The 68,089-nt window shown below is 41.0% G+C and overlaps 1 protein-coding gene and 1 non-coding gene across 2 annotated transcripts; both read left to right on the plus strand.

Moving 5' to 3' along the window:
• Positions 1-3,459: 3,459 nt before the first annotated feature.
• trnaw-cca (transfer RNA tryptophan (anticodon CCA)) lies at positions 3,460-3,531 on the plus strand. Its single transcript has one exon. It is a non-coding gene; the product is annotated as a tRNA-Trp (tRNA).
• A 7,777-nt stretch (positions 3,532-11,308) lies between these two features.
• On the plus strand, positions 11,309-39,938 carry aqp12 (aquaporin 12). Its single transcript, XM_028793087.2, has 3 exons — positions 11,309-11,906; positions 27,856-27,972; positions 38,239-39,938. The coding sequence occupies exons 1-3, from the start codon at positions 11,312-11,314 to the stop codon at positions 38,430-38,432; spliced, it is 906 nt and encodes a 301-aa protein (XP_028648920.2). The 5' UTR covers positions 11,309-11,311; the 3' UTR covers positions 38,433-39,938.
• The last annotated feature ends 28,151 nt before the right edge of the window (positions 39,939-68,089 follow it).

The raw sequence follows: 68,089 nt of genomic DNA on the forward strand, positions 1-68,089 counted from the left end.
AAGCAAAGTTTGAAAAGTCAGCTATAGAACCCTATTGAAAATGCCTACAAATGTAGGAATATCAAAAACTGCATAAGCCATTCGGTATATTAACTCTTTGAGGGCTGAATATTTTTTCCAAAAAACATTGTTTTCTGAAACGCAATGGCTTCACACAGAAATCAACATAAAACGTGTGTTGCTGCATGCTGTGGCTGCCAGTTTGCCAAGAATGTGCGGCAGGCAAGCTGCCAGGCTGTGTTCACATTGCTGCTGCTGCCCCGTGCAGCCGTCACGCTCACAGTACATTGCAATCTGGTTTCTACCTCTTATCATTGTTAAGTGGCAGTCCTCCCAGGCGAACAGTGTCATAGGCTGTGTCAGCTACATGAATCTATTTAGCACCACGATTAGCTGGGGACCAATCAGCTGAAGCTGCAAAACCTCATATTCGTTTTCGATCGCTTGTATCAAAATCAGAGTCCGGCAAGTCTTAGTCTAATTCAGAGAGAACAGGCAACTTGTCGTCCACGGAATATTTTGCTTTATGCATTCGCTTTGATCTCTCACCAGATGTCAGTGCCATTTTTGCCATTGTCTGCACCTTGCTACTCACGGGAGTGCAGGAAATCTCGGTCAAAATCAATGAGGCTAACTAAAATGTAACGACTGGTTTTGTCACAGTTTACAGTTGATTACCGATTATCGTCGGGTCCTCCTTTTCACAAAAGTCGACATCAGCCCTGAAAGAGTTAACTCAGGCAAATGCTCACTGTTCTAAATTGTACTTTTCTGGATTTATTTTGCAGCAAAGTCCTTGATCAGATCACTTTCCAAACCACATAATTCTTGATTGACAGCAGAGTCAAATGATTCAGTCTTTCCTGTCTCATTGCGGATCTGAGAAAGTTCTACATCAGCCTGAGATTGGAGAATAATCATTCAGCACTTGCACTTGCAATTGTGACAAGCAATGTCAGGTAAAATCTGAAAGCAACATCTACAAAAAATGTCCACAAAGTAGATAAAATGATAATAACACAAACCCTCTCCCTCTCTATGACTTCTAACAGCCTGAGAAGAAATTAAATCAAACCAGGATCAGCTTGTTATGATTAATAGTCTTTGTATATTTTGTTGAGTTTTTCTTGGATGGATTTTCATTAAGTTTTAGGGCTGTCAGAATGAACATTACTATTTGAATATAATTCAAATCTATTGCCCACTGAGGCATTCCTTGTGTAATTTTGGGCTATACAAGAAAGAAATTGTTGTTGTTGTTCATGGAAGAATGGAGTTCTCCCATGTGACTGAAGCTTTAGGCTACCACTAACTAAGTGGAACAAAAGGGCAGCAAGTTTATAATAGTTCTTAATAAATCTCTGATAATAGCCACAGATGCCCAGAAAATGTCCAAACCTCCAAGTACATAAATACTGTTTACAGGCACTGTTAAGCAGTTAAGAGAAATACTTACATGAGATTGCACCTCTGCTGTTAAAGCCCATTGGCATGTGTGTGTAGTCTCAGGTAAGCACTAGGAAGGATCCCGACTATGGAGCTAGGGAAAGTGTGGCAAATAATGTTGCCACTGACCTTATGTCTGGCTGAGCCACCAGCATGTACAGAATGTGGGGGTGCAGGGTCACAGAATATCAGAGTGACTGAGGAGACAGCAGGGTTGAATGGAAGGCACCAACAGTCCATTTAATAGCCAACTTCTGCCAGTGTTGACAGAGTGCTAAGTCCATTCCTGACACCCCTAATTGCTACAATATAATGATATTACATAATAATACATTTTATTTATATAGCGCCTTTCCCATGCTCAAGGCACTTACAGAATATAATAAAGAACGGCAGCGTATACAGTATATAGCATTGTACAAACCAGATAAATAAATAAAGAAGATTAAGACAGTGAATTCTGAAAAAAAAAGAAACAGACAACATAATTGATGATCTCACACACACACACAGGTTACATTAGCATCTTGACAGAGAAGTAAACATGAGAGAAGGGTAATAAAGTCAAGTAGAGCTAAACGCCTTCCTGAACAGATGAGTTTTGAGTTGTTTTTTAAAAGAATTCATGGAGTCAGCTGACCTGATTAATTTCGGTAGGTCATTCCAGAGTCTGGGCGCTATACAGCTGAAGGCCCTGTCACCCATGGAGTGTAGATTAGTGTGGGGCACAACAAGATTACCAGAATCAGAGGACCTTAGTGGGCGGGCAGGCACATAGTGATGGAGAAGGTCACTGATGTAGTTTGGCGCGAGGTTATTTAAGGCTTTGTAAGTTATTAGTAGGGCGGCATGGTGGCGCAGTGGGTAGCGCTGCTGCCTCGCAGTTGAGAGATCTGTTGGACCTGGGTTTGCATGTTCTCCCCGTGTCTGCGTGGGTTTCCTCCGGGCACTCCAGTTTCCTCCCACATTCCAAAGACATGCAGGTTAGGTGGACTGGCGATTCTAAATTGGCCCTAGTGTGTGCTTGGTGTGTGGGTGTGTTTGTGTGTGTCCTGCAGTGGGTTGGCACCCTGCCCAGGATTGTTTCCTGCCTTGTGCCCTGTGTTGGCTGGGATTGGCTCCAGCAGACCCCCGTGACCCTGTGTTCGGATTCAGCGGGTTGGAAAATGGATGGATGGATGGAAGTTATTAGTAGGATTTTATATTCGATTCTGTAAGATAACAATACGGTGGTGAACTGTCACAAAAATGACTTACATATTTCTTTTTGATGGATTTAAATGTAAACGATAGGACACTATAATGTGGGAGGTATCTGAGGATTAAGAATAATTTTTTGTTAAAGATGGTGTTATTCAGTTAAATAATAATGTGCCACAAAAGAGCGATTCATCTGTTGGAGAGGAATATTTCTGTACATTGCGAGCTTATTATACTTATTATAATGGCTGGGGCTCAGGTAACTTCAACTGCTTTTCTTGTACCCTTCATTAGACCCCTTTTCAGAGTATCTTGGGGCTGGCAAGGACTTCTTTAAAAATGGTATAAATTAATACCCCTGTCTTTGCTGTGACATTACGTCAGACTCAAAAATGTCTTTTCGTGGTAATACATGAATAACGCCTTTTCATTAGCTTATTTTTTTTTCTCTAGATGAGATGCACTGATAGTATATTAATGTCATGAACAGGCTGTGCTGGTCGTACAACTTACCGACTCAGCCTTTATTGAAGGTGTGCCGGAAACATTCATTCACAGCACAGCCATACACCAGCGGCTCACCTTTTTTTCAGTTCGTTTTACTTTCCAGCCTATATTGAGTTCAGCCTAGAAACAGAAGCAACACTATCAAAGAAGTTGTCGTTATTTATTTATGGTACTGATAAATAAATAAATAAATAAATAAATAGAACGAGTCTTGAATCAGACAAATCAACTATTCTACTAACCCAAAAAAATGCTTCCAAACCTGTCACCAACATAACTGTAAGTAAGGTCGCTTCAACGCCACAGGACCTCGTGGCGCAACGGTAGCGCGTCTGACTCCAGATCAGAAGGCTGCGTGTTCAAATCACGTCGGGGTCAAACTTTTATTTCCAACATTAAAATTATTTACATGTCTGCATATACCTATAGTAACAGTGAGACAGGTCGTAGATAAATCCCATGCTGTATAATCAGTTTAATAAATCAAAGACGTAAGCATATGTAATATAACATAATTACCACACTAAAGACCGCAAGCGTTTTACACTTCATTGCATATGTGATGAGGCACAACGAGGTGTCCGACACACCGTGTGTACTTGAGAACAACATACGAGAGCAAGGCACGTGACCTGTCAATAACTAACCGATATCAGAAATGAACAGACCCGCGTGTATTAAAGGTTATAATTATAAGATAACAACATTCATTGTACAAAAAAAATCATTTAGGAAAGCGTGATCACCAGGACCGCAGTCAACAAAGGTAACTCACACCTGCCGAGAGCGCCAGGTCCCCAGTGCCATATGTTGCGCGCATGTGCAGTGCTCACTTATTATAATGAACTTCGTCCTCCACTAAAGAGCAGAACAGCCGAGCTGGAGCAACGAAATAGCCGTCTCTGAAAGTTAAATCGATCCCGATTGTCATTTTGTAGTATTAGCAATCTGGAATAGTACGGTAATCTTTGGACAATATGCTTAGTCGTTACTTTAACTTAAAAAAAGAACGCAAAAAGATAATAATAAAGAAGTGCCACTGCAAATACTGTAATCAAATGATACAAGTTCATGCCGTGTTTGGTGCGAAGTCTATTTCTGTTTCATGCTTGAGACCAACATTGATTACTGTTAAGACATTACATTATATATATAGTGTAAACCTAACATGATTTTGTTTACAGCATTAATGCCAAGATGAAAGTGCTGCTGCGCTCACCAGTAGACACTGTTTTGTGCCGTTGTTCTGTTTACAGATTTAAAAACATTTTACATATAATGCAGGACAGAACCATACCTAAAATTTAGAAACAGTAAGAAATGAAAGAAAACTGCATCAAATAAAGGCTTAGAAAGAAGCTGCAAAGGAAAACACAGCTGTATAAGGATGTAAGACCAGTAACTCAACAATAACCAATAACCATACAGCATATGAGAGAATGATGGTAATATTAAAAATATTAGGGATATTACTTACATGTACTCATTAACATTAATTATGTTGATGTTATGTTCAATAATTATGATAACTAGTGCAAGAAATGAAAGACTGTGTAAATGATGAATTTTGTAGTTTATTGTAAAGCAAACAGCAATTCCATGAGAAAAGAAAATTAGTCTATTGTAGTTTATCCATCCTTTACTTGCTTTCTTCTTTAATCTGTAGGACATGCTGGTGGGTGCAAGAGAGCGAAGGTTGGCCCTGTCCCTGAATGGAACACCAGTCCATTTTGGGGCTTGCATTAGTACAATCACAGAAAAACCCTGTCAAAAGAAGAATCAACTTTTGTGAGCCTGATTAATTTAATTATGGGTTGATGTGATAGAACATCTCTGAGCTGCACAATTGAACAATTAATCTTTATTTTATACAATGCCTAAAGAGTACACTGTCAAAAGGCCCTTTAGTAAACAAACCAGAATACAATGCACAATGATGAACCAAAAATGCACAAAAGAATATTTAAAATAACAAAAACAAATGTATTATTTTAAATGATTTGCCTGAAATTATCTACCCATCATACCCATTATCTTAACCCATTTTTTGCACAAAGCAGGGTTGTGGGGCAGCTGGAGCCTCTCGCATCAGGCTTTGGGCACAAAGGCAGGACAATCCTGGATATGGTGTCAGTCCACCACAGGGGAGAGAAGTTTGTGTTCTGGTTTGTCTGTTTTTACAGAGGCTACAGGAACAATGGAACCATATGAAAGCTTAAGGAAGTGAAAACAATTAGAATGTACAGTATTATGGTTGAGATTATTAGCAACACATTGCATTTTATACAGCACCATGGAATATGTGAGGTGTAATGCATTTCAATGGTTTCTACCAGCACTATATACTATACTAACTATACCATGCTGTTGCCTGAAATTATAAACTGCTCAAAAAAATTAAAGGAACACTTTGAAAACGCATCAGATCTCAATGGGGAAAAAAATCCTGCAGGATATTTATACTGATATGGACTGGGTAATGTGTTAGGAATGCCATATCGTTTGATGGAAATGAAAATTATCAACCTACAGAGGGCTGAATTCAAAGACACCCTGAAAATCAAAGTGAAAAAATGATGCAGCAGGCTAGTCCATTTTGCCGAAATTTCTTTGCAGCAACTCCAAATCATACTCGGAAGTTTGCATGGCCCCCCACGTTCTTGTATGCATGCCTGACAATGTTGGGGGGGGGGCATGCTCCTAATAAGACGATGGATGGTGTCTTGGGGGATCTCCTCCCAGATCTGGACCAGGGCATCGCTGACCTCCTGGACAGCCTAAGGTGCAACCTGGCGGCTTTGGATGGACTGAAACATAATGTCCTAGAGGTGTTCTATTGGATTTAGGTCAGGCGAGTGTGGGGGCCAGTCAATGGTATCAATTCCTTCATCCTCCAGGAACTGCCTGCATACTCTCGCCACATGAGGCCGGGCATTGTCGTGCACCAGGAGGAACCTAGGACCCACTGCACCAGCATAGGGTCTGACAATGGGTCCAAGGATTTCATCCTGATACCTAATGGCAGTCAAGGTGTCGTTGTCTAGCCTTTAGAGGTCTGTGCATCCCTCCATGGATATGCCTCCCCAGACCATCACTGACCCACCACCAAATTGCTCATGCTGAACAATATTACAGGTAGCAAAATGTTCTCCATGGCTTCTCCAGACCCTTTCACGTCTGTCACATGTGAAAAGCACAGGGTGCCAGTGGTGGACCTGCCAGTTCTGGTATTCTATGTCAAATGCCAATCGAGCTCCATGGTGCCAGACAGTGAGCACAGGGCCCACTAGAGGACGGGATTCTGTTTCTGATTGTGTGGTCAGAGACATTCACACCAGTGGCCTGCTGGAGGTCATTTTGTAGGGCTCTGGCAGTGGTCATCCTGTTCCTCCTTGCCCAAAGGAGCAGATACCGGTCCTGCTGATGGGTTAAGGACCTTCTACGGCCCTGTACAGCTCTCCTAGAGTAATTGCCTGTCTCCTGGAATCTCCTCCATGCTCCTGAGACTGTGCTGGGAGACACAGTGAACCTTCTGGCAATGGCACGTATTGATGTGCCATCCTGGAGAGGTTGGACTACCTGTGCAACCTCTGTAGGGTCCAGGTATCACCTCATGCTACCAGTAGTGACACTGACCGTAGCCAAATGCAAAACTAGTGAAAAAACAGTCAGAAAAGATGAGGAGGGAAAAATGACAGTGGCCTCCACTTGTTAAACCATTCCTGTTTTGGGGTCATCTCATTGTTGCCCCTCTAGTGCACCTGTTGATAATTTCATTAACACCAAAGCAGATGAAACTGATTAACAACTCCCTCTGCTACTTAACTTTCCAGATCAATAGCCCAGAAGTTTCATTGACGTTATGCTATACTCTGATTAAAAAGTGTTCCTTTAATTTTTTGAGCAGTATATTTTCTAACATACTGTATGTCAATTGTAAATAATTATTTGTGTATTTTGAAATATATTTTTGTTTACATAGTACTCTGCCCTTGAGGAGGGGTTAAGAAAATGGTTGGATGGATGTTTATAGATTAAAAGAAAAGGTTTTATTTGTATGTATACAATGATAATTGGGGAACAATCACAATGAAATGTCTTTAAATATATAAAACAGTCCTTTTTAGATGAAGTTTAAAGCATTTTATTCTGTAGTACAATTTGATGGAGTAGGTTTTGTACTACGTCTTGTAATGCAACTTGAACACATTGTCATTGATGGACCTGAGGTCTCAGGGTGCTTCGGGTCTTTCATCATCAGATGTTCTTATCCAGACGATCCTTCAAGAGGGTGTTCAAGACCCTGCTTTTGTCCAGGTAGCATACTACAGCAAGATCCAGCCTTCCTGATCCAAAGCCACATAGAAGTAATTTAATTAGCTTTAAAAATGTTATTGATATCTATCCTGTTGTGCAGTACAGATATGCCAAGGAGTATCAGGGTTTGATGAAGATACTGTCCTGCAAGCCTCTGCAGCCTAGTTTTGCTTCCAACTCTTGCTCCAACAGTCTAGCCCAGCACATACTTGGCCTGCTTTCTTTAAATGCTCCCTTATGCTGGTCTTCATAGAGGATCATGAGCTCTAGCAACACCACATGCATAGTTGACTGAGATGTAAGGACCAAATCTGGTACAAGTATAGTTGCCAAGATGGTGTTGGGAAACTTCAACTGTCTGCCCAGGCCCGCCTAGAGTTTGCCAGTCTCATGCTGCTGCCAGCAAGCAACCTGATGTCCTAGGTCCCCAGCCTTAAGAAAAGCAATAACCCACTTAGCTGGATATTGATGTTTGCTATGGGGAATTACTTTACAAATGGCATCTGACACTGTCTTTAGCACTTGGTCATAATGCCAGCATACCTCCCCTCTGCAAATGTCTATCTGAAGCTACTTAGGATATGTTTCTTGGATGCTGTCTTCTGGCACACCAGTAAAAGATGCACATTGGCACAATGGGTTTGCAAAAAATGGTTCTGGCCTCTGTTGTCTTGCTCAATCACCTTTTAGACTGAGATTCATTGGGGTACTGGGATTCATTTCAAGCTCCAGAATCATATTTACAATCAGGAGAAGTCTACTGAGATTTAGGTCCAGTTTTCCTATAGAATCCCTAATGATCATTGCACCCCATACCCTCATATGCCTTTAATTGGCCAGGACCTGTGCTACTTGTGTATATTTATGTTTATATTTGGGTGCAAAAGTATTTTTGTGTCCTTGAAGGTGTCCTTCATTGGGTATACCCTGTCCAAAGCCACCCTGATGACACTTGTGTCCTTGGAAATTTCTGATAAGTTGGGAAACAATACACTACACAGTACAGTATATCAAATATTATACTGTATATCCAAACTTAGTTTAGTATTTCTACCTCTGAGCTACACAGACCATATTCGTCATCGAGTTAGCATGAGTTAGTGTGTTCTTTTCATTTCTGCTCTGGTGCCAAAATTTCCTCTCATGTTAGAATAGCAGAACACAAGATCAAGGTTCCAGTGCCAGTAGTTCATGTGTACCAGTAGGTTGCCACACATTATGCACTTGATGCTTGGCAGATGCTGAAGATGTCATTCTTCTTTTTTCTATCACTTAATCACCTTCGGCAATATGCTTCATGCTCAGCATATGTCGCAGCTGTTCTTTTTCTTTCTGCCATGTCACCTTCACGCTCAGTTTCCCTATAGTTTTGCATAGGAAAGATGCAAGCCCTGATAACTAGGTGGAGGTTATTGCTAGTCGCATTTTTTACTTAACTAGCGCTTATCATGTCATAAGCTTTTGATTAAGACCAAGATCAAATTTTTACCCCAATTGATTCATGAGTAATCGTGTGACAGACAGGTAAAACTCTTTGTATTTTAAATACATATACTATATAGATTACAGAAAATTTGATGAGAACAGGCCATTCAGTTCCACAAATTTCATAAATCATGGACACCTAATTTTTCCAAAATAACATCAAGGACCCTAAATTCTTACTCATGTGTCTACTGTTTGCCCGTGTAAAGAAAACCATATTATGTTTGTATGAAATGTACTCCTAACAAGTTTCCAGCTGTGTCCTCATGTACTGGTTGAACTGATTGTGAAGTAACAGCCTGGTTCCACTGTTCTAGTTCTTTCCATCATTTTTCACCTATTTATTTCCATTTGCTTCTACGGAAAGAGTCCAACCTCTTTAATCTCTCCCCATAGCTCATACCTCTTACTCCCAGAATCAGCCTAGTTGATCTTTTCTGGACTTTCAGTAGTGCTGCTATGTCTTTTTTTTGTAAATTGAAGCCCAAAACTGCACACAGTACGCCAGGTAAGGTCCTATAATAAAGAATAAGCATACCTCCTTGGACTTGTACTCTACACATTGTGATATATAACCTAACATTCTGTTGGCCTTCATAATGGTTTCTGTACACTGCCTGAATGTTGATAGTAACAAGTCCACTGTGACTGCATCTCAGAAGAGGTACTTACAAGTTTCAGACCTCCCATTGTGTATTTAAATCTAACATTTTTACTCCTTATATGTAATACTTTATATTTATTTACATTACATTTCATCTGCCAGAAATATGTCCAAGCCTGTATTCTGTCTAAGTTCCTCTGTAATGATTCAATGGATTCTAGATTATCTACCATCCAACCTAGTTTGGTAGCATCTGTGGTATATTAGTAAAGCACAACCTCCCTCATGCTATTTGCTAAAACACCTGTTCTTGCCATGTGATGCTAAATCATTTAATTAAACGTTCTTAGTATTTATTTACCCATGATGTTAGTTGTGCTTATTGGCCTATAGTTACTTGGATCAATTCAGTCACCTTTTTAAATAACAAGATCATGTTTGCTATTTTTCAGTCCTTAGGAATTTGCCCAGTGTGCAGTGACATTAAAAAATTATGCATCATCCGACTGACATGTACGTTAAATTCTAAACTGGCCTGATGTATGTTAGTTTGGGTGTGCCCTGCAGTGGAGTGACTTGGCAACTAAATTTGGTTTCTGTCTATGCCCGACATAGGCAGTGACTTCCAACTACCTTCTTTTGAAATAAGCGGGTTAGGAAATGGGTGGATATGGAATTGAAACTGATATCATGCGGAGCCTTCTGTACAAAACTGATCAGTATGTTAAATATTACTGTATGCTTATAATTCAAACAAATTTTGGAACTACAGTAGAAAGAGCAGCACATTTTTTTATGATTATTGACTTTTGTCAAAGTGAAATTTAAGTAATTGTTTGAACAATAATCCTTATTGCTTTTTAAATTTAATTTGTTGTAGCATAATTAGATTGTGTAAGCTCCAACAAAGTTTTGCTTTAGGTGGGTATTGAATATGTTTGGTTAGGTTATTATAATGGGCTTTTATATAAAATTCAACAAGTTCAATATTTAAGTAAACCATAAAAAATTCAAATACATTTTTTCCACTTTTCCCCTTCCATTAATTTCTAATTCCACTTAATCCAATTTAGACATTCAAGGAGAAAGAGGCAGTTCTGGCAGCATCACGAACAAAGCAGCCTCCACACTAGAACACTGTCAAAAATGCATTCACTCATTTGGCCAATTTAAATGTACTGCTCTGTCATGTGACCGCAAACTGGAATATAGCCACAGACAACATGGAGGACATCTATATAGATAGTAAACAGGAGTTGTGAGGCAGCAGCGCTACCCACTGAACTGCCATGCCACCCTCTTACACATTCTCAGTGTACAAGTCCAGTTTTCAAAAATAAGGCAACTGCATTTTTACTAATACTCTAATGTTTATTGATTTCTAGTGTAAAGGACTTGCCATGTTGGTACAGAAATGATCCCAGGAGCTCTTTCTTATGTTGTTACATTCTATGGGGTGTATTAAAAACTCAGCAAATGGGTTCAAGGTGAAAATCCAAAATACTATCTCAAAATTCAGCTATTGATTGCTGTGGGAGTAGGTCACTGTGTCCCTGTCTGCGCCAGGGTCATTTGTCACTTTAATAACAGAGGAATGTTTATGGATTTTTTCAAGTTTGTCCTTGGTTACCTGACTCTGTCTGGGAAAGCTGTCCATTGGTGCTTTTTCAAGGTTGACACGTCAGCCAAAAGCTTTTACTTCAGCCTTGCATTTTGACTATTCTCTCAGTGCTGTGTTGTGCATACAGTACAATGTCGGGACTAAATGTGTCTGTTGGATATTTCTTGGTGGCATTTGCCCTCAGTCAGGTTGCTCATCCTTTGCTGAACTCCTTGAATCTTGGAAATTTTCACAATGAGCTCCTGGCATCCTTTTTGCTGGTGGCTTGTTGGTTAGAGCTGCAGATTTTGGTCGAACTGGGTGCATGGGCAGGTGGTTTTGGCCTTGATGTTTCCCTCACCTTGCTTTTCCTGATTCTAGTGATTCAAGGTCTTAGTGGCCGTGGAGCATCTGGTAATCCATCCATAACAATGCAGAGTTTTCTACTTTCTAAAATTTCTTTTCTTACTGCCTTTGGTAGTATGATTGCACATTTTGTAGGGGCTATGTTTGCCAAACTCCTAGCAAAATATTACTGGTCTCTGGAACTGATTGACATGCATATGTTTCACAATATGATGGCACAAGAATGTAGTCCAACACTGCGTGTTTCTGTCCTGCAAGGAGCCTTCACAGAAGGGATATGCATGCTCATCCTCCATCTGCTTGCCATGCGAACGGAGGAGCTCTCTGCTCTTCTTCGGGCAACAATCTTTGCTGCGACCAACACATTACTGACCTGCATGGGTGAGTTATTGGACATTTTTTTATTACAGTACTCTATTAAACCAGCAGTTTTCTTATTTTTTAATAATAAACTGTTACTTCTAAGAATCATATTATAATCTAGAGAAGTACATCTTATTTAGATCTGATCACACACTCTACCTACCTATCCAGAGAGCAGAGATATCACTAAAAGATACTACAGTGGTAAAAAGAATAGCAAATAGCATGCTCAGTTAACTGCGGACAACATTGATAAATAAAAGCCAGGATTTTAAAGAATATCAACTCTTAAAAAAAGTGATTTTTTCTTTCAATAAAAATAGGACGTTCATTTACTTTTGAATTATTGGAGATGGGTTAGGATTCTTTAACAGCAGCAAGATAAAAAGACATGCCACTAATGTGGTGTAAGTTATCACTATAGACTGTTCATTAAGCAGTGTTAGCCAAATAAAGCTGTCACACGATTAAGGAATGAGAATCCAAAACTGTCCTATAAATAAGAGACGATTTTGTTCTAATAAGATAACAGTTTCGAAACATGTGACACAGTGAAGCAGATGCCTGACAACAACACTCACTGTCAGGGTCCTGACTGAATATAGTTTGGATAGTCAGAGTTCAGAAAGATGTGCGTCAATGAACAAGTGTAAATTGAGACACACTATGTTTTCCACAAATGGACGAAAAGTGTTGACGCTCATTCATTATCTGAAAATCTCATTAAAATGTCTGGTATCCAGTGTTGTCTAAAGGTGCACCCTTTTGGAAGCACTCATATAGTTTGACGAAGCTGCAAGTATCTTTAAATCTCTGTATCTCAATCTTATCTTATATCTTTATCAAAGTATTTAACTTGCATTTAGTTTAAACAGTATTTTTATAAACAGTTATATCTGAACCATAGCTGATCAATAGATGGAAGTACAGGCAGGTCTCTGGTTACAAATGAGTTCTGTTCCTGCAATGATTCATAACCCAATTTTGTATAAAGGTTAGATCTTCCACTGAAAAATGCCTGTTAATGGAAAATCACCAAAATGCACAATGCCTTATTACGTATTTCACTGGAAAACATTTTAAACTTATTAACAAAATGACAGTGATCAGCCCTGGCATGCATTTTTAGTTATTTTTGATATTAATTCACCATTTCTGCACAATTTATAATGTTAATTTTTTCTATACATTCATCACCTTCATCACCTTCACTTCTATTGGATACATTTCTCAGAGGCAAACTGATGGCGTGAAAATCTGCTAGTAGCTGGTGATTTTGCAACACATGAGAATGAGTGCACAAAATGATTAAAAATGGTGACTAAGAAAGTACAGCATTAGTGATGGATTCTACATGTTGTAAATTTTTTAATGGATGGATTGGCACCCAGATTGGGACAGAAGGTGAAATCTTACCAGGTTGGATGGACTACATGAGTGGAGCAGCAACCTGGCTGGGATAACTTTAGGTTCCTATCACAGTTGGGGCAAACATATAATGGATGGATGGGGGGAGACGATTTAACAGGTACAATTTATCCCCAAGGCGAAAGGTGACATTGACAGTGTTACTCTGGTTTGACTCCTGTTGGGACTCCTGCAGGGTTTTGTAAGACCTGTAGTTCAGAAAGGCAACCCTGTTGGGATCCCTGAAGGAACTGCCAGGAGAAGGCCTCCCTACTTTGGGGAGCTTACACATAACCAGAAGTGCTTCCATCATGCTGTGTCATGACATTGGAAAGCAATCCTGGGTCTAACATAAAAGGAACCATCTCTCTTCACTTAGCGGAGTCAGAGACGGGAGGAGAGGAGATGAAGCTCATCGGAGGAGTGGAAAGAGAGGAAGGAAACTTGAATTAATGGTAGTGATTAAACTTTGAACTGTGACTTGTCTGTTTAGTGAAAGTACTGTATAAATAAATAACCTTTATTTGAATCCTTGACTGTGATGGGTGTAATTGTGTCTGAGGTTTGTGGTGTCCCCTTGTGGTCACAGTATTCATCCCTATCAAATCTAGTTTTCTTTGTTCATAAGTTAAAAAAAATAAAAGAAGCCGCTAGTTGAATATTAATTCTAGTTTTGTTGTAAAGAAAAACAGCTGGGTTTTATGTGCTCATTTGTATTTACAGATTGATTGTTAAGTCAATAATGGCATAACTTAAGTCCATCCATCCATCCAATGTCCAACCCGCTGAATCCGAACACAGGGTCACGGGGGTCTGCTGGAGTCAATCCCAGCCAACACAGGGTGCAAGGCAGGGAACCAATCCCGGGAAGGGCGCCAACCCACCACAGTAACTTAAGTCCCATCTGTATATTATCGACATGCAAATCCCTACAGGTACCTATTCCAAGCACATTCCATATAATAAATATTGTATGCATTAGGGATAGTGGAAATAAACTAAAGTCTTGTGGATGGGCAACTGACAAAAATATCTTAGGACTGAAATGCCCCCAACATTCTTCCATATTCTAACTGTGCCTTCCATATTCGAATTGAGTGTTGAACCACAGGACTTCTGTTTATTTGATAGAAATTAGAGGTGATTGGTGCAAAGAGTAGAGAAAATAGTGCAGGATTTCCTCTCTATGTCTAACCAAGCTTGTTGTTCTGTTCTGATTACTTCAATTACGGTACCTACATTCACAACCCAGTGGGAAAGGTAGGGCCACACTCTCCTCCGCTTTACATTTCTGAAGGGCATTTTTTTTATGGCTAGTTTGTAATCCAAACTGCCAAACATTTTAAATGTGATCTAGACAAGGAGTGACTGTAGTTTTATTTAAATACTGTAAACACCCCAAAAACACATATACAATGTGCATGCATTGCTTGTGCAATGCCTTTACTGCATGTAATGCCATCTCATTCTAGAAGGGGTTACCTTTATAGTGAAGCACAATCTAAAGGCATTCATATTCTTACACATTTGCTGAAATGCATTTTAATGAGTGGTAAACTCAGCTAAGACATGAAAGTTAGTTGAGAGTCTTGTATGTAAATTTTATCACTGTAAATATTTATATGGACATGTTCACAAGGCAACACAATTCAGATTTTTTTACTCATCTGTGTCATAGTTCTAACCTTTTTAAAGAAGTATGAGCAACTTAAAAACTACAGTATATGGAAGCAAAACATTTTAGATCAGATTTAGCTCACCTTCACAAGTGGTACTAAATCTGATATGGAAATGCAGAACATGACTTAAATGTGACCTCTGTTTCAATCATAATTTTCTGGATATTTATACTATTTAATACACTGCTTAAATCTGATCCTGGTCATATCACCTCATGGAAAATCAAGATGAATTATTCAGACACAGCTGCCAATGTAAAGAACTCAAAGGGATAGACTTAACAAGTATGGCGTAATTGCTATGTATTTTCTGATGGAAATGACGTTCCACAAATGTTTATTTTTTCTCAAAAGTCTTACAGAAATATGTTGTCATAGACCATCGAACATCCCCTTTGACATTCATGAAATTATCAAACCCCTTTGCTTCTTAACCATTGTGACAACTCTAGGGGGTGTGCCAGCCACCCAACCCGATGCAGACAGACACAAGAGGCACACTTACAAAAGTTCACTCTTTTTATTTCCTTCTCTGCACAGCACACAGTGCACAAATCACCACAAAGAGCTTAGTCCTTTTCTTCTTTTCTCTCTATTCTTTCTCCTTTTCTCTCTTCTGCCACCTCTACTCCTCCCTTTGCAAGCTCTGTCCTCCACCTCCAGAGTGAGGCGGCCCCTTTTATGTTCACCCAGATGTGCTCCACGTGCTCCCTGACGATCTTCCTGCAGCATTTCCTGGTGTGGCAGAAGTACTGCATGGGCACCTGGAAGCACTCCATGTGCTCCTGGATTCTCTTCTCTTTCTGGTGTGGCAGAAGTGCTGCAGTCCAGGACTCCGGGATTGTCCATGTGCCCCCTGGCGGTGGCCACGGTCCCATTCCAAGCTCCAATACCTTGACCCCGATGCAAACCGGGGGACTGCCCTCTCATGTCCCGGGAGGAGGTATTGTCTCTCTCCCGGTCCTTTCATCCTCCAGAGCCCCAGTCATCTGCCACACCATCCATATCTTGCTATGATCAACCCTGGCTTCTATCTCGTGTTGACAGGTCTTCACATACAGATACAACATAAGAATTCCACTTCAATTTTTCAATTTCTATTTGTCTTCCTTGCAGACATCCTGGGATTAGGCAGCATCTGTCTGATGAACTTGATTTTTTATTAATTTTTAGCATGCGGAAAACATTAAGGATGGATATCTATCCACTCTCATGGCAGATTTGGCTTGCTTGCAATATTAATTTGAACATTACAGCAAAAAAATTGATTTTTTTGTAGTTTTTGGAGGTGAGCCAAAAATCAAGTCACTTTTCTCAGCAGCGTGAACATAGCCTTTGTCTGTATTATGACCTGTACAGAAGACTGGTAGCAGGCACATCTGTGAAGTCAAAGGGCACATCCTAGCACTGATAGCCAAGAGAACTCAGTCTCTATGAAAAACATTTTGTACAGACCCAGCACTTAAAGGAGTCTCTCAGATTTATATGGGCTGAATGTTTTAACTTGTATTTTATAACATCTACTTGTTACTTTTGGAAAGTGCTTAGAGCAAGAAAGACCAGCCCTGATTAAAACAATTTCTTAATAAGAAATCAATTCTTTACATTAAATATACATGTCATTTAATTATATAATTTGTTCCCTCTTGCTATTAAACTATCAGGAATTTCTTCCAGTTTGTTTTACTTTTTTGGAAAAAGGTACCTACTCTACTGAATATAAGCAATGATGGGCTGACCAAAGCAAATTAAACTATCTATGGTGCCAGAAAACCTAACACCATCTTGAAAAGTAAGCTAAACCCAGAAGTGCTTGCTTCAGTCACCTAGCAGTTTAAATAAAATCCAAATTGATATAAACATTACAGTGCTTCAGATAAAACAAAGATATCAGAAAAAAGGCTTAAACAAAAATGTAAATGAACAGACCTCAAAAGCAAAATGTTCTAAGAATATTAAAGAAAATGCAAAAGCTACAGAGGAAAATAGTCTTAAATATTGGAGCACAATTTATCTAAAAGGATTAGAAGAGTTGATCTTCAAACTTCTTATCTTCTGATTTTTAATGGTGGTTATCAATCTAAGTTAATAAGCATTACCATCACCTACTGAACTGGAGTAAGGAGCAAAGGAAGAAAATGCCTACCTTAATTTTAAAAAATGGTTGCAGAGAGGCTAATGTTTATTGTTAACCACGACTGTTACAAATTTCTCCAAAATGCCCACTAGTGGAATTATTTAACAGCAAACCCCAACTAGATATAAGGGCAAACATAAGATCTTTATAAAATAAGGGTTTTTTTCACAAAAATGCCATGATGCACAAAAGAAAGCTCTGTGGAACACAAAAGTCAAAAGGAATTACCTGAAAAGGCAAAGGTGCATGAAGTCAAAAATCACAAAAACACAGTAGAAACACAAGTAGACTCACCAACTCCATAGCGCATTCGAATGAACTGCCAGGAATTGTGGGAAACCCTTGCCTTTATAAGGCTTTAGGGCAGGGCATGGTGGTGATGGGCAGGTTGAATCACCCACAAGACAGAAGGCACAAAACACAGACACAGAAAACAAAGTAGATAATTAACAAAAGTAACATTAACATAAATGCATGATAAAAAAGAACATAAAACTAGGAACTGAACCCCACCCAAGGGAGGAACCCTGACTGAAAAATAACAGCAACAATCATTTGTACTTACTGTATGTTGATGAGATTACTCTGTTTAAGAAGTCGCTCCAATGTAGATTGTGCCTGCTCCCAAAGACCTCAATCTGTCAAAAATGTGTTTCCTCTGTTACTCACATGGCCTACATTCAGACAATACATGTTCAACTGTTTCTTTGATAGCGCACATCCCACAAATCCCTGTGTCATGCCTATTAATTCTGAATAAAGAACTGATTATGCTAGTGTTTCCAACATTGAATTGCATAAGTACTATTTATTCTCTGTGCTTATACCCCCAACCAGTTGCACTCCTACCAAGTTTTGAATGTTATATAAACACCTTCCACCCCACCTTTCACATTACTAACATGTGCTAAAGTGATTGAGTCGACTTTTTATTATGTATTTTAAGCAAAGGCACCTACGTCTGATTGTTTAGTATGTCTAGAAATCAAGTGTAAATATATACTGCAGTGTTTGATTGCAGCCTCAACAAATGTTTCCCAAATTCTAAAAGAATATTTGGTGTACACTGTGAAATACCAATATTAAAGCTTTTCAAAGCAGACTGGCCATTAGAGCACACAACACATTCAGAGCACATATGCTCCATTTATTTTAGAGCCAAAATAATGCAAGTCAACTCAGAAATGATCATCTTTCTTTGAATTGGACCTAAAACAAAGATATATAAAAAACTGAACCTGACAGGTTTGTGATTGGGTCTTTTGTAGCATCTTACATATGTAATATAAAATAATCCTATTTCTGTCCATTCTGCAGCTACAATTAAAGAAAGTTTGTTTTCACTGCCTATGTAAATCATTTAAATTAGCTTATGCATCTGGACTTGGATCTAAACACTGCGCCAGCTAGTATACATACATCCATACATATGTACTGTTCATACATACATACATACATACAGTATATGTACACAGATCAGCCACACAATTAAAAACCACCTGCCCAATACTGGGTGGGTCCCCTTTGTGCCACCAAAACTGCTCTGACCTGTCAAGGCATGGACTCCACAAGATCTCTGGTATGTGGTGTCCACAAGTGTCCTCTGGTATCTTGTACCAAGACTTTAGCAGCAGATACAAGTCCTGTAAGTTGTGAGGTGGGGCCTCCATGGATTGGATTTGTTGTTTCAGCATATATCAAAGATGCTTGATCGGATTGAGATCCAAGGAATTTGGAAGCCAATTTAATACCTTGAACTTTTTGTCATGTTCCTGAAACCATTCCTGAACAATTTTTGCAGTGTGGCCGGCTGCATTATCCTGCTGAATGAGGCCACTGCCATCAGGGGTGTACATGGTCTGCAACAATCCTTAGGTAGATGGTGCATGTCAAAGTAACATTTACAATACATGAATGTCAGCAGAAAATTAACTAGAGCATCTTGCTGCCTGCCAGCTTACCTTCTTCCCACGGTACATCCTTCTATCACCTTTTCCCCAGGTAAACAACGCATATGCACCGGTCTGGACAAATGAACTAAAAGCAAAGGGGTTTCATCAGACCAGGCCACCTTCTTTCATTGCTCTAAAGTCTAGTTTTGATACTTACTTCTCCATTGTAGGCACTTTCGGCAGTGGACAGGGGTCAGTATGGGCATTCTAATCAGTCTGTGCATAGCTTCATACTCACCAAGCTGCAAGGCACAGTGATGTTCTGACATTTTTTCTCATGACCAGCATTACATTTTTAGTAATTTGTGCTACAGTAGTTCCTCTATGGGATTGGACCAGACAATCTAGGATTCACTACCCATGGACATCAGTGAACCTTGGGCACCCATGACCCTGTCAACAAGACATGCCATTTTAAAGATGCTCTGACCTAGTCGTCTAGCCATCTCAATTTGGCCCTTGTCAAAGTCATTCAGATCCTTATGCTTGCCCATTTGTCCTGCTTCCAACATATCTCCTTCAAGAACTTGTTGCCTAATATATCCTACCCCTTGGCAGGTGCCATAGTAACAAGATAAACAATATTATTCACTTCACCTGTCAGTGGTTTTAAAGTTGTGGCTGATCAGTATGTATAAATCTATACATATATATATATATGGTGGCCAGGGATCGTTACCAGCTGGGACATTATCGTAAAGGAAGGACAGGGGGAGCAAACGTGCACAGGGAACTGCCTCCCCTGGAGTGTTAGATGGCAGTCCCCTGGGTTGCAGCTGCATCTTGAATTCCCACAGGATTCCATGGGAGTTGGAATTTGGCACAGCCCTGTTGGGTTCCGTGGGGGCTGTCAGGGGGGCTGCAAAGCCCTACTTTGTTTGGCTTCCACTACACCTGGGAATGCTTCCAGACCTCGCTATCAGGCCACCTGGAGTATTCCCAGGTGCAGCATAAAAGGAGCCACCTGCCTTCATTCATGGAGCCAGAGTTGGGAGGAAGAGGAATGAAGCTTGCCGGAGGAGGAGTGGAGGCGGAAGACAGAGAGAGAGAGAGAGAAAGAGAGAGAGAGAGAGAAGAAAGGAAAGTGCTGCATAGTGCTGTTTATTGTACATTTGTATTGTGCTGTGCAGATGGGAAACATTTCCCACCTCAGAGTAAAAAAGGTGTAATTTTGCAGAGACTTGTGCCTGGTGTGTGTGTATGTCTGTGTTGGGTTTGGGGAGCTGGTGGCTACAATATATATATATATAGTGTGTGTATTTATATATATATTGTATATATACAGAGTAGCAGAATAAGGACAAAACTCACCTGGAGTAGTAGTAATAGGAAGAGGAATAAATATTAATCAATATTTATAAATTGAACTGAAAATTAAATTGACTGTGTAGCACATTTTGCACATACTGGTTAATCATATGTTCCACTGGTAGAAATCAACCTCCAGATTGGCCTTTTGTTGAATCATGTAATAAATCACAGACTCAGGAAAAAATATACACTGAAGTCATATTCTGTATTAGGCGTCATGCTGATTTCACTACCCATCCACCCAAAACTGACCACCTTGTCACTGTGGTGCTCTGCTCCTAACATTCTTTTAATATTGCATCAGTTAGGTGACTAATTTATGGCCTCTTAAGTTTACCCAGTAAGCCATTGTTAATTATAAACTCCTTAAAAACAATCTATTTGGTAAGGCTGAAATATAAAAAGAGTTAATGTCACCTCAACACAAACACAAAACTTGAGCTGTGTCCACATAATTTAAGGCTGTAGTGGATGCTGATCCATATTCTTTAGATCTACAATGAAGGAGAGATCAAATCAAGCAAATGTAAATGACCTGCTATGTGCACCCAGGTAACACCCAGCTAAACATGTGAGAACATTAAGGGCTCTTATACACCTCTCTCATGTTTAGTTCAATATTAAAACACCTCAGAGTAAGAGAGGAACTGGAATACTTATTCTCAGCAATCTGCAGATGACTTGCTAAAAATGTCTCCTATAATTTATCTGTATGGACTGAACTTTGTACTCTGTTAATAATTCTGTCTTCTTAGCATCAGCAAGTGTTACCCGATCACCATCATAACAGACTGATAACGTATTCTTGTCTCACCCATTTTCCAGTTCATTCCCCATATTCTCCTTGCCTGTGCCTCTTTTCTACTACAGTTGAGTGTTTTCTCCACAGCACTTTTTGCCCTTCTCACTACTTTCCTTGTTAATGCTTGAGACCTTTTTCTTTTGCATTATAGAACTGTTAAAGTAATGTTTCCTAACTTTCACTAAAGTTTTATTCCCATTATATACAGCTACCTTTTTTTTATTATTATTACCATTTTTCAGTGAAGCACATCTATTAATCAAATCTGTATCTACCATAATCAAGTGGGCAGAAAATCATCCTTCCCATAAAGCTTCAAATGTTTCTCAATTTGCCTTTTTAAATTTTGATGTACAGTAAGTATATGAATGCCTTCTCTCTGTTTTATATCAGTTCCCATGGTATGTATAATAGGGAAGTGGTCACTGCACACCATTGGATGATCTGATACTTAAAACGTTTCCTATTCACATAATCTTTCTATATCCCCTGATACTAGTATGAAGTATATAGCAGACAGTACACAGAATTATTATATAAATTTATTGCTGTACCTCATTAAGACACACAGAACATTTTTCATCTAAAATCTATAGCTCCTCAGAGTACTATGGGAATTTAAATCACCACACCAAATGACCTCATTCCCTCTCCTTCCCTTTATTGTTTTCTAACTTAGAATTCTTATATAATATGTTAACCTTTTATAAGAGTTATATTTTATATCTGGTGTTTAATTTTTTTCTGTTCTACATTAGGCTTGGACCTTCCAATGAACCAAATCTGTCATTAAAATAACAAATTTGACCTTATTTTCAATTGTTTCTTCTGTACTTTCTGTGCTGCCTCTTCATAGTTTACTCCTAGTTCTATCCAAACATACTGTACCTATACAGTTTTCTTACGCATAGGTTATCCTACATAGACAGAGCTACCCTACCCAGTTCAATTTTTTGAAACCTCCTCTCTACAATTCCCTTATTCATGTTCTCCACCACATCTGCTACACTTCTTTTACACAGCTGATATTGGACCAAATGTCTGACATTTAAAACATTGAGAGGAGGTCACATGGACTAAATACGACATGAAACAACCTTAACTAACTGTATCTGAAAAATTCAAATTTAACAATCACCAACAAGTTATATGTTCTTAATTCATCCTAAAATATTTTCAAATGTTTGGCTTTCACCAGTACTCCCCAAAGTAAATTACTTTTTGCTTGATTCCCTCACACATGTAGAGAAACCCTCATGACTAAGACACCAAAGCCAATGGTGTTCAGTAAACTTCCTTGGTTTATGTTTCTGCTCCCTACACTTTTTAACCCAAAAGCTTTCTCCCATTGTTTCTTATCTTTGTGATATACCAAGAGCGTCCCATTTTCTAAAGGTCTCAGGCAGTGCCTGAAATGGATACATATAAGTGCTGGTATCCTGTCAACAGCACAATACACTTTGAGTTGATCAAAAATGATGCTGGTTCACCTTGGAGTTTCTAATAATGCAATACAATTACGATCAAATAACAAGCCAAAACAGGGTGGTGGGGATTCCCCCTTTGAGTTTAAAGAGGCACAGTACACTGACATTTGTTCAAGGAGCACACCTTTGGATAAGAGGTGATACAAACAGGAACGCACAAAAACATTGCTGGTTCTTATCAAACACTGATGGTACACGACTGCTAAAATTACAGAAGTGCAAGCTGGCCCACTTCAATCCCTGGTCTCAAAATATCTCCCAATACTTTTTTTTTGCGTCTCTAGTTGAGCTTATTTTATTCATAATACTGAAAGATTAATTTATTTAAATTCTCCTGTGGCAGTGAAGATATATCACTGCAATACTCCATTCAACAGTTGTTTTATCTGTTTTCAGCAACTTGACACTCACCTTCCCTCCAGACAATATTTACCCCTTAAAACCATCTCCTGTCTTTGTCACTTTCTGCCATGACTTCTTCAGTTACAGCTGACTGCTCCCACTTTGCCTCTTTGAAGTAAATCCCAAATCCCATTTTGTCTTCGCACCTGATGAACTTACCATTGGGCGGGTGTGACTTGATAGTAAGGGAAAATGACTGCAAAGACCATGTGGCCACTCTATTGGTGATATCACATGCTGATCATGTGATCCAACGTCATTATGTGGTGGCCATCTTGAAACCCCTGGGAGAGTGCACTATTGCTTGCCAAACTTTACAACACGAAGAACAAAGTAAAATTAATGAATAAAAGCACAAAAACAGAGCAAAATGTGGTTGACTACTCCTCAAAATTGTCCAAAGGCACTTTGGAAGAAATCTAGGGTCTTTAGCAAACCAAATGCAGCTTGTTAAGAGGCAACAAGAGATTTACAAATCCTTACTACAGTGATGCTCAGGGGCACTGAATTCACATTGGTCTTCTTCTTCTTTCAGCTGCTTCTGTTAGGGGTTGCCACAGCGGATCATCTTCTTCCACATCTTTCTGTCCTCTGCATCTTGTTCTGTTACACCCATCACCTGCATGTCCTCTCTCACCACATCCATTAACCTTCTCTTAGGCCTTCCTCTTTTCCTCTTCCCTGGCAGCTCTATCCTTAGCATCCTTCTCCCAATATACCCAGCATCTCTCCTCTGCATATGTCCAAACCAACGTAATCTCGCCTCTCTGACTTTGTCTCCCAACCGTCCTACTTGAGCTGACCCTCTAATGTACTCATTTCTAATCCTATCCATCCTCGTCACACCCAATGCAAATCTTAGCATCTTTAACTCTGCTACCTCCAGCTCTGTCTCCTGCTTTCTGGTCAGTGCCACCGTCTCCAACCCATATAACATAGCTGGTCTCACTACCGACCTGACCTTCCCTTTCACTCTTGCTGATACCCGTCTGTCACAAATTACTCCTGACACTCTTCTCCACCCATTGCACCCTGCCTGCATCTCTTTTTCACCTCTTTTCCACAATCCCCATTATTCTGTACTGTTGATCCCAAGTATTTAAACTCATCCACCTTCGCCAACTCTACTCCTTGCATCCTCACCATTCCACTGACCTCTCTCTCATGTACACACATGTATTCTGTCTTGTTCCTACTGTCCTTCATTCCTTTCCTCTCTAGAGCATCTCTCCACCTCTCCAGGGTCTCCTCAACCTGCTCCCTACTATCGCTACAGATCACAATGTTATCAGCAAGCATCATAGTCCACAGGAACTCCTGTCTAATCTCGTCTGTCAACCTGTCCATCACCTTTGCAAATAAAGAAAGGGCTCAGAGCCAATCACTAATGTAATCCCACCTCCACGTTGAATGCATCCCTCGCTGCTACCGCAGACCTCACCACTGCCACACTTCCCTCGTACATATCCTGTACAACTCTTATGTACTTCTCTGCCACTCCCGACTTCCTCATACAATACCACAACTCCTCTCGAGGCACCCTGTCATATGCTTTCTCCAGGTCCACAAAGACGCAATGCAACTCCTTCTGGCCTTCTCTAAACTTCTCTATCAACCTACTCAGAGTGAACATTGCATCTGTGGTGCTCTTTCTTGGCATGAAACCATACTGCTGCTCACTAATCATCACCTCACTTCTTAACCTAGCTTCCGCTCCTCTTTCCCATAACTTCATGCTGTGGCTCATCAATTTTATTCCCCTGTAGTTACTGCAGTCCTGCACATCCCCCTAATTCTTAAATATCGGCACCAGTACACTTCTTCTCCACTCCTCAGGCATCCTCTCACTTTCCAAGATTCCATTAAACAATCTGGTTAAAAACTCCACTGCCATCTCTCCTAAACACCTCCATGCTTCCACAGGTATGTCATCTGGACCAACGGCCTTTCCATTTTTCATCATTTTCATAGCTCTCCTTACTTCCTCCTTGCTAATCCGTTGCAATTCCTGATTCACCATCTCCACATCATCCAACCTCTTCTCTCTCTCGTTCTCTTCATTCATCAGCCTCTCAAAGTACTCTTTCCATCTGCTCAACACACTCTCCTCGCTTGTGAGTACATTTCCATCTTTATCCTTTATCACCCATACCTGCTGCACATCTTTCCCAGCTCGGTCCCTCTGTCTAGCCAATCGGTACAGGTCCTTTTCTCCCTCCTTAGTGTACAAGCTCTCATACAACTCATCATACGCCTTTTCTTTAGCCTTCGCCACCTCTCTCTTCACCTTGTGCCTTATCTCCTTGTACTCTTGTCTACTTTCTGCATCTCTCTGACTGTCCCACTTCTTCTTTGCCATCCTCTTCCTTTGTATACTCTTCTGTATTTCCTCATTCCACCACCAGGTTTCTTTTCCTCCTTCCTCTTTCCAGATGTCACGCCAAGCACCCTTCTTGCTGTCAACCTTACTACATCTGCTGTAGTTTCCCTGGTAACTCTTCACTGCCACCCAGTGCCTGTCTCACCTCCTCCCTAAACTCAACCTTGCAGTCTTCCTTTTTCAACTTCCACCATTTGATCCTTGGCTCTGCCCTCACTCTCTTCCTCTTCTTGATCTCCAACATCATCCTACAGACCACCATCCTATGCTGCTTAATTACACTTTCCCCTGACACCACTTTGCAGTCTTCAGTCTCCTTCAGATCAACTCTTCTGCATAGGATGTAATCTACCTGTGTGCATCTTCCTCTACTCTTGTATGTAACCCTATGTTGTAGCGGTCAGGGGCTGCTAAGATTCACACCGTCAAAGATGACGGTGATTTATTTATTTTAATTGAAGAGATCCCAGGAACGTCCCCAGCCTTGGATCGACCCACACACACTCACAACAGAGACAATAAAGCACGCTGGGAAAGGCAAACAATTACCAATATAATGACACCAAATAAATAATGAAATCAGTAATACCACCCCTGACCCCTTCGGCGATATTACATATAAACATATAAACACAAACACCACACAGCAAAGTCCATATATACCAAACAGGATGAAGACGAAAAGTGACCAAGTTAAGTCCAGCAATCTGTATGTTGAAATGGAGAAGGAAAAATGCAGTCCTACCGGTAGTTACTGATGATGTTGATGGTTGATGGTTGATTCAGGAGCGCTCCAATCTTCCGGAAAACCAAATAATCCAACACAGTTCTCAGTGTACAGGTAGACAGACAATCCAGACCCCAACAAACGAATACAGTCCAAGACAAAATGATTAGAGTTCCAATAACAGCAGGCAGAGATGACAAATAACCGCAACAAACCAAAACAAAAACTTTTTTCCTCTTTGCCCTCTGCCCTCCTTTTAACTGCCTGTGGCTACCTTTGACCCCAGCAGCCCTGGGGGGAGATGCGGTTCTTAAATAGCACTGCTACAATGTTCCTCCCTCTTCTTAAAATACGTATTCACCACAGCCATGTCCATCCTTTTGGCAAAATCCACTATCCTCTGACCTTCTTCATTCCTCTCCTTGACACCATACCTACCCATCACATCCTCATCTCTACTGTTCCCTTCACCAACATGCCCATTGAAATCCGCTCCAATCACCACTTTCTGTCCCTTGGGTACACTGTTCATCACTTCATCCAACTCACTCCAAAAATCTTCTTTCTCACCCATTGCACACCCAACTTGCGGGCATATGCACTAACAACATTCATCATTACACCTCCAATTTCCAGCTTCATAATCATTACTCTGCCTGACAGTCTTTCCACCTCCAAAACACTCTTGACATACTGTTCCTTCAGAATAACTCCCACCCCATTTCTCCTCCCATCCATACCATGATATAACAATTTGAATCCACCTCTGATCCACCTGGCCTTACTCCCCTTCCATTTAGTCTCTTGCACGCACAATATATCAACCTTCCTTCTCTCCATCATATCTACTAAATCTCTCCCCTTACCAGTCATACTTCCAGCATTCAAAGTTCCTACCCTCAGTTCCACTCTCTGTACTTTCCTCCTCTCCTCCTGCCTCCAGACAGGTCTCCCCCCTCTTCTTCTCCTTCTTCTTCTTCGGCTTCTTCTTTGGCCAACATAAGCCCAATTTCCGCCAACACCCTGTTGGCTAACAGTACTGGTGGTGGTCGTTGTTAACCTGGGGCTCGACCGATCCGGTATGGAAATTTGCATTTGTAACCCAGCCACAGGGGATGCACAAACCAATGTGTTTCTTCGTGCTGGTCCCAAGCCCCGATAAATAGGGAGGATTAAGTCAGGAAGGGCTTCCGGTGTAAAATATTGCCAAATCAAAATCCAGACAACTGAATTCACATTGGTAAATCTGTATATTTTAAATAACACCTGTCTGCAGTGAAACTTCATCCCAAGGTGCTTTACAATTACAAGTGGAGCACAAACAGCGTAAGGGCCACAGAATGGGTCATAAGTAAAATCAGAATTGGCAGCCTAAGTGTTAATCAGACCCTTAGCCATTGTACCACATTGAAACTCAAGCTGATGAAGAGCTAATTGATTGAGAAGGACTATGAGAGGACTTTCCTAACGTACAGTAGGTTGTTGTCAATCTGCTATTAACAATCCAGATTATGTTTTGAGCCATTGGATGCAGTACAGCATCTCCTGAAAACAAGCTAAAAATTTTCACATTAACACACTGCTAATGTGGTCAGTGCTTCCTTAAAAGTGAGAATACAGTATGTAATAAATACCCTCAATTAATTTTTCAGAGGTATTTCATCTTTTTTTGTGTGTCTTTAGCTAACAGTTACACTCTTGGCCTCTTCAATCCAGTCCTGGCATTTGCATTGACCTTCCACTGTGCAGGGTACAGCTTTCTGGAATACGCGACAGTTTATTGGCTGGGCCCAACTGCAGGTGAGTTGTATCTGAGATGAAATAATTGAATTCCATGAGAAATATCTTGATTTTGTTAAAGGAAAGGTATATTTACTAAATCTAAACTTTTGTGATTTTCATACTAATACTAGTAGAGTGAAAAAGATAAAGAGTACAGTACATATGAGACTTGAATAAAAAGTAATACCTTCAGCTCTATAACTTTATAACAAAAATAATTAAATACATAATTAATTTTAAATACATTTTAATAAAATCAATAACACTTTTATTCTATTACATTATGGGTTTATTTGTCAACATACAGTGGATTCAGAATGTATTGAGACCCCTTCACTTTCTGCACACTTTATTATGTTGCAGTTTTAATTTTAAATGAACACATTTGCCATTTTTGCCAAATGGGAAATGTATCCATTTATAATTAAATTTACAACAGAATAAAGTGTGCATAAATCAAAGGGGTCTAAACATATTCTGAATCCACTGTATTCTTTTAATAACTAAACACACGTACAAAAGTTATGATCAGGATTCATGAAATTATCATTAGGTACCTCCCCGTTTTGTTTCTGCATTCAGGTCTTAGCAGCTTCATCAATATTTGTAATGAGCTGATAGTGACACTCATGAAGAACATGCTAATGTTTAAGAAAAAGTCGTATGAAATGAAATTTGGACTGGTCTGACTGTCTGGCAAAGTGGCATGATTCAAAATTTCAGTTGCATCCACTATGACCTGCAAAAAAGTGAGATCTTCACATTTCATGCTAGTTCACCATGTGTGTTCAATGACGCACAGTGCTTACACCAGCATATTTCATCCATCCATCCATCCATCCATTTTTACTGCTTATCCTGTTTTGAGTCATGGGGTCAGCAGTCTGAGCAGTCCCTACACCTTCTCCAACCATTCTGAGGTAAAACCGAATCCTTCCTAAGCCTACCAAAAGGAATGGTCTCCTCCCATTTGGACACACCTGAAACGCTTCCACAGGGAGGCATCTCAACTGGCTCTTTTCGATGAGGAAGAATAGTGGCTCTACTTGGAGCTCCTCCTGACCCTATTTCCAAGGCTGAGCCCAGACATAAATGAGTCCAGCTCATTTCTGCTGCTTATATTCACAATTTAGTTCTTTCAGACACTACCCAAAATTTGTGGCCATAAGTGAGTGTAGGAACATATATTGACCATAAAATGGAGAACTTTGCATTTCAACTCAGTTCTCTCTTCACCACAAATGACATGTATAACATCTGCATGACTGCAGACACTGCACCAATACGACTTTCAATCTCCCGCTCCCTTCTTCAGTCAATCGTGTACAAGTTCAACATATGCATTTCTCTGATATACAATGACTAACCAACAAAAGTGATTTCTTCTATTTGTGCCATGCAGTATGTCTCACATATTACATTTTATGTTCTGTGATTCTTTGTGTTCCATACCCCTAGTCTGAATGGTTCTCTGTGTAAAGAAAAACTTCCTAATGTTTGTGCGAAATTTGCCCTTAACAAGTCTCCAACTGTGTCCCCATGTTCTTGATGAACTCATTTTAAAATAACAGTCTCAATCCACTGTACTAATTCCCTTCATAATTTTAAACACTTCAGTCATGTCACCTCTTAGTCTTCTTTTGCCTAAACTGAAAAGGCTTAGTTCTTTTAATCTTTTCTCATAATTCAACCCCTGTAGCCCTGGAATCGGCCTAGTCGCTCTTCCCTGGACCTTTTCTAGCACTGCTATGTCCTTTTTGTAGCCTAGAGATAAAGAACTTTAATGTCAAAATGAAGATATATCTCTGAAAAGTGGTTTGAATTAATTACAAAAATGAAACACAGAATAACTGATAACACAAGTATTCACCCCCTTTAATATGACATACCTAAATCATTATTGAGGCATCCAGTTGGTTTTAAAGGTCACATAATTACACAATATTTTTCATGTAAATTAATCCCAATTTTATCAATATACTATTAAATTGAATATAAAATACATCCAAGACTATATTAGTTTTTCTAATGGCTATTACCTGTTTGAAATGACTGATTTTTAATTTATTATTCATATATAAATTCAAAGATATGGAAGAAGATGGGTGGCAACCCCAAACGGGAGTAGCCGAAAAAAGAAGAAGAAAATTCACATATGAATTCAAAGCTCCATTTTCAGCAGCTGTTCCTTCAGTTGCTATCTCTCTTAGCTTATCCTTAATTAGTCACGCATTAATGCTAATTGGTTATTAGAGAAACCTTTGCTTTGTTTTGGTCATTTTTGAACCTAGAACTGAACTTAAGTAATGCCAGTACCTTGCAACCAAAGTGAACAGAATAACAGGTTTTAGTGGTGCTGATCCAATTGCAAAGGTCTCTCTAATAACCAATTAGCAATTACATATGACTAATTAAAGATAAGCTAAGGGAGTTGATTAATAGTACACAAGAAGGAGTGGCTCCTGAAAATGGGGCTTTGCAGTCATATATGAATAATAAATTAAACATCGGTCATGTCAAGCAGTAATAGCTATTAAGTATGGTATCTTATCTCAATGGTAACTCAATAAAAAGGTATCAATTTCTATCAAAAGCATGAAAATTTCTGGGACTGTCCAAACTTTTGACTAGTGGTGTCTGTAGTCAAGGGGGTTTAAAATATTTGTAGTGTAAATTAACCTTATCTGAAGGATCCAACCTGTGGTCAGTCACTATGGTGGCCTAACTAACACAACAACTACAAAAGAATGCTACAAACAACTCTCTGAAAAGGTTGTTGCAAAACACAAGTCAGGGAATGAATACAACAAAGCTTCCAAGGCACTGAATATCCCTTGGAGTCCAGTTAAATCAATCATTAACAAGTGGAAACAATATAGCACAATTGTATAGCAGGCTGTCCACAAAAACGGAGTGATTGTGCAAGAAGAAAGGTAGTGATAGAGGCTACCAAAAGATCTATGAGAACCGAGAAGTTAGAAGCTACAGTGGTTTGTATTAGTGAGACTGTACCTACAGCAAGTATTGCAAAGAGAAATCTATTGTTAAGAAAACACACATGACATCTCAGGTAGAGTCTGCCAGTTTTTATCCAGATAAAATGTGAGAACCGCCGAGAGGGTGAATACTTTTTATAAGCACTGTATTTTGGAGAATCTCCATGAATGTAACTGGTGAGCAAGATAGCCTGTCCTTATCACATTTGTTTTAATGATCTAATGTGAGAAGCAAATTCCATGCTAAAGAACTAAGAACATTGTAACACAATTCCTAGAAGATCATAAATCTGTAAAGTACATTTCGTATATTTAAATTTTAATAAAAATAAACAAGCATCCATCTTGTTTTATATGGAACATACATAAAGAAGTCTCCATAATACTAATACATCATGCAAAGTTTCAGCAAATATAGGGATATGGTTTAAAACAGCATTCTAATAATGATATCTTTATGGATCTATCTTAAAACTAAGAAAGCACAATTTATTTTTGGTTATAAAAAGCTCAGAAACACGATTTGTAATTTGTGGTCCTGGCAGGGATAAACACTTCCCAGAACATGGATGATGGACATCTTCTGTCATAAATGAGTTAAAAAGCAATATGTTTAAAGTATCTACCATTAACTTATTGTGATCCACCCATGGCCGTAAATTTTACTGTCATTCAATGCTCTTTCCTTTATTTTGCTTCTAAAATATTGCATTAATGTATTTTTTCTTCAAAATTATTCCTTACAGTTTTATTGTGACATTTCTTTATACATAAAACCATTATGGTAAAAGCCTTTTCTTCCCTTCAAAGCACCTCTGGGTGTTATCAGGAAACACCTTTACCTATACATTTGACACTAAGTATGCAGGTTTTCTTTATTATTATAACAAAAAAAAAAGCTTTTTTTCGCTCAGCACTGCAAGACTTAACAAAGGTAACAAAAGGCAAATCAGGTTACGCCAACAGATTAAGCATTTGTGAGATGCTTAATCTGATCCAATCAGCACAGAATCCTAAAGAGTAACAAAGAGACAGGTTTATCCCTGCTGGTATTCTAAGCTGGTGCTACACGGTGGTGGTCCTCTTGATGCCAACAGCATCTCATGGCTTGCTGGTTCTCCACAGCTCACTGCTGCCGCCTGCCTATCTACGCCAGTTGCTTTCCTGTTTGCCCACATTTTACTAGCAGAGTTTCCCTGTTTCCTCTTCTCCTTGGGCACTTACCTTAAACACATTAATCACGCAATATTTTTTTTTCATAATCTGTTTTTTGTTGATAATTTTTATTTTAACTTGTACTCCTTGTGGTATTTCGCATGTTCCCATTTGTTTTGTGAAACCTTAATATGTATTGAAAAAATTTGGATGTGTTTATTTTGAAATGTATTGAATGTTTTGGATTCTGGTAGATGATGAGTGTTATCCATATTACTAATCGAGAATGGTAAACTGGAAGGCACAGACGTAGGTCTCGGTAAACCGGAAGGCATGGACACAGGTACACGCCGATGGACCCAGGAGACATAGTGCGCAGGCACCTACAGCCTGCGTCTCATAAACCGCAAGCGACGTGTGATCCACCACGAACGAAGGAGTTTAAAAACGAAAGATCTCAACTAACGTAAATAAGACATGAAGCAACAACGCGTCCATAGCTAACGACTAACGACACAGCCACACAGAAAAGAGGATTCTGCACTGCACCCCAGAGTCAAACGTAAGACACTACGGGGTCCGCAAAGGTCCACAAAGATAGTACGGAAGGCGCGAGAAACTACGAAAGGCGCATGCGCCTACAATGCGCTTCTGAACTAAACGTCCGCACTACACAGCATGGTCCGGGTAATAAGAATAAACGAACTCTCCGTATTAAACGTACGGCATCCTCACACGTCCAAACCATATAGCATATGTGAATCACATTACAGTGATGCATTATTAACAGTACAACGAAAGAAAACGCTCCGTAATAACAGTAAGGGCTATTATCCATATTACTAATGGTAGACTACGGATAACTGATGGAGTCACGGTCACGGCTCCAAAACGATCCAGCTTAACTAACGGAGCTACAAAAACGAGCCCGCATGGATAAACAAAATACACGTAGGCGCCTACAACGCACGTCTGAAACCGCGGAAGCAAAACTGTCTCGGCTCCAAAACCAAACAGCTCCGCATGGACAAATACAATGTACATAGACGCCTACAATGCGCGTCAGAAACTGCGGAAGCAAAGCAGGCACGGGTTCAAAACACAGCGCGCGTCTGAAATGCCGCAAGCAAAGCAGGCATGCTTCCAAAAAGAAAGAGCTCGACTAACGGGGCTGCAAAAACGAGCCCGCCTGGATAAAAACAATGAACGCAGGCGCCTACAATGCGCTTCTCAAACAACGCAACCAAAGGAGTCACGGCTCCAAAACGAAACATCTCAACTAACGGACATACAATTAATGAATGTAGGCGCCTACAACGCGCCTCTCAAACAGCAGAGTCAATAGATAAACGCCAAAGAAAGGAGCGACAGGCGGCCGCTAAACAATTCCGCCAATTAGCTGACAACGCATTCTGTAATGAGTCCACTATTAGTGAACATTCATTAGGATTAATGAATATACTTCCTTTGTTCGTCATCTACACCTTTACACTCCAATATATCTCATACATTCATCAATGTATTTCGGGTTACCCAACACCGGGAGTAGGCGAGCGAAGCGAGCAGTGGGCGGAGCTCCCTTGTATAAAATGTAGGCAGATTAATTGCATTGGTAATCTGTGTACACAGTACGTCGACTGACTGCGAAGGTTTTTTTATAAAATGACGTTTGACTGAATGAATGGTACTATAAGCTAATCTACTATGAGTTGCACTCTATAGACTGTAATTTAAAACAAACTGACTAATGACTAAAGTTTATTTGCCAATCAAAAATCCCTTAGATGTTCCTAGATAAAATGACTTTCTATAAACTTTCTATTGAGATGCGAGTGTGACCCAGTATAGAAACTATGAGAATTAAATCAGTGTTGACCTAAACCTTGCTGATGGGTACTGCTTCATGCAGCTCTACTGGTCATTTTCTTTCAAAAGTATAAAGTGTGATAGGACACCTCCTTTGTTCCACTCTTTCTGAGAAAGAATGGATGAAACAAAAGGTGAAAAAAATCAAAATAAGTGTTATTTGACAAAACTCTATGAATGGATGGCGAGAAAGTCTGTAAAGTATAAATCAAATCAAAAGGCAAACCTTAAAGCTTAAACCTAAATGGAATTATTTATCTAATGTTTCAGGTTAAAAGTATATAAACCATTTTAAATATCCCTCCTTCTCATGCTACCTATAATTTCTCTTACTATTTGACAGTGAACCATCAGCCAGGCCTACCTTTCAATTGTAGACATCATGTCCACTTGGCTGGAGCAGTCACTCTGGAGCAACCCAGCAGTGACTTCCAGCACCAGCGGCTACCTAATACAGTGTTTATGCCCTTTAATAGCCCCTGGTTGTGTCTTTTCTAAACAGTCAGACCTCCATCTGTCACTTGTAGGGCTCACCTGCTACCATCTGGCTTCCAGTCAGTCCCTTATGGCACCTATCCTAATCTGGTGCTCCTGGATAATCTTCTACTGAGTCACCCTTTACATGGAGACACAATGTGGGTTCTTTCTTATATGATCCTTGACAAATTTTCCTAAGTAAATTCAAACACTTTAAATGCAAACAATTTAAAATGCATTTTTTCGTGTAATGCATTTTAAAATGCATTTTTTTTTCATGTAATACGAGTTAGCCCCCTCCTTGAACTGCTACCTTATCGTGGTGGAGGGGTTTGCGTGTCCCAATGATCCTAGAAGCTCTGTTTTCCGGGGCTTTATGCCCCTGGTAGAGCCACCCAAGGCAAACTGGTCCTAGGTGAGGGATGAGACAAAGAGCGGTTCAACAAACCTTCTTTGATGAATGTAAACTTTGGACGGCTTTTTCCCTTGCCCAGATGCGGATCACCGGGGCCCCCCTCTGGAGCCAGGCCTGGAGGTGGGGCTCAATGGCGAGCGCCTGGTGGCCGGGCCTGCACCCATGGGGCTTGGCCGAGCACAGCCCGAAGAGGCAACATGGGTCCCCTTTCCCATGGGCTCACCACCTATGGGAGGGACCAAGGAGGTCGGGTGCATTGTGAGTTGGGTGGTGGCCTAAGGTGGGGACCTTGGCAGTCCGATCCTCGGCTACAGAAGCTGGCTCTTGGGACGTGGAATGTCATCTCTCTGAAGGGGAAGGAGCCTGAGCTAGTGCGCGAGGTCGAGAGGTTCCGGCTAGATATAGTCGGACTCACCTCGACGTACAGCTTGGACTCTGGAACCAATATCCTTGAGAGGGGCTGGACTCTCTACCACTCTGGAGTTGCCCCTGGTGAGAGGCGCCGAGCGAGTGTGGGCATACTTATTGCCCCCCAAGTTGGAGCCTGTTCATTGGGGTTTACCCGATGGACAAGAGGGTAGCCTCCCTCCGCCTTCAGATGGGGGGATGGGTCCTAACTGTTGTTTGCGCGTATGCGACGAATAGCATATTGAAGTACCCATCCTTTTTGGAGTCCCTGGATGGAGTGCTAGAGGGCATACCTTCTGGGGACTCCCTCGTTCTGCTGGGAGACTTCAATGCTCACGTGGGCAATGACAGTGAGACCTGGAAGGGCGTGATTGGGAGGAACGTCCCCCCAATCTGAACCCGAACGGTGTTTTGTTATTGGACTTCTGTGCTCATGACAGATTGTCCATAACGAACACCATGTTCAAGCATAGGGGTGTTCGATGATTGACTTTGTGATTGTGTCGTTGTACCTGTGGCCACATGTCTTGGACACCCCGGTGAAGAGAGGAGCAGAGCTGTCAACTGATCACCACCTGGTGGTGAGTAGGCTTTGATGGGTGGGGGGGGATGCCGGTCAGGCCTGGTAGGCCCAAATGTGTTGTGAGGGTCTGCTGGGAACGTCTGGCAGAGTCCCCTGTCAGAGGTAGCTTCAACTCCCACCTCCTGCAGAACTTTGACCATATCCCAGGGGAGGTGGGGGACATTGAGTCCGAATGGGCAGTGTTCCGTGCCTCTATTATTGAAGCAGCTGACCGAAGCTGTGGCTGCAAGGTGGTCGGTGCCTGTCGTGGCGGCAATCCCAGAACCCGTTGGTGGACACCGGCGTTGAGGGATGCCGTCAAGCTATTAAAGGAGTCTTACAGGACCCTTTTGTCCTGTGGGACTCTGGTGGCAGCTGATAGGTACTGGCAGGCCAAGCGGAATGCGACTTTGGTGGTTGCTGAGGCAAAAACTCGGGCGTGGGAGGAGTTTGGGGAGGCCATGGAGAACGACTTTCGGATGACTTCGAGGAGATTCTGGTCCACCATCCGACGTCTCAGGAGGGGGAAGCAGTGACACTGTATATGGTGGAGATGGTGCTCTGCTGACCTCGACTTGGGACATTGTGGGTTGTTGGGGGGGAGTACTTCAAAGACCTCCTCAATCCCACTAACACTCCTTTCAATGATGAAGCAGAGCCTGGGGACTCAGAGGTGGGCTCCCCCATCTCTGGGACTGAGGTCACCGAGGTGGTCAAAAAACTCCTTGGTGGCAGTGCCCCGGGGATGGATGAGATACGCCCTGAGTTCCTTTAGGCTCTGGATGTTGTAGGACTGTCTTGGTTGACACGTCTCTGCAACATCGCATGGACATCAGGGACAGTGCCTCTGGATTGCCAGACTGGGGTGGTGGTCCCCCTCTTTAAGAAGTGGGACCGGAGGGTGTGTTCCAACTACAGAGGGATCACACTCCTCAGCCTCCCTGGAAAAGTCTATTCGGGGGTCCTAGAGAGGAGGGTCTGTCGAAAAGTCGAACCTCGGATTCAGGAGGAACAGTGTGGTTTTCGTTCTGGTCGCAGAACAGTGGACCAGCTCTACACCCTTAGCAGGGTCCTGGAGGGTGCATGGGAGTTTGCCCAACCAGTCTACATGTGTTTTGTGGACTTGGAAAAGGCGTTCAACCGTGTCCCTTGGGGAATCCTGTGGGGGGTACTCCGAGAGTATGGGATACCAGACCCCCTGATAAAGGCTGTTCGGTCCCTATACGATCGGTGTCAGAGCTTCGTCCGCATTGCCGGCAGTAAGTCGAACCCATTTCCAGTGAGAGTTGGACTCTGCTAGGGCTGCCCTTTGTCACCGATTCTGTTAATAACTTTTATGGACAGAATTTCTAGGCGCAGCCAGGGTGTTGAGGGGGTCCGGTTTGGTGGACTCAGGATTGGGTCACTGCTTTTTGCAGATGATGTTATCCTGTTTGCTTCATCAGGCTGTGATCTTCAGCTCTCTCTGAATCGGTTCGCAGCTGAGTGTGAAGCGGCTAGGATGTGAATCAGCATCTCCAAATCCGAGACCATGGTCCTCAGCCGGAAAAGGGTGGAGTGCCCTCTTAGGGTTGGTAGTGAGATCCTGCCCCAAGTGGAGGAGTTCAAGTATCTCGGGATCTTGTTCACAAGAGATGGACGAATGGAGCGTGAGATCGACAGGCGGATCGGTGCGGCATCCGCAGTGATGCAGGCTCTACATCAGTCTGTCATGGTGAAAAAGGAGCTGAGCTGAAAGGCAAAGCTCTCAATTTACCAGTCGATCTACGTTCCTACCCTCACCTATGGTCATGAGCTATGGGTAGTGACCGAAAGAACGAGATCGCGAATACAAGCGGCTGAAATGAGTTTCCTCCGCAGGGTGTCTGGGCTTTCCCTTAAAAATAGGGTGAGAAGCTCAGTCATCTGGGAGGAGCTCTGAGTAGAGCCATTGCTTCTCCACATTGAGAGGAGTCATCGAGAGGTGGCTCGGGCATCTGATCAGGATGCCTCCTAGACGCCTCCCTGGTGAGGTGTTCCGGGCACGTCTCACTGGGAGGAGACCCCGGGGAAGACCCAGAACACGCTGCAGGGACTATGTCTCTCGGCTGCCCTGGGAACGCCTTGGGATTCCCCTGGAAGAGCTAGAAGAAGTGGCCGGGGAGAGGGAAGTCTGGGTATCTCTGCTCAAGCTGCTGCCCCTGCGACCCGATCTCGGATAAGTGGAAGAGGATGGATGGATGGATGGATGGATGGATGGATGGATGCTAGTTAGCATACATACCTTATGCTTATTCGCCCCAACAGGCACTTGCCACTACCAAACCAAAATCTCATGTGATTCTCTTCGAATCTGTTGAAGTATAAACTAGCTGACTTGTCTTGGGCTCACTGACAGACTGTTTTTCTTTTCATTTTGCTCCCAGGTATGATTGTGGCAGTGTTTTTCCACCATGGTCACATTCCATTGCTTTCCCACAAGAACTGGCTCTTTTCCCAGAAATCCCGATATCGAATACCAAAGCAGAAGAATCTTCCAATCCTAAAGAGAGCTGCTTCTTTAATTTGGGGGAAAAGGATTGTGATCCAGAAGAATGGAGGCAGGAATGCAAATGAGTGATTCAATGGAACAATTCTTACATATATGGCGCCGTCTGCAACTGCCCCCCTTGAGCTGGAAAGCATGTTATGTCTTTTTTTTTTTTAAACCTGAAGCTATTTAACAGAACCAAGAGTAATTATTCAAATGATTCATTCCATTAGAATTGTGTAGAAGATTTTCTTAAAGGCATTGTTTAATACCATATTTACTCTAATAGCTACCCACTCAGTTAGAAACTCATCTTTGCCACAGTCATGACTGGGACCTCCAAGAGATGTAACCACAACACAGAAGGGAAGGAGATGTGATAAATGGCTGGCCAGTTTTTACTTGCAATTCAGTGAATTTTTGTCTCCACTGTCAATCACGAGCTCTTTAAAGGGGAAGTTCAGACCTTTTGATATGCTGGATGGCCTTCTATAACACTTATTATGACACTTTTTATAGCAGTTGTCTGAACAAAAAATACCCTTGCTTCTCACAAACACCTAACAAATATCATAACCCATTATACATACATTATAAACACAAATGCTCATTCATTCTGAGGTCATATCCTTTATCATTTAAGTATCAATGTGATTTCTTTTTCACTCTTTGATTAATTCAGTTGTTTAAACCTCAGTCCACATCCCGATGATGCTTTTTTCAGGTTAACCGGTGACCATTAAATCTGCCACATCTGATTTTCAGTGTGCTTCGATATGGGAATGGACTCTACAAGAGACTGGTGTTGTCTCTTCTTTCTTGTGTCAGAGACTTCTGGTATAGGATATGCCCCCTATGACTGGCTCTCAATTTGATTAAGCAGATATCAGAACATTATAAGAAAAAACTAGGCTTATAAAAAAATAAAGTTACAAATGGCTGTAAATTATATTGGCAATATCAAGCAGAAGACAAGAATCAAAACTACATGAGACTTCAGGAAAATGCTTGGCACAATAACCCACACACCACTGCCTGGCCAAGACACTAATTAGCCTGTCATCTTTCAAATGGAAGAGTATAAGAAGAAAGCCTACACTGACCCACGGAGAACATACAAACTCTTTACAAACCTGCCAGAGCTGCAAAGCAGCAGCCCATACCACTGCATACCTGCACCATGTTTGATTTTCTTAAACCTCATATATCAATTCAGGGTTATGGTGTGCCGTAGCCTGTCTAAGCAGAATGCGGCATAAGGTAGGAACCAACCCATGCTAGCTCATTGAGGGTCACCACTTATCCTTACTTGAACTTCTTTAAGATGAAAACCAAAGCACCCTGAGAAATACTGTATGTATGGCAGCACAACAGGCTCTGAACATGACAATGAGCAGACTAGACTTTGAGCCTTGTTTCTTGGAGCCTGAGGCAGGGTACTAACAAATGTACAGCTATTTTGTCAGGTGAAGGACATTTTTAAAAATATAATACTGACTATATGTCAAGGGTATGAATTTTTACAGCCTAAGGTTTTACGAGGTAAATAAGTTATTGAAAAGATTTTGTTCACAATGATACCTTGTCTCAATTTGTGATAAGCTATGTCATTATCAAAATAAATAAAAGTTACACTTGGAGAAGTATTATTAAACAAAACAAAAATCTGACATGTGCATTTGTATTTGGCAATACATATATTTATAACTCATAAATATATATTGTGGCAGGAGGCTGGGGGCCAGACCCAGCCGGAATGCCTGGAAGGACCGGGAGGCAGCTTAGACGTCCCCCGGGCCACAAGGGGACAACCGCCCTGAATAAGGAGGCAACCACAGGGACAAAGCCAGGAGACTCAAACCCGTTGGGACCCATGGCCGCTGCCAGGGGGCGCCCTGAGTGTAATGGAGCCCAGGAAACCTGCACTTCCGCCACACCTGGGCAGGTGGAGGAAGAACCTTCCAGGGACACCCGTAGTGCTTCTGGGTGCTCGTGCAGCACTTCCGCCACACCAGGAAGTGCCGCCGGAAGGTCATCAACAAGCACCTGGAGCACATCCGGGTGAATATAACAGGGGCCACTTTCCTACAGTCGGGGAGCTAGAGTCAAGAGCTGGAGCTGGACGAAGCTCCAGTGAGAGGAGGAAGAAAGGTGGCCCACGGACAGTAGGAGAGGCCCGTGTTGGGAGTGTTTGGTGCTGGAAGCACGGTGTGTTGTGTAAGAACTGTATTATAAATAAACGTGTGTTTTATAAAGTGCTGGTGTTTGTCTGATGGCGTTCGGACCAGTTCTCACAATATGTACAATATAGACCAGTTCAGGTATTCTGTGTTTAGTTTAGATACATAAATAAATTACATTAAAAAATAAAAAAAAATAAATGTATTAGGTAGGTAGCCCATTGTGCTACTCCTGTGAACAATACTAAACAGAGAGAACAAAAGTCCAGCACATTAAGCGTGTGCCACCTCATTAATAACTTGTATCTGCCTGGATGACTTCGGGGTCTTGTGTGTTTTTGACTTATTTTGGGTGTCAACACCATTATGAATTAACAAGGATTCACCAAACTAGATATTTATTCAGTTCTTCAGTGTTGGTGTTGAGTTTTCCTGGCACTATTGGTATATTTATAATACACAGCATAAATAATATGTTGTCCCTGCCTGCCAGTATAGGCTCCAGGCCATTGCCTTGCCAGGGGAAGAAAAAAAGCAGGTAATAAGGAAAGATGTTCCATTCCAGACAGCTGGTTACAATGGCATTCCAGCTGGTACAGGTTTCTGATTCCTTACCTGAACCGGGAGGCCAACATAGTGATAGAATTGGGGGAGTTATCCCGCTCGGACTATTTTGTTCGTTTGATCTTTTATTGAATTTATTAAAAACAGATAACATTCCATACAATCAAGTCAAAACTTAACAAAACTAAATTCAACTCAACGTCCACCCATGAGAAAGAGAGGAAGGCCAACAGCTAGAGTAAAACTACTGAGAGTAGTAAAGAGAGTCTTTTCTCCCAATATAAATGCTTATTCTAAAATGTTATTGATTAGGTCCTGCCAGGTTTTAAAAAAGTTTTGGACAGAACCTCTAAGTGAGAATTTGATTTTTTCCAGTTTCAAATAGTATAAAGCATTACCCACTGACTTAAAAGAGGGATTCTTCCAGTTGAACAAGATAAGTCTATGTGCTAGTAGTGAAGTAAAGACAGTTACAGTTTGTTTGTCCTTCTCTAGTTTAAGCCCATCTAGGAGTACACCAAACACAGCTGTTAATGGATTAGGAGGGATTGTGACACCAAGGCTGACAGATAGGCATTTAAAAATTTTTATCCAGAAAGATGTTAATTTGGTACATGCCCAAAGCCGCTCTGACTGTTTACTCCCCTGATAGGCTAGATGGCAGCATCTATGGGTTAGGATTCCCACACAGACACCCGTGAGACAATGCTGGGACTATACATGGGACAGCCCTGTCAGGTTCAATGAGGGCCACCAGGGGAAGCTACTGGGATTCACACTTCCTACTTATAGGGACTTCCGTTTGATCCAGACGTTTGGCTATAACATGGCACCAGAGGTACTCCTATGTTTCAGATATAAGGAGCTGCTGTGCCTCAGCCAGGCTGGTTGGGTTCGGGAGTGGAGGACAGATAAAGCTCACCTGGCGGAGCGGAGGAAGGAACAAGTGAGTAAGAGAAGAAGAGACTTGGGATTATGCTTGTGCTGGAGTTATTATTACAAAGAAACCTTTGTTGAGGTAATTTATTGTAATAAGTCTTTGATTTGAGCCTAGGACTTGTGTTGCTGTGGTTGTGTCTGGAGTTTGGGGCGCTGCAATACCCACTTCTGGTCACACTCTATAGTTCCTAAATGGAAAAGCTGTTCAGCAGTACCACACAATCACACCAAATTATTTTTGCCATTCTTTTCTTTGCTAATCTTATTGGAGTATTCTCATTTCAGAACTTCGAACATTGCAAAATGGAAAATAAAACCAGACAAGTAAGAAGGAAGATATAAAATGGCAGGTATTAATGAACAGCTTTGTTTTTTTAATCACAGACTTGACATTTGGCACACAAGCACTTTGTACCACAAGTTAGGTGTTTAACATATAATTTCAGCCTGGCCTGGCCAAAAGGGTGGCTCAAGGTTGTACCAAATAGCATGAAATACTTGAGTTTGATTTATCGACTGGGAATGAGCACTTCACAGGTTGTGGTGGTAGGGCAATTGTTACCATACTTGCCTTTTAAACAGGGAATGCGGGTTCAATTCCTGCACATTATATTTTAAACTTTTTCTTCAATCAAGCATTTCCCTTGTTATTTTTGCCATGGTCTCAAGTCATCCAGAGTACAGCCAAATTGTCTCTAGAGTTACTTATTGCAATTTGGGCTCACATGTGTAATATCTGGCCATTACAACACCTTTGTAACCTGTCCTGCACTGTTTTAGGCAACAGTTGTAACCTTACAGTTGAGTCATACCTAATAATGAATTGGTATTGCCAATTGTAGTCCAAACATAATAATGGTACTGCCTCAGTTGCCTGTATTACTTATTAAATGGTATACAACAAGACCTTAACAGGTTTCTTTTAATCTTAATAATACTTACGAAGCACCAGTAAAGTGGTTTGTGATAGGCTGGTAATGACTGATGAATACGAGAGCTTCATCTCATCTTACTAAGCATTAATCATAAATTCACAAGCCTTATTCTGAAGTATGAAGTTCTGAGAGCCACAGTATTACCCACTTACGGCACGTTCAGATCATTCCAAAGAGAAGTTATTTTAATTTGCTATATTACACAGAAATACATTACCTCTTTATAAATGCTTTAGTTTAGATTAGATTAGAGAACAGAGGGCCTGTCCCACTTGGCTTAATGTGTAAAAATGGCAGGAAATAAAATTAATTAACTATTGAATGAAAGAGAAAAGGAAGGAAATTGGAAAACGTACAAAGATTCAAATCACTAACTGAAACATGACATGCATGTGGCCACCATGACAATTTCAAGGAAAAGCGAATTAAAAGTGAATTGAATGTTCCTAATGCTATTCTCCTGCAGAGCTCTGTGGAGTGGGAGATAGGGCTTCAGTTGAGACCAGGATAAAAGCTATGAATTCACAGGGTAAGAGATAAATGCTGACAAACTGGCATCAAAATGTCAGGAAGAGAGGATTACATTGGACAGTGTGAAAATACAGATTTAAGACAAGGGAATGAGTGAGGGAAAGGCAAGAAAGAGCCAGGACGAAGGTGGACTTGCCTTATTGTTTAGGGGTGTCTTTGAGATCCACACACTTCATATCTTTGGAAATGATTACGTCACCTTTGGAATCACTCAGAAAAATGGCTTCTGCATTGTTCATTCAGCGAGGTCATTACAATATTATAACCTGGGATCGTGCCCTACAAAGCCCACATATCACATACACACACATCAATACATACCCATCATGCAATCAAAAACCATTAAAAATAGAAATGATAACAATAAACCAAGCAAAGTTAGTGAAAAAACAGAGTAAACATTTTGGTGCCGTTATTGATTTGGGCCACCTCAGGAATGCACCTCAGGAATAAAAAAAAAAACTTTAAAAGGAGAATGCTCTTAAAGTCTACTGTCATATAAATCTACAAGAAATGCACTAAATACAAACCAACTCAGAAAAACATCCGAAGAAAGATACGTCTGGACTCAAATAATTGCTATGTGCTCGGCCAATCAAACTGTCTGAAGAAGAACAGGAGTGAAAAAATGAAGCAAAACCTGCAAGAAATCCCTTTAAAGAATGGCAAGAAATCATGCATTGTTTATAATATAAAGGCTCATGTTCTTACTGCCATTGTCCCTCACCTTTTATTTCTCGATTGCCTTGCAGGCAGCTCCCCTATAATCAGCCCACCATACTGAAATCTTACCTTGGGCGCAGGTAAAAGGTAAAAACATGATGAATTCACATTTCCTGGAACTCAATCTGTTTTAGACTTCTGGAATTTGAAGATCTTTTGCTCATCAAAGTTCACCTTTCAAATCTGCTATTTAAACCTTTTTCAGCAGACCTATTGAAATAGATAAAATATAGGTACATGGTGAAGCTGGCCATTGGCACTGCTGGCCCAGATGCTCCACAATGTTCTCTCCTTATCCGTGGGAACTTTTCTTTGGGTATTCTGTCCTTTTTCCCACATCCAAAAGACTTTAATGTTATTTTAATTGACAGTTATAAGCCGACTCACATAAATATTGCCGTGGGTGTGAGTGGGCCCTTCAACAGCCTGGAAACTATTCAGAGTTGCTTTCTTCATTGGCCCTCACAACGGTGTTTAAGAATATTATGTTATTTTCATCTAAGCCTGCTTTGCTCTGAGCAGATTTACCTTGACCTTGTGGTCCTTTATCATTTTTAATAATAAATAGCCTTCAAGCAAATGATGGTTTTATAACAGGCAATGCTTTAAAATGTTTAGGGAATATGTGCTGGTAGATGGTCAGAATATGTATGGATAATAAAAGATTACCTAAGGAACTTGAACATTTTATAAAGTCTAACAAGTAATACACATGATGCCCTCCAAACATATTTTTGTTAAATAATTTTCCTTTTAAAAGCTGGTTGTCATAATATTGTCATTTAGTTGTCATAATATTTAATTTAGTAGGCATGCAGCATGGTGCAGTGGGTGGACTTTAAACCCTGATGATTTGGGTTCAAATTCTACTACTGACACTGTGCGACCCTAAGCAAATTACTTGACCTGACTGAGCTCCAATTGGAAAACCAAAAGAAATGTAATCAGTTGTATCACTGCCTTGGATAAAGGCGTCACACAAGTAAGTAAATGTAAATACTACAGAAACTGCTTTGTTTTGAAGAACATTATTATATTTCACGTTGCCTCCTTAGCATTAGTTTTTTTTCTAGAAAAAAAATGCCGTATTTTGTGGCTTGAAAAATTGCATTTTTATTAAATCTCATCTTTCTGTTGTAAAACGTGAAAAAAAACTATAAGTACAAAGTCAGACGTGTAGAAAGTATAATAATGATACAAATAATAATGAATAATAATAATAAAAATGATGATGCTAATACCATTTACACTGTCAAAATGTGTCGTTTGTGTAGTATATCTTGAAGCACGGTGAAATACACAATCCAGCGTCACTGCTGGGACAATAGTAATGTGATTCCTTGCAAATTTTCATTCCTGACTGATCAGTTTTTCAATGGCACACTGAACAAGTGCAATTGACATGAGAGTCACTTTTGGATTAATCAGAATCACTTTCGATTTCACTGTCCATTTCAATTTTACTGCCTGAAGACAAATTCACTTCGTCATCACTGCTCATATCACTGTCAAGAGTGTGCAACACCTGGGCTGCTGAAAAACATTTCTTACAAGATGCCATTATGAGGCTAGGAGAAGACCTATCTTTACCATTGCCTGGGTAACACTTGGGCCAGCCGTTTACACAAGAGTTGCTTATTTTGTTTTGTTACACACCGAGTAATTCTCAGGTCAAACGCTAACATAAGATGTGTCTATACAGTTGCCTGAATGACACTCGGACATAATGGTTTTAGCACTGTTTTTACAGCCCCAGTGATGCTCATGTCTAATGCTAAGGAGTTTAATCACTGTTCTCATAGACTGCTATACATTCCAAAGAATTCCTTTTTAGGACTGGACTTCAATCCCAATTAAACACTCCCATCAGAACCTTCTTAATCTTGTTATAAAGCAGATGCAGCACATGGCAGGAACCAGCCCTGGACAGGATGCCCTACCATTTCAAGACCTGCTCACACTCTCACTGAGCTGCCAGTGAAACTAACCTGCATGTCTTTGGGACATGAGAGGGAAATATACACAGACATCAGGAACCCATGCAAATGCCATTCACACAGTGATCTGGCTGGGATGCAAGTAAACTCTGTTTTGAGACTGTTGTGCAAGAAAATCCCACGAGATATTCAAAAATCTGCCCTTACCAGCAAACATGCCACAATCAAAATCACTGAGATCATATTTTTTGTCCATTTTGGTGTTTAATGTGAATCCTAACTGAATCTCTACTTGCATGATTTTATGCATTGCACTGCAGCCACGTGATTGGCAGATTAGACAATTTCATGGATAAACAGCTGTAGAGCAGTACATAGAAATTTGCTCAGTGAATGAATATACTGTAACATATATACTGTAGATAGATAGATAGATAGATAGATAGATAGATAGATAGATAGATAGATAGATAGATAGATAGATAGATAGATAGATAGATAGATAGATAGATAGATATCACTTTATTTAGTATTTCTGAAGCTTTTTGGCAGCATATAACATCTTGGCAGTATATAATGTATATAATGTAGATAGATAGATAGATAGATAGATAGATAGATAGATAGATAGATAGATAGATAGATAGATAGATAGATAGATAGCACTTTATTTAGCATTTTTGAAGCTTTTTGGCAACATATAACATTTTTGGCAGTATATAACGTATATACTATAGATAGATAGATAGATAGATAGATAGATAGATAGATAGATAGATAGATAGATAGATAGATAGATAGCACTTTATTTAGCATTTTTGAAGCTTTTTGGCAACATATACTGTAACATTTTTGGCAGTATATAATGTATATACTGTAGATAGATAGATAGATAGATAGATAGATAGATAGATAGATAGATAGATAGATAGATAGCACTTTATTTAGAATTTTTCAAGCTTTTTGGCAGCATATAACGTATATACTGTAGATAGATAGATAGATAGATAGATAGATAGATAGATAGATAGATAGATAGATAGATAGATAGATAGATAGATAGATAGATAGATAGATAGAACTTTATTTGGCATTTTTGAAGCTTTTTGGCAGCAGCACTAACCACTTTGTCACCAGGGCACTCCAGTTTTTATCTTTACTCTGTCAACCCCTATCTAATAATAATTCTTTGCATTTATATAGCGATTTTCTCACTACTCAAAGCGCTCAGCAATTGCAGGTTAAGGGCCTTGCTCAAGGGCCCAACAGAGCAGAGTCCCTATTGGCATTTATGGGATTCGAACCGGCAACCTTCTGATTGCCAGTGCAGATCCCTAGCCTCAGAGCCACCACTCCACCAAATTATTATTATTATTATTATTATTATTATTATTATTATTATTATTATTATTATTATTATTATTATTAACCCCTACCTTAATTTATTTATTTACATTCTTAAGGAACTGTATCACCATCTGTGTGCTTTAAGCACAAGGAGAGATTGATTCTCCAGGTCTGGTTTCTTGAGATTTTGCTGCTGTATTTATTTAGAATTTTTTTTGTTGTTGTTATTAAGCACACTGGTGGTTGTGACATTGAACTCGCTGCTCCTCCTTTATCATTTATTGTCATTTGCAGCTGTGTCCACTCTTTCTTAATTGTCTGTGTGGAAACTATAAAGAAAGGAATTTGGACAAAAATGCAAGAAAGAAAAAATGAAAAAAGAGACATGAGTATGAAAAGCTATAGCAAAACATTCTCACACCTGCTTAATCCAATGCCAGAGCCTATCCTGGCAGCACTGGGAGCAAGGTAGTAACCAGCTCCAAACCTGGCAGGGCCCACACTCAGATCTCTATTTAATGTAACACACATGTCTTTGGGAAGGTGAGAAGAAACTTTTTACACACAAAGAAAACATGCACCAACAATTCAAAGCCAGAACTATGGATGCATTAAGCAGCAGCATGAACCACTGAGCCACCCATCATTCCACATTTCATAGAGGAGCAAATCATAACAAATAATCTTTCTAATTGCTAAATACAAGAAGGAAAGACACAGAACACCACAAAAAGATGTTCAGTGTAAAGCAGGAGTACTGTGTGATTCATTTTGAAATGGAGCCAAGTGGTCAGTGCTGCTGCCTCCCATCTCTATGAAACTGAGTTCAAATCCTGCCCCAGACACTCTCTATGTGCAGGGTTCATGCTGCCCCAGTGTCTGTGTGGGGATTTCATCCCAAAGCCCAAAATCATGCGGGTGTGAGAGAGTTAAACCAGTAATAGACATTGTCAAGATGAATTTTAGCCTCCAGCGACTATGAACTTGAATAAGCCAGAAAGGATGTCAATGAATGACTGAGAAATTGGTTATAATGAAAACATTAATGCCAGGATGGAGCCCGAGAAGCACATCTATGTATGGCTGAAGGCACTAATTAAAAAAAAAAATAACACTCCCTACTTGAAAGCTAGCCAAAAAGGAACACAAGTTTCGTTTTTTATTATTTTTATGTATTTTTTACCTTGATTATAAGTTTGTTTTATTGCTGCTGAGAGAAATTGGACCTCCCATCCACATGAAGGTCTTTCCTTATCTGGCCAACAAGGCCGTCATTATAAATGGATGGTTGAGATGAATGGGCATCCTGGCCAGGATGAGCACTGTGCCCTTCCTCAGATGTGAAGGTAGGAATGATGGACACACATAGGGAGACTGCCTCTCAAGAGGAAAACATCCCCCAGTACAGTGCACCTCTGGTATGTCTCTGGTTTGGATCTCCCAGAGCAGATCGTGGGAACTGTAGTTCTGGGGAACATCCCTGCTGGATTCTATGGGGGCTACCAGGAGAGAACTCCCTCCTTTCATGGTTGTTCTTCCTGATCGAGGAGTGCTTCTTGGGTACAATGCTCTGGTAGTGGGTCCAACATAAAAACAGCTTACTTGAGGAGTCAGATTTCGGTGGAAGTGGACAAAGCTTGCTAATGAAAAGTGGAGGAGGAAACTAAACATATTGTGTGTGTATTGATTTAGATTTATAGAAGTCATTTATGCTAGTAAAATGTCTTTCGAACCTGGAACTCATGTCTGACTAGTTATGTTGTGAATTTTGGCTCTGAGGCACCCTGCTTATAGGATCACTGTACAAACATTGTCACACCTCTACTTTTAAATTATTACAGTACTAGGGGGCTTTGCTCCCTGCTCACTTCGTTTGCCAACCCCCCTGCCTGTGCTACACGCCAGCAACTTTGCATCTCTGCCGCTCGCATATGTGGATTTCACTTTCATCAAACAACAGAACTTTTAATTTTCGCAGATATGCCTCTTCATTGGGAAGAAACACTACTTTTCCCTGATGGCAACACGAATTAGACGATCTACAAGTCTCCGACTTAAAGTTTAAAGCCAAACAATATCTACACACTTCTGTCATATCACCTTTGTCCATATATTCAATCTCTTTTAGCTTTTACGTTTTCGTCAATATCACATTGAATTTAGATTTCATGTTTGGAATTACATCGTGATAAACAACGTATAACTGCCCATGAGTGAATATCATTTTTTTTTCTCTACATGAACTGTGTCCAACAATAGCATTCACACAAATGAGAAATTATTGAACCGTGTGCATGGTTGTAAATGTTTCAGATGTGGGCAGGACTTTTCCAAATCTCTTTGCATAAAGTCTTGTCTCGTGGGGCTCGAAATTTTCTCTCACGGGATTTCACTTTCACCAAACAACAAATCTTCTAATTCTTGTGGATACGCCTCTTCATTGGGAAGAAACATTACTTTTCCCTGATGGCAACACGAATTAGACGATCTACAAGTCTCCGACTTAAAGTTTAAATCTGAACAATATATTCCATCTCTTTTCAATGTTCCATTATTTCACCGAGTAATAATTTACATTTGTTTCCACTAATGTGACCTTTACTAACATTTTTTTGAGACTTTCGAATTTTTGTACTTCCATTATCTCTAACCTGCTCTGCATGTGTATCATGCCAACGTTTTTGAATTCTTTACGATGTTCTACTTTGTCATCTACTCTTTGTCTTTTATTTCCGATCCCGGGCGTGGTTAAATCTCTTGGCACAAAGTCTCGTCTCACAGGACGTGAAAGTGTCTCTCTGAGAAAGTCATGTCTCGTCTCTCTTCCCAAGATTATTTTATTATAATAGAGAGTTTTTAATACTGAGAGGTCTCTCCCTAATAAAAGAGCTTTCATGTATCAAGTTCATTCTTATTCTAATTTTAAAGTAATTAGCATTGCCACCACACTGCCCTTAGACCATTGTTCAGTCCCCTTGGAATACCTTCTGAGTATCAATTTCATGTTCTCCCTGTGCTTGTATTCATTCTCTTGGACTCCGGTTTCCTTCCTTAGTTTGGGTGTGGACTCTATAATGGCCCGTTGTACTTGAGTATGCTGTCTGGGCCAGAACTGCCAGCATCTCTTAGAATACTGTACTGAAAGAAACAAGGTCAGAAATGTGCTGGCTCCATTTATGTCCTTGTTTTATTACATTACTTAAAGTAACCTTTTAACTTTCAGAAATGTGTCTGTGAAGCGTGCCTGGATTAAGCAATCACCTTCAGGCTAAAGATCAGCGCCTTGTTTCTTAACACAAGAAGCCAGTATTTCAATACCAATATCAAAAGCTAATACGGCCTGGGATGTGACCAGCATGGACGGCTTTAAATATACACTGAGGTCTGCAAGACAGTAGTGGTGCTCATGAACAGGAATTCATTGATGTAATGATTAAAAATGTTTTTAGTTAAATACATCACAGCATGAACAAGATGAGAAGCCTGTCTTGAATTCAGAGTACAGAGTTTGCTGAGCCACTAGGGAGTGGAGGCCATAATCTCACAGTCGTTTGGTAGTGGAAATAGAATAAAAAAAAACAAAACAACAGCCTTCATTCTTCTGTCCATTGCCTAAGCCGGCTTTATTCATTCTACAGTTACTGTGATAGGAACCAGCTCTGGATAAGATGTCAGTCAGTTATGAGGTACCCTACTGTACACACCTGAGATAATGAATGTTACCTTCCACAGTTATTCAGGATCAAATATTGATATTTTTTTATATTGTAGGGTGTAAGATTTATTTATTTATTCATGATTAATGGTAAATAAAAAAAAAAAAAAACTACTTTGAGGTTTATAAAGTTTTGAGGTGAAACTGTCAAACTTAATTTCCCTGCTTGGATTGGCACATCCTGATCTTACCTTGTTGGCTGATCGTTGGGTAATAAAGGATCACATCAGGAAGTTCTTGTGCGGTAAGCTGGGAGGTCAGGTCCATAATACCGGCTGTTACTTCACTGCCAAAAAAAATGGTGGTTTGCTTTCTAATTCTCCTTTTATATTTGTACTTTGTTTAACCTTTTTTTCTGTATCCTTACCTGCTTTGTAGTTTGACACCTGATTTGTTTGAAGTTTTTATATTTTTGTATTTTTTCTAGATGTTATTTTTCTATAGACATGGATGTTCTCAAGTGTTTTCCCTGGATTTTATATTCTTTGGCTGATTTATGTTTGTTTATCAGTTGTATTGCTGAACTGTATGTTTAACTGGCTCAGTATTTTCTCACTGATTTTTACAAATTGATCCACTTTATTAAACTTGATTTTTATGCTCACTGAAAACTGCTATGGTACTGAAGTACAGGTGATGTTGAGTGTGACATCAGGCCCTGATTGCTTCTTTCTGGAATCAGGACCAGGGCTTACTTTGTGATAACACACACATATGTGTTTAGCATTTGGAATGACAAACAGGTATTAAACACACGTGGATGTAGGGACAACATGCAGATTCTACACAGACAGTCACCATGGCTGACATTTAAAGACAGTCTCCTGGGGCTGGACAGCCCTCTGACATAGAGGGTCTGGCATGTTAGCATTTTGTGGTCGTCTCTAATAAATAATGACATAAATAGCCAGCTCAATCTCCGTGGGTGTGTGTGCTGGTGCGGCTGCGGGAGGTTGGTGGAGTTATCGAGATGGGGCACACCTGCACATGAGGGTGTGGTCTGACTTGAATGCTTCATTACCTTCCTATTGTTCGTAATTGTGGCTCTGCACCCATGGAGGCATATAAGGGGAAGTTGGACAATAGATAGGGAGAGAAATAAAGGATTGAACAAAGAAAGAGGCTAAAAGAAAAAAAGGTGAATACAATTTAGTCAGCCAGTACGCTGAAGTGGAGGCAAGCGTTCAGGACCACAGGGCGGAACGTATGATTGATGGTTGAGGGGTGGGTCATTTCCTTGCTAAATAGCATAGGGGTAGCTTGGGATTGAGTGAAGTCTCCTTAGGGATCCAGAAGGTGGCAGTATTTGGGTGTAAGGAAGATGGGAGAAGGCAACTTGGTGAGTCACGGCAGACACGCTGATAGAGGCTGTCATGGCTGAAGCTATAGGTGTATGGGACTGCAGCTGCGGACGTCTCTGCCGACTGCAAGACCTGAAACTGGGTGAGTCCGGGAGACAATGAAGGAATGATATGCTGGGCTGAAGGAGAGAGGGAGATAGAAGATGGAGGCTGGCAGGAGGATGGATTCTGTGGCTGATGGAAAGGAAGAGAGAGGTGCAGCATGGATGTCTCGTGTCAGAGATTTTAGAAAGGAATTCTGACTTTGTTTTTACCTCTGATTTTAAACTATTTATTGCTTTGTTTTTATCCTTTACCATGGATACTGGGACTGTAATATTTATTGGATTATTATTAATTTTTTTTTAAGAAATAACTGAATGGCACTGTTTATTTAGATTGTTTTAATAAAAGCACCTACACTTGTACACCCATCCATTGCTGGCTGTGTGTGTCCTCACTTGCTGAGGCCCATCCTTACATTACGTTATCGTCAATGCAGATTCAAGAGGCTCCCAATATTGTTTTGGTAGAGTGGAGCTAACTCAGACTGTCACAAGCCCCAGCTGCTAAATCTATGCAATATAATATTAAAAGAAGCAAATTTGAAAAAATATGGAGAAATAACCTGAGGCTATGAAGTGCCAAAATTGTGAAAAAATAATCAGACATAATCTCAAAAATAATCTTTGATTTTCCAAAACTATGACAAAATAATGTAGAAAAAAATCTCAGATAAAATCAGAGGCCTTGGCGTGCCAAAACAGTGAGGAAATAATCAGACATAACCTCAGAAATAACCAGAGACTCGTACATGACAAAACTATGAGAAAATAATCAAGGAAATAAGTTTTAGAGATATTCTGAGGCTTTGAGGTGCCAGAACTATGCAATTTAATGTCAAAAAACAACTAAATTCAACAAATGAGTATAAATCATCCAGAACAGACTACATAGAGGCAGGTAATGATCAATCAAGTTTTAATTTAGAATATTAATGAGAAGCAGTAAGGGAACTACCAAATATGCTCTAAAATAAGAAGTGATAAAAGAAAAAATCTAGGAAAGACAGCTGGACAAGATTTATAACAAAATGAACAAAAACATTAACTTTTCCAAACATTTCAAATGAACTGAAAGAAGAGCGGTATTTGGGGGTGGCAAGTGGGGCGACCGTCCCAGGCCCGCTTTTGAGGTCTGTGTGTCCTGTTCGAGCGGATTTGTCAAGTTATATTCTCCAGTATACTGTATATATATTTGAGACGCTTCTAAGAGGAACCCTTTTAAATTCCCTCTTCAAGGTCAAATTCCGTACATGTATGTCTTTGAAAACATTCCATAGTCCACCTTCATCGCCCGAAAAGGGTCACCTGCATAATCCCTTCCTAAAATAAGTACAGTATAGCCCATTAGTCACTGGGTTGGATTCTCCTATCTATAGAAAAAGACATTGCATCCAGATTAGACTACGAAGATGTCATTAACGACTTTTCCAATCGGAAGGCAAGAAAAGTGGATTTTCATCTCTGAACCTGGAAACCAGTAAGAGATTTCATGATGATACCTCTGCATTAATTTCAAACTTCCTATTGAAACACTGAAAATCACAATTTATTTGTAGGCCATAAAACGTTCAGAATATTAATACACAAAAACATGTATCGCTAATGATAACCGGCTGACATGACATCAACGTGAGTTATGACTATGACATCCTGCATATCGAGACTCAGAGTATACTTGCAATTTGGTTACTTTTCTAGAAAAGGCCCTGCTAATTTCCACATGACACCACAGCACATTTCGCACTGTCGTGGTATTGTCATGAATTATGAATTGCACTTTTTAAATAGATTATATCGTTATATTTTGATAAAGTCCGCGTGTTATCTTGCAAAAATTTAGCTGAATACTGCAATGAGAAAATGTGGTGTATGTTAACATTATTTTTATTACATTCACGCACAAGTTTATACAGTCCACACATACCAGTAACAACGTTTGACGTAACCGGCCCCTCGTGGGGTTAGTCAGCCCTAGGCCCCGCACACCCCTAAGGCCGCCTCTGAACTGAAATGAAAGTGAGGAATAATATAAAATAATAATTGGCAGTAAGAGAAGCACAAGCCTTATTTTCCTGAAACTTACCCCACTGAAGTGACTACTCTGAGTAGTCAATCAGATTACACAATTTAGATTTTACAACACAAAGAATAAAGCCAAAAAGTAAGATGTCTCCTGATATAGACATTTCCCATAGCAGTGTTGCTTGCTGCACAATGATATTTATTTTTTAGTAGACACTCCTTATAGAGATTTTTTAACGGACTTGAAGATGGCCAAAAGTGTAAAATTATTAAAAAAGAAGTTTATGCTGACTCAAGTAACTCAAAGGAAGTCTGCTTAACTTGTTGCATAACATAAAATTCTCATTGTTGGTTTAGGTAGAGAAGACACTGTGTCAATAATTTTCAGACATTTTATTTAAGAAATTAAAAATTATTATTGCTATTATTCTTATACCAGTAATGGTGTACTGTACGATAACGTGCAGTGAATATACTTGACTTGAGCATTCCTAGTTTTCATACTCTTTCTCTGTACATTTAGTATTCATTTGCTCAGAGGTTGATGCGCTTGCTGCTTCCTGAGCAGCTCTTCTTTTCTCCACCCTAGTGGCCCGCTTCTTCTCTTCTTCCGTTGGCATTTTTTTGCGCTAAAACTGATTAAGTCAGTGTTTGTGTTGCAATTACTTAGTTTGTTTTTCTTAATTTTTCACTTAAGCTGGCATTTAAGTCTTCAATCTGCCTCAAGAATGATTTAAGATATGAAGAGGTAGGGGTAGTGACAGCAAAGGTGGTAGGGAATGAGAATGGTGCCCGTATGCATGCGCTGCACGGCTGGCCACTGCCGAGAGTTATTTCTACAATACAATACAATAAAAATAAAAAGATGAATAACCTTGGAGCTCAATCATCACCCCGAAAGTGGATAGTAGACATCAGGTCGTATATGTGTACCAAATTTCAGGTCAATAGGTCAAACGGTTTGCGAGCTACAGTTGATTTAAAATCCTGGACAGACAAACGAACAGCCACGGTAACGTATTATATAAGAAGATTGCGCAGTGACAGAGTTGAGCAGTGGTTCACGTTGTTGTTCAAAGTTAATGTTCCTATCGTGTACACAAAGAACAATTGATCTCTTTATTATATGTCACTGAAAAATGACTGGCAGTAGTAAAATACCAACAGCCAAGTATTAATATAACAACTTGCAATAAATTCAACATCAATATACAAGACCACTCATCAGGTGAACTCACACATTTGTCAGTATGAGTAGCAGTGAGCAGTGCTCTAACCTCATGGTAACAGCTTTCTGAATTTAGTCATTTTATGCTAAAGGATTCACTCCCTGTCCAAGGTTGGTTCCTGACTTGTATCTGATGCTACACTGACAGAATTCTGTCTGATTTGGCTTCTTCTAGTCCCTCTTTTGGCTGACAACTTTGGATTTCTGCAGGTCAAGAGGAAGGAGGCTTTCCAATCTCAAAAATATCTGAAATGTGAACTGCTGAAATGCTTGGACAGGAGGATAATTTCAGCCCTGCACTTTGGGTTTGACTTTTAAAATCCCTTTGGAAACCTCTGTCAGGAAGTGGTTATGAAACCAGCATTCACTGGAGATGACACTGAAGGCTGACAACTGTCTTCTAGCCTTGCGCAATCAAGTTGATATAATGAGATGGGTAAAAACTGGTGACCTGCCTGATCCTTCAAGAGTAGTCAGTCCTGGAGGGTGATAGTTGCTGCAGGTTTTTGTTGCAACCTGACTGCTTAATTAGAAACCAATCCTTGCAAATAACAGAGCTTATTTAATTTCATGGCTTATTAGTATTTTCATTCCTCCATGGCATCATTTACATCTCTTAAATTGGAGATGTAAATGATTTGTACCCTGAAGTAAGTCAGTAATCATTATTTGTTCACTTTTTTCTCTTCAGCTGCCTTCCAAATGTTTTATTAAGTGAAAGTTCATGGTGAATACACAGAGGTGTACGGAGAACTGCTATCTCCTTTGTATCTTATTGCTAATATGGAGCGATTAAAAGCACTGAATGCAGCTGTTTAGGACTAAAATACATGATTATGGGTGGAGAATCTTAATTATCGAGACAACTATATGAAACATGAAAATATTGCATGAGTAATAAGTGCTTTAATAGCAATAATTGACTTCTCATTAAGAAACTGGGCAAAATCCAGCAGCCACCATGGATCAATTTCATAGACCCCTGTTCAAGAGCATACAGGGCTTGGAAAAAATCCAAATCAAATCTGATAAACATAAAAATATTCATATAAAAGCCCTATTTGATATACTGAACAACCCCAGAATAACAAGATGATGAGATCAAATTTGATTGCTGTCAAAGTTTACATGAGGTCCTCCTCGGTTGATGCTCTGACTCTCACTGCCTTATTTCAGAAGTTTGAGTTGGATCAGAAAGTGGGAGGACCAAGAATTCAGTAATTGCCTTCATTTTCCTTATATTTATTTGTTATTGAGACAAATAGGTAATTTCTATGTGTTTCGATCATCCACCCGTCTATCCATTTTTGAACCTGCTTAATCCTTAGTTTAGAAAAATCTATTTTGCTGTGAACAGCTGAGCAACCAATACTAATGAAGAGTTGAGGACCTTCCAAATGGTGTTTTCCTCCTAGAAACAGCAATATCTTAAACAGGCCAACTTTTCCTCCAGTTAGAGATGTACATGACAGATGTAGAGATCATTTTGTGTATTTACTTTTCCCTGAACTAATCTTCCTTGATTTTTTGCGAGCTGGTGTGTTTGAGTAGCATGTGCCGTCTGTTAATAAACATGGTGTTCTCCATGCATTTTAAGAGAGTGAAAACAAAATTGACAGTTTCTGTATGCTAATTATTCTAAACAATTGAAGCACATATGGACGGCAACACGCTGAAATTAGAAGTGACAATGCACCCAATGTGCATATCCTTAGTTTGTAGCTAATAACACAGACACAACATACAAGTTCGACAAAGATAGTAATTGAGGCATAATCTGAACCGAGGCCTCTGGAGTTGTGAGGCAGTGATTCTAACCACTGTGTTACCGACACTCCAAGCTGTAGTTATCACTCCCAATAGCTTTACAAAAGTCAGGCACCACTGGAATAAAAATAAGGATTTTTGATTTTCTCATTGTTCTTAGAGTTTAATTGTCAAAAGACTTATTCTATAGGATTTTTCATTATCACATTTTTGCTGCTTTTACATTTTCCACCATTCATTTCCAGTACTTTAAATATTCAAACACTCCCTGACCCTAAGAATGCTGACTTGTTGTGGCACATTCAGACATGTTCAGTTTTCATTTTTAATTATTTTTTTACTGATGTGGATAATCATGATATTCAAATGATTTCCAAAAGTTTATCAAGCATATTTTTCTGACCCAATTGCATTTCATGGCTCTACATTACCAATTCTGCGTCAGTCAGTCATGTTCTGGTAAAATGGGTGCAGCTTTTAAAACTAACAAGACGCAGTAAGAGTGTGCACATTTCAGGCCATCCCAAAACATGGATATGAGTGATCCCAGCAGACAGTAAAGTTGTGTATAGTGGCCAAGAATAAAAATAGCAAGTCTACCTAGGCTCTTGATTTTAGATAGGAGAAATGATGAACTTTCTTTAAAAGGAAAACCCAAAGAGTAACCTTTGACCAGACAGAGGTAAAAACACAAAAAGAAAAGCAATAAAAGTGAGCACCAATACTTTAAACAAAGTCAAAACTCATGATCAGAATAGCAAAGCAAAAGTTACTAATAGTGGATAATACTTTCTCCTCTTAGTATTAAATTGTCACTGTTTTCCCTTTGACTTCAGTCCAAAACCTGTGTGCCAGACTGCGTGCACCGCCATGTTTAATAATGACTTTGTGATGTTGTCATAACCATGTGACAGTTGTAACCAATGACAACATGGTGGCACCAATGGCATAAAATGCTGCTACCTGTGAAGAAAATTATTACAAAATGGTGATGTGGTGAAGTAACAAAAACAAATCATAACAGAAATAAAAATAAAAGTGGCAATACAAATACCAGAACATGTGTCTTAAAAAAAATAATTAATGTTCCTAAAACATATTCATGACATCGTGGAGTGAGACAATTTTTGTATTTTTTCATGGCAAAGTGAAAGCCGGATGTGTGAATGTTTTTGGCAAAACAAATTATGCAGTTAAAAAAATGACATTTACTACTATTGTTGTTTTTTATGTTTCTTATTTTCAATGTTATGAGGGTGCCTTCAACACTCTGTTATGACTTTGTGGTCATAGAACACACAGAACAGCATTTTTCTCTTATTTTGTGGTTTTGTTTTCATTTAGAATTTGTGGAAATATTTTGTTATTTGTTATATTTCATACAAAATTCAAATATATATATTTAGTATACTATATATAAATGGATGTCCATCCATTCTGCAACCCGCTGAATCTGAACACAGGGTCACAGGGGTCTGCTGGAGCCAATCCCAGCCAACACAGGGCACAAGGCAGGAACCAATCCCAGGCAGGGTGCCAACCCACCACAGGACACACACAAACACACCCACCAAGCATACACTAGGGCCAATTTAGAATCGCCAATCCACCTAACCAGCATGTCTTTGGACTGTGGGAGGAAACCAGAGCGGCCGGAGGAAACCCACGCAGACACGGGGGGAACATGCAAACTCCACGCAGGGAGGACCCGGGAAGCAAACCCAGGTCCCCCAACTGCGAGGCAGCAGCGCTACCCACTGCGCCACCGTGCCGCCCATTGAGCCAGTAATGATAAATGGATGTATAAATATGTATATGTACTCTGTATATTATGGACACCATTTTTCATTGTTTGGTAATTGTTTATATTTTATGATTATAGTTGTTTTCTAATCATATTGTTGTTCATTATTATTTAATATATCATAAAAGTTTTCTTCATTATTTATTAAGAACACACAACACAAATTATATATAAACTAGCTGTGCAAGCCTGTGCTGTAAAAAGCCAGGGGTCAAAGAAACTATTGAAATCGTCAGAAAAAATAATTGAAATGTAGAGATGTCAGGTAATTGAAAGGAACTACTCTGGGCGTCTCTCTTCTAGGAGGATTCGTTTTGCCGATGTGCTCGCATCACTTGTGCATTAGTTGCGGGAGGAAAAATAAAAGGGATACCGTTTTGTCGATGTTACCGGTTAAGTGACTCTGCCTCTTAAGTGACTCTGTCTTTCTTCTGGGGTTTTGTTTTGCTGACGTGCTGGCCCTGCTTGTGGTTATTAGCGTCTAAGTGAGTTTTCTGTTTCCTCGGAGGTGAAGCCCTTACCCCGACTCCACCTCTCACTTCCGGGCCGGACAGACACACACACTTCCACACATAGACGTTTATATATAAGACTAGCTATGCTACCTGTCAAATAAATTTTAAAATATTTGACATTTGATATCTCTTACCGTATGTGCTTGTACCCTCAGCATTCATTCTATGTCTTTCTTCGGTATTCTTGTATGCCTCAGTCCCTCCGGCCTGATGATTTCTTTCTTAATTGCATTCCCATAAAGCTTGCTTCTCAGATCATTTTGAGGCACCTTGCTCTCTTCTTTTTTGTTTTTTGACTACCACCAATGGTAGACAGGCCCCCATTGCCTGGTGTGAAAACATCATTTATTCTTGACAAAAATTCCCTAATTAGGAGGCAACTCTCAATATTCCTCATATGCCTTTGTTTGGTACCTTTGTGCTTGTCAGTCTCACTCATGTCTTAATTTTGAAACTTACCAATCAGACCAAAGCCAAACTGACCAACTGGAAGTCTCAGAGGAACCAGACACATACTCACACAGACACATACACACAGATGTTAGCTTTTTATTATTTATAATACCCATCTAAAATGACTTAAAATCTAAGTAATCAACATGGAGCTTTGCAGTGTACCGTTGATTAAATTGTATTTTGTAATGTATGAGTAATAAAATGCATTGCATTTGTCATTCCAATAGATGGTGCATCATGAAACATTTGCTCTGATTCACCATCTGTTGGAAAGATAAATGCAATGCATTTCATTACTACAAATGATTGTGATGCAGCATCTGCTGGAATGACAGAGGCATATCATTTGGATGTACATACAGATACACAGGCACACAGACACTTATCCTTTTATTAAGGTAGATATTGTATATATACACTGCTCAAAAAATTCAGGGAACACTGTATCATCACAGGCTAACACCAAATTAATTAAGCTAAGGAGATATCAGTCTGTCAAATTAGGAAGCCTAAGTGATTGTGAATCAACTTCACCTGCTTTGGTGCAAATAAAAGTTACAACAGCTGCACTAGAGAGTCTAAAACAAAACAACCCCCACAATGATGGAGTAGTCTTGCAAGTGGATGTCATAGACCAGGGGTGACCACACTTTTTCGGTTTGCGAGCTACTTTTAAACTGACCAGGCCGAAATGATCTACCTACATTAAAAATGATATATATATATATATATATATATATATATATATATATATATATATATATATATATACATACACAGTATATACTGAGTATACTTTATGTTGTGTTATATGTTATGTTGTCGTACCTTGCATAACTGAATAACCCTTATGACACAATAACAATTCAATACATTTATGGTCACTAAAGTATTTGGATTTAATAATCTTCATGTGGGAAAAGGCTGACTCGCATAAATAAGTAGAGCCGAATAATGAGTCAAGGAGGCAGCACATTTCCTCATGTTTGAGTACTTTTCCTCTGTGAGTAAGTTCGAAAACTGTCCATGAGCCCCATACTTCAGCTGAATGTCATCCTGTAGTGTCAAAATCTCATCCCCCACTGTAGAGGAGTTTTAGGTGAAACAGTGTTGCAATTTTTGATGCGGGTAAATCACCCTCAACATCTTCCCTAAATGGATAGCACTTAAATGTAGAGATTGGCTCAAGTAAAGCTGAGTTGTGAAACCGTCTGTCAAAGTCTGACAGACAATTTTCAATCTGCTCTGTGTAGCACATGCTGTCAAGTTGCGCACACGCCTTCCATTGCGTCTCCAGCTCTCACGCGAGGTTTTGGATGTTCCACAAATCAAGGTGCTGCAGCTTTGAGGACAGATGTTGCATTTTTCGTTTGAAAGCATTAACTGAGCTAATCATATTGACCATGGAGTTTTCTTTTCCTTGCAGCTGTAAATTAAGCTCATTCAACATGTTGGTCAGATTGGAAAAAAAATGTCTAGCGAACATTGATCGTTACTAAATTGCTTGTATTCTGCATGTTTAATGACAAGGAGAAACTGCTTTTTCTCCGGCAAGGGGTCTTGAAACCTCAGCAGGAATTTCTCCCTAGCCATCTGTCTCAACGAAGTCCTCTTTTATCATCTCTCCATCTTGGAAGGACTTCTTATGCTTAATGATTGAGTGACTCACCCAGAACGATGCTTCGGTGTGTCTGCCTTTGCTTTTGAATTCAGCCGAGTGAAAAATGACGGCTGTCCAATTAACTGCAGTTTTAGTTCCCTCTCCTTTTTCTTTCTCAGATCGCTTTTCGGAAGGAAGTCAGTTTCATAGTTTTTATGAACAGTTCAAAAGTGCCTTTCCACATTTTCCTTCTTTGGAATAGCAATGACAGATTGACAGATCAGACAAACGAACTTCGATTGTGACATAGTGAGAAAAAAAATCTTATTCCAATTCCACATCCAGCCCAAACCCTCCCCAAACAAATTTTTTTTTAAAATCCCTTCTTTAGTCAATATAAATTGGAAGGCTAACTAGATCACAGCTGGAGTTTTGCAGTAGTGTTTGATCGTGCGTGCGGGATGACCAGTGTGTTAGAAGAAAAGAGATCTCAGACTGCCTGCCCTGTATATCAATCAAGAGGCAAATGCCATAGGGAGGATATATAGACTAACGTTGCATAGTTTTACTGCCAAATAATGCAAAGAGTACTCAACATGTGTTTCACCCTAATTCTGGGATCATCAGGCGTACACACTCACTGCATGCCCTCTCGGGGATCGAACCTCGGACGTCAGCGGCGAAGCCTCTTTACGTTGCACCACGGCATGTGGTTCGTTTATTTGACAGCATGTAGATTGGGGTAATTACATTCTTGGCATTCGTGGGATTCAGACTATGAATGCCATAGACTAACGTTTAAAACTACCTGCACTACCTTTCTGATCTACCGGTCGATTGCGATCGACGTATTTGGCACCTCTGCCATAGACAGTTGCTCTCTCTTTATACTTCCTGATTGATTCTTCTCTAGTTTTGTGTTTTGCTAGTGTCCTTGTCAATACTTGTAGCATGAGGCGGTAAGTGCAGCCGATTCAGGTTGCACAGGTAGTTCAACTCCTCCAGCATGGCACATCCATACATGCCGTTACAAGAAGGTTTGCTGTGTCTGCCAGCAAAGTTTCAACAGCATGGAGGAGATACCAGGAGACGACCCGTTACACGAGCAGAGCTGACTATGGCTGTAGAAGGGCATTAACCCAGCAGTAGGACCAGTATCTGCTCCTTTGTGTGAGCACTGCCAGAGCTCTACAAAATGACCTCCAGGTGGCTACTGGTGTGCATGTTTCTGACCAGACTATCAGAAACAGACTCAATGAGGGTGGCCTGAGCGTCTGACATCCTCTAGTGGGACCTGTGCTCATAGCCCATCACCATGCAGCTCGATTGGCTTTTGTCAGAAAATACCATAATTGCCAGCTCTGCCGCTGGTGCCCCGTTCTCTTCACAGAAGATATCAGGTTCACACTGAGCATATGTGACAGACATGAAAGAGTCTGGAGACACCGTGGTGAACTTTATGGAGCCTTCAACATCATCCAGCATGACCAGTTTGGAGGTGGATCAGTGATGGTCTGTGATGCCATTAATTGCAACGTTTTCACTGTTGTGCTGGCAAAGGTATTTAAACAGGCAGCAAGTTAGACAGATAAAGGTGTAATTATGTAATAAGTAATTACTTTCTGGAAGCAACTACCTTTTGTAGCACTTGAAAAGACACAGACAATTTAGATTAAAAACCTATGTCATCAAGCCTGCACCTTTTCCCTATTCCCTCAGTCTTGTTTTGGACTTGGTTGTATGCACATCAGTGCTGTATATTTTAAGAAAGCAACTTTGCAGCCAGGATTCCAAATTATATGGGTGGCTGCCCCAAACCTTTATATGACTCTGTCTCGAGTTTGTGACATTGGCGTAGTTGGTAGGATGGTGAAGTCCCAGAAGAGAAGGGTACAGGACCTGAAATGCACCCAGGTGGGAGCGTACCGGGGCCGAGTGTTCAGGCGGGGAGGGTGTCCTGTGGTTCGGCGAGACCCGGTGCGAGCTCAGCTCCCGGCACACTTAACTAGGCAACCTGGAGAGGCCTGGGAGTGTGCGGGAGGGGCTCACAGAATTGGGCTACCCCGGCGGGGGAAGGCAAATGGGGCTTATTATGTTCTCTCGGAGGAGAGTGTCCGCCCCCCTGTGAGACCGATCCTCAAACAAGCCTGGTCCTTATGGGCTAGGGTAGGGCAGTGGCTACGGCCAAATGAAAATAAGCCCTCCCAGGTAATAGAGCAGGTAGTCTGCTATCTGCTCCTAAAAGAGCTTCCCCGTGGCTTCACCCAGCTGGTCTGGGGTAAGCAGTTTAAGAACTTGGCAGAGCTCATAGAGCTTCTGGAGACACAAAGGACTGTCTCACAATCTGAGGGAGCAGAACCGTCCCTTTGTTGGACTCAGCCGGAGTACGTCCCAAGACCTAGCCAAAGTACAACCCGGAGCTTGTATCGGTGTCCCCGGAGCCACGGGCGCGTAAGCCGCTTGGACGCACGGAGGAATGCAGGTGGAGGGTGAGGAAGGGTTGGTGTGCTCTGGCTAATCCGTTGGTGGTCCCACATACTGGCGTAGTGATCGTCAACGGACACTAGACCACAGCCTTATTCGATTCTGGTAGCAACATTCCCATTGTTGCCCGCCGGTTTGTGCTGCCACGACAGTGGTTGAAGATTAAGACCAGTATAGCCTGTGTCCACGGAGAAATCCGTTGGTACAGCTCCGCCGCTTGTGTCATCAGTTACGGGGGATCGGTACAAAAACTGATTGTGGCCATCCTTCCAAAACCCCCGCACCCGGTGATACTAGGGCGGGACTGGTCTAATATTAAAAGCGGTGAGACACATACCACTCCTGGGGTTAATTTGGGCCTAGTTATGGACGGGGATGAACCGTCTCAAGCTGCCTCCAGGCCGTGTAATCAGCCGGCAGAGAGAGCGAAGCAGCCGCCCTGAGTGACGTGGCGACTCCCAGACCGTCGCATGCCGAAACGTCATCCACCAGCACCGCCGGTGGAATGGGAGGAAAACACGCCCCTTGAGGTTGGCGCCGACCCTCTCTCCCTTTTGCGATTTCAATTTAGAGAGACGCCGGCTTCATTTAAAAGGGAGCAGTGGAGTGATGCTTCCCTGAAGTGTGCCAAAAATGCAGTGGTCCTAGTCAATGGCCAGCGCACTAACCAGTTGATGCCACAGGGTCCTCACTTTGTGTTGGAAAATGACCTTCTTTATCGCGTAGCTGAGCATGATGGGCAGGAGAGAAGGCTACTGCTAATCCCGCGGACCTTCCAGCGGCAGGTTTGTGAGTTAGCACATGCCCACCTCCTAGGTGGCCATTTGGGCACCGAGAAAACCCTGGAGCGGATCAAGCTCTGTTTCTACTGGCCGGGAATCAACGAGGAGGTTCGTCGCTTTTGCACTTCCTGCCCGGAGTGTCAATTGCGACAAATTCCTAGAAAGGACCGTGCTCCTCTCGTTCCTATTCCCCTGATTGACATTCCTTTCCATAGAATTGGGGTCGATTTAGTCGGGCCTCTAGAGCCCTCAGCCCAAGGACACAAGTACATCCTAGTCCTCGTGGATTATGCTACCAAATACCCCGAAGCTGTTCCGTTGCGCTCAGCCACTTCTAAAGCCATCGCACGGAAATTGCTAGGAGTCTTTGCGTGCGTGGGTATCCCCAAGGATGTCTCGACGGACCAGGAGACACCTTTCACCTCGGAGACGTTCAAGGATACTGCCACGTTACTGAAAATAAAGCATTTAAAGACCGTGGTGTGTCATCCTCAAACCGACGGTTTGGTAGAGAGATTCAATCAAACTCTCAAACAAATGCTGCGTAAGGTGGTCAACGAGGATGGAAGGAACTGGGATCAGCTCCTCCCCCTCGCCCTTTTTGCTTATCGGGAAGTCCCACAAGCCTCCACGGGGTTCTCCCCTTTTGAATTATTGTATGGGCGACAGCCCCGGGGCATATTAGATATCCTAAAAGAAGAATGGGAAGAAGTGGCTCTTCCCTTTACAAACATACTGGAGTATATCGCGCAATTACGCGATAGATTTGGAAAACTTTGGCTCCTCCTTAAAAGTCACATGGAAGAGGCTCAAGCAGCACAGGTCCGATATTACGACCGCAGCACGTCTCTCCGGGAGTTCCGCCTGGGGGATCATGTCATGGTCCTAGTGCCTACCTCCCACTCAAAGTTGCTTGCCCATTGGCAAGGCCCCTACGAAGTTAAGGAGAGGAAAGGACTCGTCGACTATTTGGTGAGTCAACCCAATCATCGGCTGAGGGAGCGGGTTTATCATGTGAACCTGCTGAAACCATGGAAGGACAGGGATCCCAATCCCTCCTCCGGCCAGCCCCGCTCACTCTTTACTCACACGGCTAGCCTTAACTTTGGTACGGATTTAAGTCCCAGGAAACGGCAGGAGCTGGAAACAGTTATCCGGTCTGTCCAGGAGGTAGTCAGTGAGAACCCCGGAAGGACCTCTCTGGTAGCACAACATTGTGACAGAGCCCGGGGTTATTGTCCGAGAATGCCCGTATTGTCTTCCCGAGGCAAAAAGGGCTGAAGTGGAGCTTGAGATCAAGCACATGCTGGAACTAGGTGTGATTGAAGAAAGTCATAGTCCCTGGTCCAGTCCCATTGTGTTGGTCGGTAAGCCTGACGGGAGTTGAAGGTTCTGCAATGACTTCCGTCGGCTTAATCAAGTCTCCCAATTTGATCCCTACCCAATGCCACGAGTGGACGACCTCCTCGAGAGGCTTGGGCAGGCTCAATATTTGACCACACTGGACATGACAAAGGGGTACTGGCAGGTTCCTTTAACGGACTCTGCGAAGGTTAAAACCGCGTTTAGCACCCCTAGTGGACACTGGCAGTATCGTGTCCTTCCATTTGGGTTACACAGGGCTCCAGCAACCTTCCAGTGTCTGGTGGACAAAGTGCTCCGTCCTCATAACTCATACAGTGCTGCCTACCTCGATGACATGATCATCTATCCATGCACATGGAGGGAACACCTACAGCATGTCCGAGCGGTATTGCGGACACTTGGTGAGGCTGGGCTCTGGATTAATCCCAAAAAATGCTTCTTTGGATTGAACGAGGCCAAATATTTAGGCTACCTGGTGGGTCGGGGTACTGTAAGGCCACAGTGCTCCAAAGTAGATGCCATTTTGAAATGGCCCCGTTCGCGAACCAAGCGGCAAGTCCAAGCCTTTCTCGGGTTAGCAGGGTACTACCGCCGGTTTGTGCCACGCTTCTCGGAGAGAGCGGCGCCCTTGACTGATTTGACAAAGAAGAGGGCCCCGAATATTGTGATATGGACTGAAAAGACAGGCGCTGCATTTAGTGACTTGAAGCAGGCCCTTACGTCCGGCACCTATTTTGATGGCACCTAACTTTTCTTTGCCTTTCATCCTCCAGACGGACGCTTCGGACACAGGCCAGGGGGCCGTGCTGAGCCAAAGTGTCGATGGTGTGGAACACCCAATCATGTTCCTGAGCCGGAAACTGTTGGACCGGGAGACCAGGTATGCAGCGGTGGAAAGGGGGGCTTTGGCGATTAAATGGGCGATTACACAGCTTAGGTACTACCTGTTGGGCTGGGAATTCACCCTTGTCATGGACCATGCACCTCTACAGTGGATGGCCCTGCACAAGGAGTCGAACCCGCGGGTCACCCGGTGGTTTCTTGACCTACAGCCGTACAAGTTTTCACTCGTTCATCGCCAGGGTGCTCTCTATGCCAACGATGATGCTCTTTCTCGGGTTCACGACCTCTCGGTTAGGGTCGCCCGACCTGATGGGTCTGGCCTAAGTGGGGGGCCTTGTCACACACGTGCGCATGGGAGGCAGCTAAAGGGCTTGAGTAAAGGGAGTTCTGAGGCATGCCGGGATGTGGCAGAGTGCACTGACTCTTTTTCTCCCTTCTCTGTAGACCATTCACGGGAGATTCCACCTGGCTCTATTGACGTCACTTCTGGGACCGAGCCAATGGAAGGAGACCTTGCCGGCTTCGGCCCCTGTGATGTCACGTCCGGGCTCGAACCAATGGCTGAAGAACATGAGCCCGATCCTTATGATCTCACTTTCTGTCTC

This window comes from Erpetoichthys calabaricus, chromosome 2 (genome assembly GCF_900747795.2).
Source record: "Erpetoichthys calabaricus chromosome 2, fErpCal1.3, whole genome shotgun sequence".
Lineage (NCBI taxonomy): Eukaryota > Metazoa > Chordata > Cladistia > Polypteriformes > Polypteridae > Erpetoichthys > Erpetoichthys calabaricus.

Excerpts from the sequence above, each read along its gene's own strand:
- aqp12 (XM_028793087.2), top strand. The coding sequence starts at position 11,312 with ATGTCGGGACTAAATGTGTCTGTTGGATATTTCTTGGTGGCATTTGCC. Across the intron at positions 11,907-27,855 it reads CACATTACTGACCTGCATGG|CTAACAGTTACACTCTTGGC; the intron begins GTGAGTTATTGG and ends GTGTGTCTTTAG. Across the intron at positions 27,973-38,238 it reads TTGGCTGGGCCCAACTGCAG|GTATGATTGTGGCAGTGTTT; the intron begins GTGAGTTGTATC and ends TTTTGCTCCCAG.